Source organism: Ovis canadensis, chromosome 26 (assembly GCF_042477335.2).
Source record: "Ovis canadensis isolate MfBH-ARS-UI-01 breed Bighorn chromosome 26, ARS-UI_OviCan_v2, whole genome shotgun sequence".
Lineage (NCBI taxonomy): Eukaryota > Metazoa > Chordata > Mammalia > Artiodactyla > Bovidae > Ovis > Ovis canadensis.
The window spans coordinates 21,437,617-21,509,705 of NC_091270.1; the positions used below are offsets into that span (position 1 = coordinate 21,437,617).

Consider the following 72,089-nt stretch of genomic DNA (forward strand, 5'->3'; position numbering starts at 1 on the left):
AAGGAAAGTGATGTGGTGAATGCCAAAATTTTCTTCAACAGAATACATAAACAATAAACAAAGGTAGTAATTCACAATATCCATTTAAGAAAATCCCTCCTTCAAAAACACACTACTAAGTGAAAAAGCAAGCCTTAAACCTCCCTTTCCCTCATTTTGTGCAATAGCTGACAATGAAAGACCCCGTGCAATGAGGCAGCTTCCAGTGGTTTGTGTCATAACCAGTAATCCATCCACTGACCCTCCATTCACACACCCACCCATCTACTCATTGACCATCTGCACACCCATCTGTATCTACGTGTATATGTGCATTTCTGTGAGTATGTATTTGAAGTGTAAGTGATAGAGCCATTAAAGGCAAATGGATTTACATCACTTTGAATTTGTACATCAAATCTCTTGACTGATGTCCCTGGGTCACTAAGTGAATGACTTTCAAGTCTGCAGAAGTATGTATAATAATACCTCATCCCATAGCTGTGTGACTCAGTTGAAAGCACCATGAATCATATGAAGCATTATCTAGAGGGCAGCATATTTTGTCATATTTTTTTTAATACTGTAAGTTCTTTAGTTCTGTGACCAAATTCAGCTTACACTGTCCTGTTCTTATGCTTATCACCACATAAATTTTGACCTTGGATGAATGATGGGATTTTTCTCATATAAATGAATTCTCCAGAATCACAATCATCTTGTGATCTATCTTAAGGCTAAAAACTATCTGATGATGCTCTTAGCTACATAAGTATATGTTCCTCTGCCCTCAAGACACAAGGGGCCAACCACAGGCCTGGTTCAGAGAATCAGGGTATGTACACACCCTAAGCAAAGACTGCCCTTCCTTTTCTTCCCTTATGATAGATTTAATATGTTACCTTACAGACACAGTTGCACAAAATTTGAAAACTGCTCTGGAGTCATCTTTCTCCCCTTCTACCGTGACCCAGACAATCACTTTATGGAGATTAATACGTGGTAGAATTCTAAGGAGTCAGTTTATGAGCATGTTTTCATGATGTCATTATAGTCTTCTCTTACGAGGTAGAAATTCAAATGTTTCTAAACTCCTGAAGCTATTATAAGTATTACCCTTAGAAGTTCTTAAAAAAAAAAAAAAGAATGTGTTACTTTTAAAAATTGATTAATGTTCACATAAGAATTTTGAGCACATTGTCTAAATAATAACTATTACTCATAATACACTGGCAAAAACAGTTATACACTGGATAGTAAATTTCACTTTACTGAAAACAGTTAGCTGGTGAGGTTGGACTTTTTTGACAATATGAAGTTATAAGAAACTTAGAAATACACTGCTTTTGAAGATGGATGATCATGCACCAGTCTACTGCAACATGTACCTGAAACATTTTGATATTTGATATAAAAAATAGGTTTCATATAGCACTGAGCTAAGAATGATTCCAAGATGGACTTTGAGTTTAGAGTCAAAGAGAGATTGACTCATGGAGTCCCCCACAGACACAGGCAGATGCCAAGGCTGCACAGACTTGTCATTCAGATATACAGACCATCATTCTGTATGTTTAGGCAGTTTTCACAATCTGCTTCTCCTGTTCAGACCCCTATAACCATCTGTGACCTGGGCAGTGCTATATAGCTCCACAAGGGAGACCCCAACTGAGGTTTCCAAGAGCATCAAATACAACAACGTACTGCAAAAACTGTATGTTGTTCATATGATTAACAGGCTTCCCTGGTAGCTAGCTGGTAAAAAATCCACCTGCAATGCAGGGGATCCCAGTTTGATTCCTGGATCAGGAAGACCCCCTGGAGAAGGAATGGGCTACCCACTCCAATATTCTTGGACTTTCCTGGTGGCTCAGACAGTAAAGAATCCACCTGCAATGCGGGTGACCTGGATTTGATCCCTGGATTGGGAAGATCCCCTGGAGGAGGGCATGGCAACCCATTCCAGTATTCTTGCCTGGGAAATCCCATGGACAGGAAAGCCTGGTGGGCTACAGTCCATGGGGTTGCAAAGGGTCGGACACGACTGAAAGACTAAGGACAGCATATGATTAACACATAGGCTATCAAGTCCAAAACCTGAATGTACTGCTGCTGCTGCTGCTGCTAAGTCGCTTCAGTCGTGTCCAACTCTGTGCGACCCCAAAGACGGCAGCCCACCAAGCTCCCCCGTCCCTGGGATGCTCCAGGCAAGAACACTGGAGTGGGTTGCCATTTCCTTCTCCAATGCATGAAAGTGAACAGTGAAAGCGAAGTCGCTCAGTTGTGCCTGACTCTTAACGACCCCCTGGACTGCACCTATTGCCAAATCTCTTTTACTGATGTTTTCCTTTTCTGAATTGTGTCCTTCAAATTCAGGGCCACCATGTACAGTTGTATAGGGCTCTTCTAACTCCCTGGTACCATTCACGTAACAGGCAGTATTAAATGGCCCCCTAGAGTGGTGCAGGGGCTTCCCAGGTGGGGCAGTGGTAAAGAATCCACCTGCCAATGCAAGAGACACAAGAGATGTGCGTTTGATCCCTGGATAGGGAAGATCCCCTGAGGGAGGAAACAGCAACCCACTCCAGTATTCTTGCCTGGAAAACTCCATGGACAGAGGATCCTGGCGGGCTTACAGTCTATGGGGTCACAAAGAATCAGACACAACTAAGTGACTGAACTCACACACACAGAGTTGTGTGGTACAGGCGACCTGTCACTCCCCCTAGAGTGACATCAAAAACCTAGACTCCACCATGTCCTTAAATCCAGTGGCCAACACATCCTTGCATCTCAACAGCCCCCAGCTCCAAGACTGTCTTATCTCCATCCCACGCCCACTGTTTCACGGAAGCTGTCTGCCTCTAGCGTGAGCCAGCCTGAAAACCTGCCTCCATTCGTGGTCCCTTCTAAGCGAGTAACCGCAACAGGCAGAGTCAAATGTTTAAAACACACACTTGTTGTGACAGTCCCTTATTTAAAACACTCCAGCGCCTTCCCCTCCATCTACAGCATAAAGTCCAAACTCCTCAGCTCGGCACTCCAGCTTCCAAGATCAGACCTGCGTCCCCCTCCACCCTCTCCTAAGAGCAGGCCCTCCTCTGCTGCAGCCCTGCCCCACACCCCTAGCTCCAGCCTCGGGGGAGAGCACAGGCTGCCTCACACACGCTGTGGTCTGTGTCCACGTCACGCCTTCACGTCTCTGCAGCCCCACCATCCACGAAATGCACGTTTTCAACTGTCCCCTCGTTGAAGCTCTCTACTCCTCCTCCCTCTGCCCCGTGTCACTGCCAGTTCACCTGATTAATGTCCACCCACACTGAAAGTAACTGTGGCCATGTCACTTTGCCTTACCAGACGGTTAGGTCCTTGAGAACACGTAAAAGGCATGGGCTACAGTTATATCCTAGGCAGCTACCACAGTGACTGGTACTCAGTGAGGCCCAATAAATGCTGTTGAATGCATTAGCAGAGGTTTTAAATATCACCAACTTCCTGCTTCTATTGTTCAAGTAAACTCATGAAATTGGTATTAAGAAAGAGGAGCTAGCCTATATACAGTAAAATCATACAGATACTGAATAGAAAAGATACAGAATACATAAGTACTTCAAAGAAAATGAAGGTAAGTTGCAGATGGAGATTAACCTCGGTTAATACAATTTTTATTTCATGAAAAGCATCTCATTGAGAATGCCATCATGGAAGATTATTGACCATTCATGGCATCTTGCTTTAATTCAAAGGTCAGTGGGTTTCTTCATTAGAAAACCTATTTTTGCATTTCAAAATGAGATTTGAAAAGAGTAAAATCTCATGGTTCTAATTCATAATAAAATATTTGAATAAGTTTCATAAGCTGCATTTTGAAAGGATGATTTTTTTTGCAGTGGATTCTTTTTTTTTTAATTGGAGGATAACTGTTCTACAAAGTTGTGTTGGTTCCTCTCATACAATAACATGAATCAGCCATAAGCATACACATCTGCCCTCCCTATTGCCTGCACTGCAGAAGACCCAGGTTCAATCCCTGGGTCAGGAAGATCCCCTGCAGAAGGGCATGGCAATGCACTCCAGTACCCTTGCCTGGAGAATCCCATGGACAGAGGAGCCTGGCGGGCTGCAGTCCATAGGGTCACACAAAGTCGGTCACAACTGAAGCTACTAAGCAGCAGCATCAGGATACCACAGGGAACAAACACTCCATATTGTGTAATTAAGGGGAGAGAATCTGAAGAAGAAAAATACATACACACACATATATATAACTGAAGTGCTATGCTGTACACCTGAAACTTACATATTGTAAATCAACTATACTTTAATAAAAAACAAATAAACATTCCCTTTTATAAACTTGACTACTTTGACTTTCTCTTTGAGCCTGTTACATCATCTGCCTTGGGCCCCCATATCATGAATTTTAAAAATCCCTTAACCCACACACACAATCACACATATACATACACAAATCAGAGTGTGAAATGCAGCCACGGCTTTGTTGCTGTTGTTCAGTTGCCAACTTGTATCTGCCTCTTTGCGACCCCATGGACTGCAGCATGCCAGGCCTCTGTCTCTCACCATCTCCTGGAGTTTGCCCAAGTTCATGTCCATTAAATCGGTGATGCTATCCACCATATTCATCCTCTGTCACCCTCTTCTCCTCCTGCCTTCAATCTTTCCCAGCATCAGGGTCTTTTCCAGTGAGTCAGCTCTTGGAATCAGGTGGCCAAAATATTGGAGCTCCAGTTTCAGCATCAGTCCTTCTAATGAATATTCAGGGTTGACTTCCTTTAGGATGGATTGGTTGGATCTCCTTGCAGTCCAAGGGACTCTCAAGAGTCTTCTCCAATCCACAGTTCAAAGGCATTGGTGCTCTGCCTTCTTTATGGTCCAACTCTCAGCCACAGCTATATATCCACAAACAACCATCTACTGACACGGAAATCATGACTGGATATGCAATCATCATCTTGCAAAACTCCAGGCTACTGCAGCTAGATGTTCGGTCAGGTTACAGTGGACATATGGTGGAGCCCATTATTCTGCCAACTCCTGCTTTAATTCAGTCTAAAAGTATCCTCCAACTCAAAGCTGCAGCACTTTAAATTGTTTCAATGTTTTTAAAGGTAGACATCCAAGGACACAGAGACCTCTGATCAGACATACCAACTCACAGCCAAGCTGAAGCACCAGGCACCTAGAGGAGAAGCTCTTTCCAACAGAATAATTGTGAGAAAAGCCACAGTACTTGTTAATGAAAAGCACCTCCTTTAATAAGTGCTGATAAAGATTATAATTAAAATTTAGCCTTTGAACACAAAGACTGAGAAATCTTTGGAAGAAGTCTTGAAAAATCCTTATAAAAAGCCAAAACCTTTCCAAAACAGACGGGCACAAGGCAAAAAAGAGTAGCAAATTAGCCAAAAACATGGGTTTAAAACAACATATAGAAGAAGATTTCCATTAGCACAGTGGAAGGCTTTCACAATGCTTTAATAAGGCTGTAATAGAAGTTACATGCAAAGCACATGCATGAATACATATGCACACACACCTCACAAGGTGACTGTATTCCACATGGCATGAGGGTTTCATCCCCTTGGTGGAGCTTCAGTTATTCACAAAGTTTCCTTTCCACGTGTGTCACACCTGGAGTCCATTTTGACTAGTAGCCGCACTGTGCTGTGCTTAGTTGCTCAGTCATGCCTGACTCTTTGCCACCCCAAAGACTGGAGCCCACCAGGTTCCTCTGTCTATGGAATTCTCCAGGCAAGAACACATAGTGCTTAAGACCATGTATATTTGCAGTTTCGGCAGCTAGAAAATATTTGCAAAGTGCCATTTTAACACTGGATATCTAAACGATGAATATTGTACTATCTGAAATTACTCTATGGATATAAAGCTGCAGATTGTCTTGAAAATGCTTTGGTACAGGCAGGGGAAAGTATGTGCCTTTGTTTTCCTCTATAAATTCATCATCTAGTATGGGACAGACAAAGAAAGCTGAAATCAATAATATTAGGGACAGCCAAGAGACCTATTCTGAAACTTAATAGCATGTAAATTTGTTTCTTACAAGATAAAGAATCCCTACCTTGTTTCACATCATCTCCATCAATCTGAAAAGAAATTAAATTTAGACTGTAGTCAATCAAGATCAAACCCTGGGCACTGTAGTCCAGTTTTTTAAAAAACAGAACTAGAAAAACACAAAATGACAAACTAGGAACAAAAGTATACCATTGAAGAGGTGTTGTGTTCAGTTGCCCAATCGTGTCTGACTCTGAGACCCCATGGACTACAGCATACCAGGCCTGCCTGTCCCTGACCATCTCCTGGAGCTTGCCCAAGTGCATCACCACTGCAATGAACAGGAATACATGAAGAGGTAGTAGGACAGTAATACTGGCATCAAAAATCTGCCAATTAGAACTTACAGATATTTTTCCAAAGATGACCTACAAATGGCCAACAACACTATTAGAGAAATACAACTAATTATTAGAAAAATGCAAATCAAAATTACAATGACGTATCACCTCACACCCGTCAGAATAGCCATCACCAAAAGTCTACAAATAACAAATGGTGGAGAGGGTGTGGAGAAAAGGGAACTCTTCTACACTGTTGGTGGAAATGTAATTAGTGCAGCAACTATGGAAAATAGTGTGGTTTTATTTAAAGCTAAACATGGAGTTACAATACCATCCTGCAAGCCCACTCTTAGGCATATATCTGGAAAAGATGAAAACTCTTGATTTGAAAAGATGTATGCACGACAACGGTCAAAGCAGCATGGTTTACAACCTTCAAGACATAGATGCAACCACTGATGGATGACTGGATAAAGATGGGTGTGTGTACACACACACATACAATGGAATGCTACTCAGCATAAAAAAGAATGTAATAACGCCATTTGCAGCAACATGTTTGGACCTAGAGATTATCATATTGAGCAAAGTCAGTCAGACAAAGAAAGATAAATATCATATGCTATCACTTATATGCAGAATCTAAAAAAATGATACATATGATCTTATTTCAAAACAGAAATAGACCCACAGACATAGAAAATAAAACTTATGGTTCCCAAAGGGGGAAAATGAGAGGAGGGGAAAAAAACAGCAGTTTGGGATTAACAAACACACATTTATTTCTATAAAACAGATAAACAATAAGGATCTACTGTATAACACAGGGATCTATAGTCACTCCTGTAACAGTCTATAATAGAGGGAGGGGAGAGGGGGATTCAGGATGGGGAACACATGTACACTCATGGTGGATTCAAGTCAATGTATGGCAAAACCAATACAATATTGTAAAGTAAATTAATTCAAAAAAATAAATGTTAGCAACTAAAATAACTTATAATGGAAAATGATTTGAAAAGGAACACATATATGTATATATAACTGAATCATTTTGCTGTATACGTGAAACATTTTAAGTCAACTATACTTCAATAAAAAATTTTTTTAATATTATGTTTAAGGAATTGAAATGGCTGGAAGTCCAAGTGGGCTAAGAATGCCTCAAGTAAAAATTAATAAATATAAACCAATGACAAGACAAATATTGATAAAATTTTCCAATTCTTTATTCTAAAATTTAAGAATTCTCTGCTTTTTGAAACAGAGAGAGAGAGATTGATTGAGAGAGATGCAGGTGACAGGGAGACAGAATGAAGGTGGAGAGGGGAAAAGTGAGATTCTCTTCATAGCAGGGGCTGCTCTGGGTGATTTTATGACAAAATGTTAATGTGAGAATGGAAGAGTATGATTGTCTAAGGATCCTTTAAAAACTGTGATGCAAGAAAGCCAGGAAATGAAAGAAGCCAAGCCGTCACTTCTTGTGAAGGCAAAATGACACGTGCTGAGACCCACAAGCTTGAGGACTGAGGTGCTTCTCAATCCACAGATGGTGGGTGGGCTGAGAGAGGGAACAGGAATAACCTTGCGTGAAGAGATCACTGCAGAACCTTACTGACAGGATGAAGACCAATTAAGCAATTTGAAGAAAGGAAAATATCACGCATGTGGGTGGTCTATTCCTGACACAAACCAAGAATAAATAAAACTAAGCATAAAGAATGTTGCTAATTAGTATAATTAACTATAGCAACTAATGAAACAAACACAGGATTTTTTTTAAGGATGCAGAAAGTTTCCTTTCCAGTCTGCAAATGAAACTGATCACAAATACAAAGACAGGCAATAGGATAGCTGAAAGGCTAAAAATTCTTCGTATTTACACAAAGAAATGCAAGACAAGGTGTACGAATGGAGAAAAGTTAGACAACCACAGAGATGCAGCCATAGACACATCTTCCTTTTGAAAAGGAGAAGGACCCCATGGGGCTCTCTGAGGGCAAGGTGGCGGGCGGAGACAGGATTTCCCCCACCTCTGCTGTTTTAGCTCCTCTCTGGAGTACCAAGATAACAGTATTCGAGGCACATTTCCTGAGTCATTTCGCAGATGTGAAAAACCCTCCACCAAATGGAAGATTTAACCACTGATGGCCATGAGCACTCAGCCCCAGGCCTCCTGGAGCCTGAGGCTGATAAAGATACCCCCTGTGACACCACCCGATTCCCTTACCTCAGAGAACTGTGCACAAGCTGATTATACTCCCTGCAACTCCCCCCAGCTCCACCGCCATCACCTGGCTTTTAAAAGTACGTGGGGGTGGGGGGTAGCTCGGGGTTTTGGGGGCATGAGCCACCTGTCTCCTTGCATGGCCCTGCACACAAACCTTTCTCTGCTCTGAACGCTGACATTTCTGTTTGTTTGACTTCACTGTGCATCAGGCAGGAACCTGGGCTAACGCTTCCAATAAATAGCAGGAAGGATCTTGATATTCAACGATGTCTCACTAAACTGAACATTTTTGCATTCATCCCACTTCAAGGTGAAATTGCCTGGACCACCTGCAAGGACTTTGGGGCCCCTGAAGCCTCTTACCAAGGTGCCCAGATTTGAGGGTTCAAAGACTACATGCAACAAGTTGGGGTGTAACCAATAGGACCTGAAATAGATTTGAGCAAAAAGCTATACTTGTGGAGGTGCGAGACAGGTGCCTGATGGACCACAGACTGTACAAGGGTTTTCACTTGTACCAACAACCCCATGAGATAATTATTACCCACTACAGGAATCAAGAGAAGTAAGATTAAGCAAATTGGCAAAAATGCTGGCCTCAGTTGCTGGCTTCTAGCATCCAATCCCTGGTACTTGCCAGTAATCCTGTTTTTCTTTTCCTGGAAAATGGGGTATTTATTCTGCCCATTCTGTAAGCCTGAGGAAAGATATTCTAGACTTTCCACTAGTCTGGAATAAATGCCACCGACCACCATTTACCAAGTGCCAGGTGTGACTTTGGCTCCCCCACCAAAAGGGGCACATCTCAGTCTGTTCGAGCCGCTATAACAAAATACAATAGACCCAGCAGTCTGCGAACAGAAGAAATGTATTTCCCACAGCTCTGGAGTGTGCGAAGTCCAATCATGGTACCGCCAGATTGTGTGTCTGGAGAGGGCCCACCTCCTGGACCTAGACTGTGTCTTCTCAATGGGTCCTCAGTGGAGGAAGGGGTGAAGGGGCTCTCTGGGGTCTCCTTTGTAAGGGCACTAATCGTATTCATGATGGCTCCATCCTCATGAACTAATCACCTAGTCCCCCAACCAAAACCATCACAGGGGGTTAAGATTCAACCTATGTATTTTGCTTGGGGCAGGGGACACACAGATATTCAGTCTCAGCAGGGCACATATGGGGACTGGTCAGCAAAGATACTTTGCTATGATACTTTGATTCTCCTATGCTATGATACTCTGAGGCTCTAGCTGCTGCCCGTTGGAGCAGATGGCTGAGAGAAGAGATGTCTGGGGACCTGGGATTCCATTTAAGAAATAATTCTTCTCTCAACCCAATACTGCTGGTTCACAATAAAGTATGTAATTGATGCCTAGATTCCCCTCAGACAAGGGCTGTAACTGCCACTGCACTTTAATCAGTGTTCCCACGTGGCAGCCATCAGCCATGTCTGGCTGTTGAGCACTTAAACTGCAGGTGGACTGAACTAAGCTGCAAATGCAAAATGCACTGGATTCCCGAGATGCAGTACCAAGAAAATGTACAACACCCAGTGCAAATAGGTTTATACTGGTTACGTGCTAAAATGGTATTTTGAGTATATCCAGTTAAGATGTTACTAAAATTAAATTCATCTGGTTTTCATGTTAATGTGAGTGCTGGAAAATTTGAAATTACATGTGGCTCATGTTATGTTTTAGCGCTGGTCTGAATAGCCCTTAATAGATTACAGATGAGAGCAGTCAATCTTTCAACATGCCCCATGGTCTAATATTCACAGCTATGATACTCACACTTGAACACATGCGAGAATTGCCAGGAGGGGCTGGTCAGGTGACAGACCACCACCTTCACCCCCTCTTTCCCACAAACTGTCTGAATTAGGGGCTCTGGAGTGAGCCCATGTAGTTGCATCTTTAACACAGATGCCAGGGATTAGTCTTTGAGAACCACTATTACCACATGTGGTCATATTTACTCCACCAGCTCTAGTGGCCTGAGAATAACTTGAGAAAAATGTTTTCGTTTAGGTTGTGTAGTACCTTCTAGTTAGACACCCTAACATTTATTTAAAAATCAAATAAAACCTTCCAGTAACAGACCATTCACCAATGTATTCTGGGATCGCACACCGAATAAGATTAAGGCCAATAAGACATTACCTAGTATTCTGAGGACTATTATTAGGTAACCTGCCTGAAATTATCATTGATATACAATAACACAGAAAATGCTTAGGGCAAAAGTGGCCAGATTAGTGCTCAGGTTGTAAGAGGTGATGTATGCAGATGCTGAAATATGAAGGTTAAAGGAGGTTAAACTTGAACCTCAAAATGTACACTGAATCTATTTATCGTCTCTTACACCAAGCAGTGTGCCATAGTGCTGAGCACAGGGGTTTGCTTTTTCAGCCTAACGTAGGTTAATCTTTCCCTCTCCTCTCTTCATGTTATATTCATGACCTGCAAAGTTATTGCAAAAAAGGGAGTTCCAGGCACCAACTCGTCCTTTCTCCTAATGGGAAATCAGGGTATCTGTGAGCAAGAGTTCAATATTGATTTATTTCCTCAGATTAGGAGCTACTGATTTCAAATGGTGATTGAAAGTCAACCAGCTTAGGTCAACCACTAAGAAAGTACTAGAAGCACAGGCCCATGGGGCTCTTACAGGAGACCACCTCCACCAATTATTTCACTGGACTTCAGAGTCTTTATTTTCTATCGTTTAAAGATTTTATATTTTAATGCCACTTTGTGACATTATAAAGCTAAGCTCTCCTATAGTCAGAGGACAACCACCTACATCTCCCACCAGGAAATGTGCGTTTTCACAGTTTAGTTTAGGTATGAACTTAATGATTTTAACTAATTTACCTTGTTAATTCTCAATGAACTTCTATTTCACAAAGTCCACGCTGAGCACCCCAGAATGCACACATTTAATCTTGCTGATTTACACACATATCATTGGTAGACTGCAATTAACACGAACTGTGCACCCACAAAGACATTATCACTCAGCAGAGGTTTCCAAGGTGCCTGTTCAAAACTCCTAATTCTACTGGCTGTATTAATTAACATATGGAATTTTAATTTTACTACTGCATAGAGGAATGTCATTCTTGAATTTAGAGAAACTATTATCTAAAGAACATACTAATACATTCCCAAGTAATTCACGCAGAAAAATACAAATGAAAAATAAAAATTTGCATTCATCACTCCTCACACCAATACCACTGCCCTCTCTAAAGGCAAATTCCATTACCATTTTGATGTAAATGTTTCCAGAACATCTGATAGGTGTTTAGATGTATATCTGCACATATGCAAATCTTTTGTTTTCACATAAATGCAAGTATACTAAACCCCTTTTTTGAAAAAAACTTACTTTGTTCCTTAAGAATATTTTAATATTTGGGATATTTTGTATCTTTCTGAAAATAGAATTATTACTTTATATACACTCGAACTGCATGGGGGTTGGGATGGGCTAAGATGCTGAAAATAGAATTATATGTTAGTGTGTTTACAAGCACTCAGGCATACATCAGTCTTTTTACTACTGGAAAGTATATCAGAGTATGGATATGCCTTTCTTTTCAGTTATTAATTGTTATTAATTATCTGCGTGTATGCATGCCCAGTCGCTCTAATTGTGTCCTACTCTTTGCAACCCCATGGACTGTATAGCCCACTAGGCTCCTCTGTCCATGGAATTCTCCAGGCAAGAATATTGGAGTGGGTTGCTGTGCACTCCTCCAGGGAATCTTTCCAACCCAGGGATCGATCCCATGTCTCCTGTGGCTGCTACGTTGCAGGTGGATTCTTTACCACTGAGTCACTGGGGAAACCCATTAATTATATAACCATTCCCTTATTTTAATTTTCTCTTCAATATTTCTTTATTGCCAATGATGCTATGATGAACACTGTGCTAATGAACAATGTATCAGGTGAACACTTTTCCAAAATAGAAAACCAGAAACAGAATTGCTTAGGTGTTTTTTTTTTGGATGTATACTGATATTGCCTACCTGCTTTTCAGAAAAATTGATCCATTTTATACACCTAGTATCAACTTTCTCATACCAGTGTTAGATGTTAATTTTACTGTTAAAATATGAGAATGCACACAAATTTAGAGTAAGTTTCATCAAATATTGTACATATCCCTGGAGAAGGCAATGACAACCCACTCCAGCACTCTTCCCTGGAAAATCCCATGGATGGAGGAGCCTAGTAGGCTGCAGTCCAAGGGGTCACTAAGAGTTGGACATGACTGAACGACTTCACTTTCACGCATTGGAGAAGGAAATGGCAACCCACTCCAGTGTTCTTGCCTGGAGAATCCCAGGGATGGGGGAGCCTGGTGGGCTGCAGTCTATGGGGTTGCACAGAGTTGGACACGACTGAAGTGACTTAGCAGCAGCAACAGCAGCTACATATCCCAGTCCATCTTTCAATGTATCTGACCCTGTACCTAGAGCAGATTTGTTTAAATACTATAGTTTTACTAAAACTGAAATTATTTATTAAAGCTGCTTCTGGTTGTCTCTTTGATCTCAAAAAGGCAATCCTCAGAGAAGCTGCTCCCAAGCCCAAACCCCAGCTCAGTCTCAGTCCCAATCCTCCTCAACGTGGACACAGTGCCTCTGAGGAAGACTACTGGCCTTCTGTCAACTACATTCTCATCTGTATGGGAATAACAGATGGGGATAACTATTTCTCCCTCAGAGTGACTTACAACTGCCTGGTATACAGCTGGTGCCTAATTAATATGGGCCCCCACACCTCACTTACTTCTGCTTCTCCAACATTCCCCCATTCTCATTAAACTCAGAGTGCCCTGACAGCGTTCCCTTCCTCATAACTCTATGCAATGCCTTAAAATTCAGCTGCTTTGTCTGGCACATGCTGGCTCCTCGAAGTAGACCGTCAGCGCCACCTCATTAGTAAAGAAACTAATCCAAAACTTGGCAAGCAGGAGGGCTCTGCTTCCTCCGTCCAAATGGACCCAAGATGGCAAGTCAGAGGCACAAAATGCCAAAGGCCTGATTGGTCCCTATGTAATCCCCCGCCAAGGTTCCACAATCCTCAGAGAGGGCACTGTGCTTGCTGATGACAGTGAAAAATTGTGTGAAAAGAAAATCAAAAGGAACTTAGTTCTGCCTAAGCACTTCAGCATGGGCTTGCTGCCGTCTTAGATAAGGAAATGTGCAGAGCCATGTGAAGCCTGCTGGCTGGAGACCAGGGGACATCACAGACCCTTGGAGAGGTGCCTGGGCCAGGGTCCAGAGCCAGCCTGGGCAAGGAGCAGCCTGGCAGCCATGGAAGGGCAGGCGCTATCACTGTGGGTGCAAGGGACCTTGAAGGTTCATGGTAAGGTTCCCAGATATGATCCCCTGAATTGCAGTCCAAAGTGTGCTCATATGTGTACATTTTCTCAGGGAGAATTCCATCTCTCTCTGCAGATTCTCCAAGTGGTACAGGACTCACAGCCAAGAAAGAAAAGAGGAAGTAGAAAAAACAGAATCCAACATCTTTGCAAAAGCAGATGAAACTGAAAGCCTGTTTTTGCCTGTCAGTCTTTTCTGTTTCATCATGTATTTTACACTAACTAGCCCTCTCTGGTTCGAAGCTATCAAGATACTTCACCCACTTTCACCAGCCTCTCTTAAAAGATATGTCCTAATTTTATTAGTTTCACAAACTACTACCTCAAAAAACATGAGAAAATAAGAGAATATAAGAGATCAATTTTATTCAGTTCAGTCGCTCAGTCATGTCTGACTCTTTGCGACCCCATGGACTGCAACACACCAGGCCTCCTTGTCTATCACCAACTCCCAGAGTTTACTCAAACTCACGTCCATTGAGTCAGTGATGCCATCCAACCATCTCATCCTCTGTCATCCCATTCTTCTCCCACCTTCAATCGTTCCCAGCATCAGGGTCTTTTCAAATGAGTTAGCTCTTCCCATCAGGTGGCCAAAGTATTGGGGTTTCATCTTCAGCATCAGTCTTTCCAATGAATATTAAGGACTGATTTCCTTTAGGATGGACTGGTTGGATCTCCTTGGAGTCCAAAGGACTCTCAGAGTCTTCTCCAACACCACAGTTCAAAAGTTCAATTGTATTAGTCTACAGTTTATCCTTCTGCCAAATTAAACTAAATATTTTTTCCTACTTTTCCTTTTAAAAGTTTCTGTATTTGTTGTCACTCACGAGACCTAACAGCGTAAGACCTTGAACCCTTGGTCCTCCAGTCACTTTTCCACCCTCCACTGAAGCCATTCTGGGTCAACCTCCATTGCTCCATAGCAAGGGGCCCAGAGTGAACCAGGGCCCAGAGCCCAAGAATGTCACCTGTATGCTCCATCTGAAGGTGTCCTACCCAGCATTTCAAAAGGAAGGCCATACTGCTCACAGCCAAACTCCTAATTATCAGAAACTGTATCTACCTTCTATTTTTCCTCATGGGATTCATTTCTTTAATGCAAATCACTAGTGGTCTTTCTTCTCACATAGCTAATCTTAATTCTCATCCTTGATTTCATACTGAACATCCACTAGTATTACACGCACCTATGGATTAACTTTGGAGAAGGAAGTGGCAACCCACTCCAGTGTTCTTGCCTGGAGAATCCCATGGACACAGGAGCCTGGCAGGTACAGTCCATGGGATAGCAAAGACTCAGACATGACTTAGCAAATGAACCACCACTATGGATTGACTTCTGTCTGCCAGATACAGTCTGCAACTGGGCATCATGTCATTCATACCTCGGAAGAACAAAATCCCTGACCATTAAGGCATTTTCATTTGGTAGACAGGATGGGAGTTTCAAAAACCACTACCTCAAAAAAAAAAAAAAAATGAGAATATAAGAGAAATACAAGGGAATGCCTTGAGGCTTCAAGCAGAGAGAACTAACACAGTTAACTGCAATCAGAAAGGCTTCCTGGCAGAGATGGTACCTCCCAGCCTTGGAAAAGGGCAGGAAACATGGATAGCACCAAGTAGTTATACTGGGCTGATGCTTGCGTTTTATTGTGAAAATGTTCAATGCAGATTGTTGCCATCTCATGAAGCTGCCGGCATGAAAGAGCCTAAGTAACTCACTAGACTTGTTAGATTGAGCCTCATTTTGCTCTATTAGTAATAAATATGGCCTTCATCATTTTCCCCGAATAATCGTTCATTAACACACGGCTAACTAAGCAACGCAGTCTTCCACAGGCAGGGTTTCCTCATATACCAAACGCTTGTTCCTTCAAGGGTCGATTCTTTTTTTTCATTCCTTTTAGGTTATAAATCTTTCTAAACTTTATAAAACACATCCCCGTATTATCAGTTTTCCCTCAACACATGAACCTTACTTCTCTGACATCCAAGACGAGCCTTCACGTGCGAATCCCGTGCATCCAGCACGGAACAGACGCCCGGCCGTCAGCGCATGCGTGGAGGAGAGGGCGAAGCCCGCCCACTACGGCCGCAGGAGAAAAGCCTGTGATCGCGGAGGCACTTCCGGTGACCTCAGAGACTGCGTCACGTGCACGCAGGCCGACCAAGACATTTTGTAATTACAAAATGGATGGAGGCGTGACACGTGAGTAACTGGAACGCTGTGGTAGATTCTTAAAGACTGTTCTCACAAAGTAGTGAATGAATTCACAGGCCTCACATTCCAGTTTAGTACCCACGGATTTGTTAATCTGGAAAATATTGAATATCCATTCCTGTCAAAACTCGGTAGTAGCCTGCTCATTGTTTTAATATACACCAAGTACCATTTTTAGTACTTTTTCTAAGAGTTTAATGTTCACAACAACGCCCCACCCTGAGAAAAGTACTATAACTAGACGCCCCATTTTAAAATGAGACCAGACCAGCAAGGCACAGAGAGGGCAAGTAAGTCCCTGCAGCTGCACAGCCGTTAGCGAGGAGGCTAGGAGTCTGTGAGCTTAGCCATCTCCCCTCTTGTTTTGCGTAGCTCAGGAGTTGCCATTTTTAGTTGCCAAGAATAATTTTTATCATTACTTTAATCCAGTATTTCAACAAACTTACCTTTCATGTGCTCAACCCTATCCAAAAGGTTTTAATTCACTTTCCAAATAAAGCAGAGTAAACAGTGTTAGTCCACTGGGCACTTAGATCTGTTAGCCATTTCCTAAGAGCCATGCAGTATCCTAAGGACATTTCCAGGAATCATCCAGGAAATTGATTCCTCATGACACACTCATGGGCTAGTCCACTTTTTCCTGCATTTCAAGAATCTTAGATCCTAGTCTCTAATTTATTCTCTGACATAAAATGACTGGCTCTTTGCAATTGATAAAATTTACCTAAAATACCCAAATCAGTCTGCATAATTTTAAATGGTAAACTCTGGTTTGTGATTAAATTATAGATTAAAGATATAGTTGCTTCCTTCACCAATGGAGAAAGACTCCCTTAAAATGTAACAGGGAAAACCCATTTCACAGAGAATAAGAAACGTAACTGCATTTTGATAAAAATAAACAACTACTAAGAAAAAGAAAGTAATCCAAACTTCCAGGACACATTCAGGCATTAGGATGCACTTGATTGACCTTTAAAGGAGTTCAGAGCAAAGAGGCCAATCTTTAAAAACAAAGTTCTTGACAGGCACTAATGGGAAGATTAAGGTTGCTGAAAACTGGTGTCAAGTCATGATCACCCCAACGAAGCAGAAATCTCAGGCGTGGGGTCCTCAGCTGTAAGCCCTGAGTGCGCCATTTTGCAGACAGACCGGTCAGCACAATTCTTACCTTTGAAGCCAGAAATGGAGACGCGGCGTAGCCCTCTCACTCGCTCTGAATTTTCATCTGCATGCAAATGTGTGCGGGGCACTGACTCTCCAAGTCTGTCCAGAAAAATTCCAAGAAGTCAAGGGAACTGAGCTGAGGGACCAGATGGACTTTTGAAAAAGTCTCCCCTGACATCATCAGATGAAAGGGAACTGGGCCCATTGGAGAAACAAGCTTCCCAAGTTCATGTAACGAGTACAGTAAGCATGATAAGTGAAGGGGCAGGTTCAGAACACAGATCTCGTCTCCTAACACAGGCTTCATGGGACCTCACAAAGGCAGAGCAGGAGGAGAGGTCAGCAAGCACACCAGAGCTGCACCCGGCCCAGTCCAGCTTCTCCCTCCTTGCTAAGCCAGTGAGGATTCCAGGCCTGAAGAGGCGCAATCACCGAGCATCGCCATCACCTGGTCTGTGTGGGCCTCACTGCCCAGGCAATTGCAGAGTGGCCTCACCTGATGCCACACGAGCCCCAGCTCTCCTAACACAGAGCCTGCGTGCTGACTCAGAATAATGAGCTCCTGTGAGGCCTATGTCCTATTTGGCAAGGTGTGCATGCGTGCTCATTCCTGTAGGATTCTTTGGAACCCCATGGACTGTAGCCCTCCCGGCTCCTCAGTCCATGGGTTTTCCCCAGCAAGAACAACTGGAGGGGGTTGCCATTTCCTTCTCCAGGGGATCTTCCTTCCCAGCCCAGGGATTGAACCCGCACCTCCTACATTGGCAGGCAGATTCTTTACCCCTGAGCCACCTGGGAAGCCCTCCTATTTGGCAACTGCCAGGCTTAAACAAACCTGTGGAGACCCTCCCAGGCTTCCACTGCAGCTTTCTCCAGTTTTTCTCAAAAGCCTTTCCCTTGGGCAGTTCATTTCCCCCTGGTCTCCTGAGGGGCTCCTGGAGGTAGGCTTCATCGGGAATGAACAATGCAGCCATCAACATCTCATGCCAACTACAAACCCAAAACACGTCTCATGTGCTGTGGACGTGAAGGTGGCCGAGAGGCCGGAGAAAGAGCAGAATTTCCAGCAGCTGCTACAGAAATAGCACAGCCAATTAAGATGCCAGCTGCACAGAGGCAGCAATACAATCTGGAGCATTAATAACTCTGGACTGTGCATTTTTAGGAAAACAGATTTGCCTTTTACCTGCAGGTTTGGTGATAAAGATTTAGAGCAGGGCCAGCCAACTGGCATCCCATTAAGTCCCGCCCCTCCCTATGTGTTGTAACCGGATCCTCCCCAACTACACTCGCTTGGCTCCAGCCTCCGAAGTACCTTTTGGTTCACCTGCTTGTACAGCTGGTCTTCTGGAGTTGAGGTCAAAGAGCTTGACCAAAATAGTTCTCAGAAGAAGAATAAGATTTAATAAGGAGAGAAAACTAAAGGAAAAATTGCCTCCATGGAAATAGCTACACGATGTGTGAATACAGACACTATTTTAGTGACTAGGAACAGAGTTCCATAAAGTGAACGTCGACATCTCACGTTTTGCATGGTTGTGACTGAATAGATTTCCAGGGCTCTGGCATCCTCTGGCAGGGGAGGAAAACCAACCGTATGTCCAGGACTGAACGTGAGCATGCTGAATGAAGCCCTGTTTCATATCAGAGCCCAAAAGCATTTCCAGTTCAATCCAAGCCTTCATTGGTGAGAGAGTAAACAAAACGTTTGCTTGTTCTCAAACTCCTGCCTGCCTGATTTTGTCCATCTCAGTCAATGGCATCAGCCACCTAAGTGGATTTAAATACAAACCTAGATTTTTCCCTTGATTCTTCCTTTTTTAAAGTCCTCAGTAAGACCTGGTCATGTTATTCCCAAGAAATGTTTTTAGTTGCCTTACTCTTTTTTTTATGTCCACTGGCTTCACTCTGGTCCAGACTGACATTATCTCTGCCTCTTCCCTGGACAATCACAGGGCTCCTGATACTTCTCAGCATCTTGTGTAGCACTGCCAGATACTGCCACCCTTGTGTGTGTGTGTGTGTGTGTGTGTGTGTGTGTGGACAATCACAGGGCTCCTGATACTTCTCAGCATCTTGTGTAGCACTGCCAGATACTGCCACCCGTGTGTGTGTGTGTGTGTGTGTGTGTGTGTGTGTGTGTGGACAATCACAGGGCTCCTGATACTTCTCAGCATCTTGAGTAGCTCTGCCAGATACTGCCACCCTTGTGTGTGTGTGTGTGTGTGTGTGTGTGTGTGTGTGGACAATCACAGGGCTCCTGATACTTCTCAGCATCTTGAGTAGCTCTGCCAGATACTGCCACCCTTGTGTGTGTGTGTGTGTGTGTGTGTGTGTGTGTGTGAGTCATTCAGTCGTATCCAACTCTTTGGAGTCCATGGACTCTAGCCGGCCAGGCTCCTTTGTCCGTGGATTTCTCCAGGCAAGAATCTTGGAGCAGGCAGCCATTACCTTCTCCAGAGGATCTTCCCCACACAGGGATCGAACCTGCATCTCCTGCATTGCAGGCAGATTCCTTACCATCTGAGCCACCAGGGAAGCCCAGTGCCGCCTTTGCCCATGCTATCGCCTCACTATCCATCTGCCACACATATCTCACATGTGAGTCAGTCATTCCCCATCATTCCCCATAATCTCCCAGGAGCTTCCCATTATCTTTAGAATAAAACCCAAATTTCCAAGCCTCTAAGCCCTCTGTGCCTGGCAGAGCAGAGCCCCTCAACTGGCCCACCAGGTACCCCCTTGCGGGTCCCCAGTGCTCCAAGCACCTCACTTCTTCCCATGACTGGCTCCCCAAACAAGCCCCCAGGGTCAGTGAGTGACAGACGTTGCATGTGTCTCTCCAGCATGTGCAGAAAGCTGGCACAACCCTGAGGTTCTGGGAGAAGGGGTGCAAACTTGGGCAGCATCCAGGGACTACCACAGGGCAAACACACTCTCAGCACCCAGCTGACTCTGTGGGATCTGGAGAAGGCATGCCCTCTCCAAACCCCCAGCCCAAGAAGGAACAAGAGGTGTGAAATAGGAATCCCCATAGACAAGGTCTGAGCAAGCATCAGAATTCCTAGCCAGGCTGACTGGTGAAGGTATTTCTCTCCTGAACCCAGTCAAAGAACAGGAGGGCAGAGTCCAGTAAGTGACAACTACTGTTCTCTTGTGTGAGCTAGTTTCAACATTAAAAAAGGCAGGAGGTAAGAGAAAAGAAAGATATTATTGGAAATAGTGGAGTAGTCAAAACCTCCAAAAAATTTATCGTTTCCTCCCTAAAGCAAACACTGGCCAAGTTGTCAATATCAACTCTACTAGAACTCTGGAAATCAACAAAATGCTTGAAAACAATGTATCATGTAAAGATATGTTCCACTTTATTAGTTTATGCAGAAAAGGTACTGTGAACCAAAATCCAGTAACAGGTTCAGTTCAGTCACTCAGTCGTGTCCGACTCTTTGTGACCCCATGAATCGCAGCACACCAGGCCTCCCTGTCCATCACCAACTCCCAGAGTTCACTCAGACTCACGTCCATCGAGTCAGTGATGCCATCCAGTAACAGGTTACTTCTTGGCAAAATGGTGCAGTCCATTTTGGGAAACAGTTTAGCATTTGCTCAATATTTACTTACAGAATTATCATATGATCTAGCAATTCTGCTCCAAGGTATAGAACCAAGAGAATTAAAAACACATCTCCCCCACAAACCTGTGCACAGATGTTCATAGGAGCATTATTCATAATAGTCCAAAAGTAGAAACAACCGAAAGGTCATGATAAACAGATAAGCCAAAAAAAGAAAAGCATATCCGTACAATGGAACAGCATTTGGCCATTAAAAAAAAAAAAAATGCTGCGACTTGCATAGGCCTTGAAAACATTAAGCTAAGTGAGGTAAGTCAGATAGGAAAGGCCGAATATTCCCCAGTTTCACTTTTAAATGTCTAGGATAGGCAAATCCATCAAAACAGGAAGTAGATAGGTAACTGTCAGGGTTGAGTAAGGAGACATAGGGCTGCTAATGAGGATGTTTCCTTTCACAGTGACGAAAATGTTCTGGAATCAGATAATGGTCATCATTGCAAAATACTGTGAATATACTAAAAACCATTATGTTACATACTTTAAGTGGTTGAATTTTATGGTATATGAATTATATCATAATTAAAATAAAAGCTTCAGCTAGTATTAATAAGTATGCTGGCTATTACTTTACACTTATTTTAAGAAATAAAAATTCACACCCACACTGAGTGGCGAGGATGGAAGATATGAAAGATCAAGACCAGTAAATTGTTCCAAGAAAGATAGAGACTTAAATGGGAAGATCAATAAACTTGTAAAACAATAACAGGGAACATTTTATGAAAAGGGAAATTTTCATTAAGTTTTTCTGGGATGATTGCATAAGTGTGGACATACATGTAAATATCATTAGCTATACCTCTAGTGTTTATGTGCTTTACTGTACATAAAAAATATTTCAATTAGAATAACAGAATACATTTTGCATTAAGATTTAGTACACATCCATGTACATACATTCATGTAGACTCATACACTTGAAAATTGCTTCAAGAAACAAGATTCCTTTGTCTTAGGATACATTCCAATCTATTCTAATCTTGTCTATTGACACAAAGCAAACAACAAGGTAACAGCATTAAACACTTGAATTCATCTGGAAAACATTACTTTAGAGTCACTCTCTTTTTCTAATGAATAGGAGTTTAAGCAAAAAAATTAATTTATATATTTATATACACATATATCATATCCCTATAGATTTTATCAAGTCACTCTCTCACCTGAACAAATTTTTCATTTCACTTTCAATTTATTGTCTTAGTATCCTTACTTTCCCATAACTCTTCATGAATCATTTTGATTAACAAAAGAAAGTCAAGAAAATTCTTCCACCAACAAATTTTCTGGCACTTTTTAAAAAATCCAGTTGTTACCTTTTGAAAATAACCACCACGATTTCCAAAAGTTTCTCTTTGGGGGTTATAACCATCAATCATTTTTATCACTAAAGGCAAACATGTTTTTAAGTGCACAAAGGAAGTCTTTATCATCAACAGTGTGGTTATAACTTAGGATTATAATGAAGATTCACTCAGCAGTGACTCACGGCTGACCCTGGCCCTATTTAGGGTAAAGTGCAGCAATGCAGTTTACCCAGTTCCTTGAACTGAGACAAACAGACACAGACCACCAGAGTGGGTACAGATACCTCTGTTACTGGCTGGGCTCCTGGGATGAACTGGCTTTCCTGGTTCTGACAGGAAATTGGCTTCCTTCCAATTTCTGACATAGTTTAGCCTTCCAGAATCCCCAGACAAAGACTCAGCTTGATATCCCGCTGTGGTCCTTTCCACATCTGAACAAACCTTCAGGCTCACTTAGGACTTCTCTGTACTTCTCCCCCAACTTTCATTCTGAATCTGCGTGTGGAACTCTTTTTAATGCCTGTAAAAAAAAAAAAAATCATCTTACTGAATTGGTTTCACTGTTCTTGCTTGTGTGTTTTTTATTTAGCATATATTTTACATATACATATATTGGGGATTCTAAGTCTTACAACATTTCTCCCTCGCAGTATCATATCTCCAAGTATAAGCATCTACTGAGCATATAAGTATAGCAGAGGGGTCCTTGAGAAGAAAAATGACGTTGCACCTGGTTCTGACCACCAGAGCCGAGATAGAAGATGTGGGCTTCACTCCCTCAGTCAGCTGTCACTGCAGTTCACCTTTATGAGCTGCAAGTTGTGCGTGTGACCTTTCCTCATCATTGTTCTTGTTCCGGGGACTGATGTCTATCTTTAGGGGGGACATGAGGCCACATCTACATTTTAAAATAATTTATAATTGTGAAATAGTTAAAATATAAAAAAAGTACATTCAATAATTGAATAAAAGTCACAGATATACTCATATACTTGTATTTAACAGAATGATGTCATATTTGCTTAGAACTTTTTAAAAGTACTAAAATACATTAGATGCTATGACTATCCCCTTTTTTGGATTTCCCTGAATACAATATAGCAATGAATATACATGAACAAGAGTTACATGTATAACAAAGGAGGACTGGCTAGGACAATGCAAAGTTATGTGAGAAATGTTAGCTACAAAAGGCTACATCTTGTAGGAACATATAGGATTCTGTATATTAGGGACACAGACATGTATGTCCATGCCACACACATAGACATGCTATAGAACCACAAGGAAGTTCATGCACATGGTAACTGCTAACTGCAGCATTCCCCCCTCTCCTCAATTCTGGGAAGTAAAGACAGAGAATGGGATTGGGGAAATCACACGTAAGGACACACAGTCAACCACATGTCCACCTACGACCCAGCAATTCTACTGCTAGGTATATAGCCTAGAAAAGAGTGTCTTTGAACATGAGCCAAAGATATTAACATGAAGTCAAAATACAGGTACTCAAGAGATACCTGGAGCAAAAGACAAGCTTGGACTTGGAGTACAGAATGAAGCAGGGCAAAGCCTAACAGAATTTTGCCAAGAGAATGAGCTGGTCATAGCAAACACCCTCTTCCAGCAACACAAAAGACGACTCTTTACATGGACATCACTAGATGGTCAATACCAAAATCAGACTGATTATATTCTTTGCAACAGAAGACATAAAAGGTCTATAGAGTCAGGAAAAACAAGACAGGGTGTTGACTGTGGCTCAGATCATGAAGGCCTTATTGCAAAATTCAGACTTAAATTGAAGAAAGTAGGGAAAACCACTAGACCATCCAGGTATGACCTAAATAAAATCCCTTATGATTATCTACAATGGAAGTAACAAATAGGTTCAAGGGATTAGATCTGATAGACAGAGTGCCTGAAGAACTATGGACAGAGATTTGTAACACTGTACAGGAGGTGGTGATCAAAACCATCCCCAAGTAATGCAAAAAGGCAAAATGGTTGTCTGAGGAGGCCTTATGAACAGCTGAGAAAAGAGAAGCAAAGGCAAAGGAGAAAAGTAAAGATATACACATCTAAAAGCAGAGTTCCAAAGAATAGCAAGGAGAGATAAGAAAGCCTTCCTCAGTGATCAATGCAAAGAAATAAGGAAAATAATAGAAAGGGGAAAGACTAGAGATCTCTTCAAGAAAATTAGAGATACTAAGGGAAAATTTCATGCAAACATGGGAATAATAAAGACAGAAGCGATATGGACCTAACAGAAGCAGAAGATATTAAGAACAGGTGGCAAGAATACACAGAAGAACTATATCAAAAAAAGATCTTAATGACCCAGATAATCACAATGGTGTGATCACTCACATAGAGACAGACATCCTGGAGTGAGAGGTCAAATGGGCCTTAGGAAGCATCACTGCAAATAAAGCGAGTGGAGGTGATGGGATTCCAGCTGAGTTATTTCATATCCTAAAGATGACACTGTTAAAAAGCTACACTCAATATTCCAGCAAATTTGGAAAATTCAGCAGTGGCCACAGGACTGGAAAATGTCAGTTTTCATTCTAATCCCAAAGAAACACAATGCCAAAGAATGCTCAAACTACCTCACAGTTGCACTCATCTCACACCCTAGTAAAGTGATGCTTAAAATTCTCCAAGATACGCTTCAACAGTACCAACAGTGAACCAAGAACTTTCAGATGTTCAAGGTATATTTAGAAAAGGCAGAGGAACCAGATATCAAATTCCCAATATCTTCTGGATCATCAAAAAAGCAAACATCTACTTCTGCTTCACTGATTATGCTAAAACATCTGCCTGAGTGGATCACAATAAACTGTGGAAAGTTCTTAAAGAGATGGGAATAGCAGACCACCTTACCTGCCTTCTGAAAAATCTGTATGCAAGTCAAGAAGCAACAGTTAGAACAAGACATGGAACACTGTTCTGGTTCCAAACTAGGAAAGGAGTACATCAAGGCTGTATATTGTCACCCTGATTAAATAACCTCTAGACAGAGTACATCATGCGAAATGCTGGGCTGGATGAAGCACAAGCAAAGATTGCCAGGAGAAATATCAATAACCTCAGATATAACGATGACACCACCCATATGGCAGAAGGTGAAGAGGAACTAAAGAGCCTCTTGATGAAAGTGAAAGAGAGAGTGAAAAAGTTGACTTGTAACTCAACTTTCAAAATACTAAGATTATGGCATCCAGTCCCATCACTTCATGGCAAATAGATGCGGAAACAATGGAAACAGTGACAGACTTTATTTTCTTGGGCTCCAAAATCACTGCAGATGGTGACTGCAACCATGAAATTAAAAGATGTTTGTTCCTTGGAAGAAAAGCTATGGCCAACCTAGACAGCATATTATAAAGCAGAGACATTACTTTGCTGACAAAAGTCCGTATAGTCAAAGGTGTGGTTTTTCCAGCAGTCACATATGGATGTGAGAGTTGAACTATAAAGAAAGGTGAGCACTGAAGAATCGATCCTTTTGAATAGTGGTGTTGGAGAAGACTTTTGAGAATCCCTTGGACTGCAAAGAGATTAAACCAGTCAATCGTAAAGGAAATCAGTCCTGAATATTCATTGGAAGGTGAATACTTCAGCCAATACTTCCCACCTGATGGGAAGAATTGACTCATTTGAAAACTGACCCTGATGCTGGGAAAGATTGAAGGCAGGAGGAGAAGGGGATGACAGAGAATGAAATGGTTGGATGGCATCACTGACTCAATTGACATGAGTTTGAGTAAGCTCTGGTAGTTGGTGATGGACAGGGAAGCCTGGTGTGCTGCAGTCCATGGGGTTGCAAAGAGTCAGGACATGACTGAGTAGGCTGAACTGAAGTGAACTTGAACATGAAAGATAGGTACGTGTCCAGCCACTGGACAAAGTCTATATAATCCCACCCGCATAAAGTTCAGAGTTGGCCAAACTATTTTCTAGTAAGAAATATAAGGAAAGAAATAAGAAAATTGATTAACAAGATAGCCCAACAGTGAATGGGAGGAGGCATCAGGAAAACTTCAGGTTGATGAAAATGATCCCTATCTTGGTCTGGGTATTGCTTAGGTGTATGTAAGTTCATAGAGTTATACCCTTAATATTTGTATGTATTTTGTATTTAAATTGCATCTCAATATTGGGGATTCCCAGCTGGCTCAGTGGTCAAGAATTTGCCTGCAATACAGGAGACCTGGATTCTATCCCTGGATTGGGAAGATCTCCTGGAGAAGGGAATGGCAACCCACCCCAGTGTTCTTGCCTGGAGAATTCCTTGGACAGAGGAGCCTGCTAGGATGTAGTCCATGGGGTCACAAAGTCAGACACGACTGAGCAACTGACCATGCGTGCATTCTAAAATAAGAAACAAAACACCTTCTTCATTATCATAATTCTGAGACTTTCCATTCTTTTTGCCTTTCCACACTCTGGACTCAGGTTTGAATACTTCTGAAGTCTCAATTAACAAACAATGCCTATCCTGGTGAACGGTTCCTGGGAATTTCTGGGGTCTTTCTTCTGTTGTTACCATTTCCTTTATTTCAGAGTTGTTTTTTTTCTTTCACCATCCTGCTCAATGTTTCCATAACATCTGATTTGCTGTGTGGGTCATATATTTTTACCCTCTAGTTTCAGTTTTAAGACCTTTAAGTCTTAGATATGCGTTTCTCCAAATAACCTGTTCTTTCCCATAATCCTAAACTTATACTTAGTGTTTCAAGATCCTGAACCCTGCATCAGAGAGTAAAATCTTAACTCCTCTCATTTCCCAGAATTTGGATGGGAAGGAGTTGGAAAAACTGCACTTTTAGACACCAGACATAGGTGTGCATTAGTGCATGCTCAGTCGCTAAATCATGTCCAACTCTCGCAACCCCATGGACTGTAGCCTGCCAGGCTCTTCTGTCATGGGATTCTCCAGGCAAGATTACTGGAGTGGGTTGCCATTGCCCTCTTCAGGGGATCTTCCCAACCCAGGGATTGAATCTGAGTCTCCTGCTTGGCAAGTGTATTCTTTACCACTGAACCACCTGGGAAGCCAAACCCCAAAGCATGAAAAACTGGAGGTGGTTACACAAACGATCCAGAATAAAATACCTTGGAATAAACACAAACTAACCTCTTCTATGCAAATATACTCTATCAGCTTGGAAAACAGGCACTTCTGTTGAACATGCACGGAATGTTTCATTAACATTTCTATCACCGGGATCCCGAGCACACCAGCATCAGTGGTCTAAAAAAAAAAAAAAAAAAAAAAATCTTACGAAGCTTATCTGAAATCCTCATCTTTCAAGATTTCATGTATATATGTAAAACAAAATAACTTACAGAGAGCTTTCTCCATCTGACTGAAAAATAAATAAAAAAGCATTATTTCCAAGTCCTTGGAAACTGGCTCAAGGCAGACACCTCTCGCTGTGCCTAATGTTATAAAAATCTATAAGCCATTAACTCTAGCAACATTAAATATATAAAAATCAATTCCAATGCCCTGTACTTCTTTCAAAGTCCCAATGTGCAATGGGAAATATATAAGAAAATACTACCTGCTCCCCGATATTCTTCTGGTATTTCTCTGATTTATCCTGGAAAGTCAGTCAGTTGCGCCCACCTGTACCAGGGACATTAGGAAGCAATCAGCTAGTCTTATGGTCTTTGGGAAGTTCACAGTCAGACTCTGTTCAGAGGCCAAGCCCAGCTCTCAGGTGGTCAAGCCAGGCCTCTGTGGTACTACAGCCACAGCTTCTGGGGAAATCACCTGTTACCATGGTCCGACACCAGGCCTTGACTCACTGTACAGGACTCACTTCCCACCTTCACTATGAAAATACAGGGAATTGTACTTTCTGGGAAAGCTCCAATTAACCCAATGATTACAGCTATATGGTTGACAGCAGCTTTATCCTCATTCTTTCAATATGCATGTGTTTATAGATAGCACATGCAGATGACCCCACCCTCATGGCAGAAAGTGAAGAAGAACTAAAGAGCCTCTTGATGAAAGTGAAAGAGGAGAGTGAAAGAGTTGGCTTAAAGCTCAACATTCAGAAAACGAAGATCATGGCATCCGGTCCCATCACTTCATGGGAAATAGATGGGGAAACAGTGGAAACAGTGTCAAACTTTATTTTTGGGGGGCTCCAAAATCACTGAAGATGGTGACTGCAGCCAGGAAATGAAAAGACGCTTACTCCTTGGAAGGAAAGTTATGACCAACCTAGACAGCATATTAAAAAGCAGAGATATTACTTTGCCAACAAAGGTCCATCTAGTCAAGGCTATGGTTTTTCCAGTAGTCATGCATGGATGTGAGAGTTGGACTGTGAAGAAAGCTGAGCACCAAAGAATTGATGCTTTTGAACTGTGGTGTTGGAGGAGACTCTTGAGAGTCCCTTGGACTGCAAGGAGATCCAACCAGTCCATCCTAAAGGAGATCAGTCCTGGGTGTTCATTGGAAGGACTGATGTTGAAGCTGAAACTCCAATACTTTGGCCACCTGATGCAAAGAGCTGACTCATTTGAAAAGACCCTGATGTTGGGAAAGATTGAGGGCAAAAGGAGAAGGGGACAACAGGGCATGAGATGGTTGGATGGCATCACCAACATAATGGACATGGGTTTGGATAGACTCCGGCAGTTGGTGATGAACAGAGAGGCCTGGCGTGCTGTAATTCATGGGGTCGCAAAGAGTTGGACATGACTGAGCAACTGAAGCGAACTGAACTGAACTAATAGCTAGCAGATTTTTTAAATGTAGTTGACTTACAATATTGTGTTAGTATCAGGTGCACAGCAAAATGGCTCAGTTATCTGTTTTAAATTGTATTCCATTATAGGCTATTCTAAGATATTGAGTATAATTCCCAGTGCTAAACAGTAAATCCTGGTTGCTTATCTATTTTCTGTATAGTAGTTTATATCTGTTAATCCCAATTCCTAATTTGTCCCTCTCTCCCTCTCTCCTGTTTGGTAACTGTAAGGAGGGCACAGCAACCCACTCCAGCATTCTTGCCTGGGAAATCCCATGGACAGAGGAGCCTTGAGGGCTACAGTCCATAGGATCACAAAGAGTCAGACATGACTGACGCAATTGTTTTCTATGTCTGTGAGTCTGTTTCTATTTTATATATAGATTCATTTGTGCCATTTTTAGATTTCACATATAAGTAATATGATATATTTGTCTTTGTCTGACTCACTTCACTAAGGATAATATTCTCTAGATCCATCCATGTTGCTGCAAATGGCAATACTTCCTTCTTTTTATGGCTGAATAGTATTCCACTGTGCATGTATGTGTATGCATATATACACACATACATACTCACAAGGCCCCTTCTTTATCCATTCATTTGTCGATGGACATTTAGGTTGTTTCTGTCTCATGGCTATTATAAATAGTGTTGCAGTGAACACTGAGATGCATGTATCTTTTCAAATTATAGTTTTCAAAGTTTCCAGATATATACTCAGGAGTGGGATCACTGGATCTTATGGTAGCTCTATTTTTAGTTTTTCAAATACCTCCATGTTGCTTTCCACAGAGGCCGCACCAATTTACATCTCCGCCAATAATGTATGAGGGTTTCCTCTGTCTCCACACCATCTCTAGCTTTAACTATTTTCAGACATTTTGTTAGGCTTCCCTGATGGCTCAGATAGTAATGTGGGAGAGGGAGACCCAGGTTCAATCTCTGGATCAGGAAGATCTCCTGGAGAAGGGAATGGTAACCCACTATAGTATTCTTGCCTGGAGAATCCCATGGACAGAGGAACCAGGTGGGCTACAGTCCATGGGGTAGCAAATGTAGTGTTTTTTAATTTAATTGATTTTTTTAAATTGGAGGTTAATTACTTTACAATATTGTAGTGCTTTTTGCCATACACTGACATGAATCAGCCATGGGTGTATGTGTTTTCCATTCTCTAATAATTAACAATGGGCTTCCCCTGTGGCTCAGTGTCAGAGAACTGCCTGCAATACAGGAGATGCAAGAGATGTGGGTTCAGTCCCTAGGTCTGGAAGATCCCCTGGAGGAGGGCACGGCAACCCACTCCAGTATTCTTGCCTGGGAAATCCCATGGACAGAGGAGCTTTGAGGGCTACAGTCCATAGGATCACAAAGAGTCAGACATGACTGAAGCAACCGAGCACAAGCACAAATAATTTGCAACTGAGCATTTTTTCATCTGCTTATTGGCCACCTGTATGTCTTCTTTGGAGAAATGTCTGTTTAGGTCTTCTGTATTGTTCTAATAAAGGTGCACAGAAAGGTTAACAAAAAATTATAAATGAACTTTAAAATTTTCAGCCTAAATCACAGATAAAGAAGGGCAGTTTATTATGTCTAGTACCATCAACCAAAAAAGGATTTTCTATATATAGTATTTGCTATATATATATATATATATATATATATATATAGTATTTAGAGGAGTACTAAGAAATCAGAGAATAAGCAGTTATAAAAATACATTAAAGCCAAAATCTATTCAACAGCTCACCTTGCAGGCAAACTCATAGGATCAAATCAAAGCCAGACATATGAGCATCTGGGTCAGGTTCAGCATCCTAGTCGAGGATCCTAAGCCCCATGCAGTTCAAGTGTATATGAAGTAAAAATGCTTGAGGTGCTAGGTGTTGTCAAGATTCATATTGTTTGAAGTGTAAATAGTCCTTAAAGATTTACTGAGCAAGGCCTTGCCCACCAGAACAAGACCAGTCCTTCCCATCAGGAAGCTTCCATAAGCCCTTTACCCTCATCCATCAGAGGACAGAGTGACTGAAAACCACAATCATAGAAAACTAACCAAACTGATCACATGGATTACAGGCTTGTCTGACCCAATGAAACCATGAGCCAAGCTGTGTAGGGCCACCCAACATGGAGGGTCATGGTGGAGAGTTCTGACAAAACACGATCCACTGGAGAAGGGAATGGTGAACCGCTTCAGCATTCTTGCCTTGAGAACCCCATGAACAGTACAAAAAGGCAAAAGTATATGACACTGAAAGATGAACTCCCCAGGTTGGTAGTGCCCAATATGCTATTAGAGAAGAATAGAGAAATAGTTCCAGAAGGAATGAAGAGGTTGAGCCAAAGCAAAAACAATGCCCAGTTGTGAATGTGTCTGGTGATGGAAGTAAAGTCCGATGCTGTACAGAAAAATATTGCACAGGAACCTGGAATGTTAGGTGCAAGAATCAAGGTAAATTGGAAGTGGTCAAACAGGAAATGGCAAGACTGTACATCAACATTTTAGGAATCAGTGAACTAAAATTTACTGGAATGGGTGAATTTAATTCAGATGACTATTATATCTACTACTGTGGGGAGGAAATGCAGTAGCCATCATAGTCAGGGAAAGATCTGAAATGCAGTACTTGGGTGCAATCTCAAAAATGACAGGATGATCTCTGTTCATTTCCAAGGCAAACCATTCAATATCACAATAATCCAAGTCTATGTGCCAACCACTAATGCCAAAGAAGCTGAACAGTTCTATGAAGACCTAAACAAGGCCCTAGAACTAACATCCAAAAAGATGTCCTTTTGATCATAGAGGACTGGAATGCAAAAGTAGGAAGTCAAGAGATACCTGAGTAACAGTCAAGTATGGCTTTGGAGTACAGAATGAAGTGGAGAAAAGGCTAACAGAGTTTTGCCAAGAGAACACACTGGTCATAGCAAACACGCTCTTTCAATAACAGAAGAGACGATTCTATGCATGGACATCTCCAGATGGCCAATACCAAAATCAGATTGATTATACTCTTTGCAGCCGAAGATGGAGAAGCTCTATACAGTCAGCAAACAAGACCTGGATCTGACTGTGGCTCAGATCATGAAATCTTTATTGTAAAATTCAGACACAAACTGAAGAACGTAGGGAAAACCACTAGGCCATTTGGGTATGACCTAAACCAAATCCCTTATGATTATACAATGGAAGTGACAAACAGATTCAAGGGATTCGATCTGATAGACAGAGTGCCTGAAGAACTATGGACAGAGGTTCGTGACAATGTACAGGAGGCTGTGATCAAAAACATCCCTAAGGGGGAGAAAAATGCAAAGAGGCAAAACAGTTGTCTGACAAGGCCTTACAAATAGCTGAGAAAAGAAGAAAAGCAAAAGGCAAAGGAGAAGGGAAAGATATACCCACGTGAATGCATAGTTTCAAAGAACAGCAAAAAGAGATAAGAAAGCCTTCTGATGTGAACAATTTAAAGAAATAAGAAAAACAATAGAAAAGGGAAAGACTAGGGATCTCTTCAAGAAAATTAGAGATATCAGGGGAAAATTTCATGGAAAAAAAAAAAGAGAAAAATAAAGGACAGAAATGGTATGGACCTAACAGAAGCAGAAGATATTCAGAAGAGGGTGCAAGAATACACAGATCTTAATGACCCAGATAACCATGATGGTGTGAACACTCACCTAGAGTCAGACATCCTGGAGTGCGCAGTCAAGTGGGCCTTAGGAAGAGTAACTATGAACAAAGCTAGTGGAGGTGATGAATTCCACTGAGCTATTTCAAATCCTAAGAGATGATGCTACACTCAATATGCCAGCAAATTTGGAAAACTCAGCAGTGGCCACAGGACTGGAAAAGCTCCTTTTCATTTCAACCCCAAAGAAGGGCAATGCCAAAGAATGCTCAAACTACTGCACAATTGCACTCATTTCACATGCTAGCAAAGTAATGCTCAAAATCCATCAAGCTAGGTTTCAACAGTATGTGAACAAAGAACTTCCAGATACACAAGCTGGATTTAGAAAAGGCAGAGGAACCAGAGATCACAATGCCAACATCCATTGCATCATAAAAAAAAAGCAAGAGAATTCCATAAAAACTTCTGCTTTGTTGACTATGCTAAAGCCTTTGACTGTGTGGATCACAGCAAACTGTAGAAAATTCTTAGAGAGATGGGAGTACCAGACCATTGTACCTGCCTCTTGAGAAATCTGTATGCCAGTCAAGGAGCAACAGTTAGAACCAGACATGAAACAACAGACTGGTTCAAAATTGGGAAAGGAGTATGTCAAGGCTGGATACTGTCAGTTCTGTTCACTTAACTTATATGCCAGTTCAGTTCAGTTCAGTCACTCAGCCGTGTCTGACTCTTTGCGATCCCATGGACTGCAGTACGCCAGGCCTCCCTGTCCATTACCAACTCCCAGAGATTACTCAAAATCATGTACATTGAGTCAGTGATGCCATCCAACCATCTCATCCTGTCATCCCCTTCTCTTCCCACCTTCAATCTTTCCCAGAATCAGGGTCTTTTCAAATGAGTCAGCTCTTCACATCAGGTGGCCAAAATGGGAGTTTCAGCTTCAGCATCAGTCCTTCCAATGAACATTCAGGACTAATTACCTTTAAGATGGACTGGTTGGATCTCCTTGCACTCCAAGGGACTCTCAAGAGTCTCCTCCAACACCACAGTTCAAAGCATCAATTCTTCAGCTCTCAGCTTTCTTTATAGTCCAACTCTCACATCCATACATGACCACTGGAAAAACCATAGCCTTGACTAGATGGACCTTTGTTAGCAAAGTAATGTCTCTGCTTTTTAATATGCTGTCTAGGTTGGTCATAATTTTTCTTCCAACAAGCAAGTGTCTTTTAATTTCATGGCCACAGTCACCACCTGCAGTGATTTTGGAGCCCCCCAAAATAGTCTGTCACTATTTCTATTGTTTCCCCATCTATTTGCCATGAAGTGATGGGACTGGACACCATAATCTTAGTTTTCTGAATGTTGAGTTTTAAACCAACTTTTTCACTCTCCTCTTTCACTTTCACCAAGAGGCTCTTTAGTTCTTCTTCACTTTCTGCCATAAGGGTGGTATCATCATTATATCTGAGGTTATTGATATGTCTCCTGACAATCTCCATTCCAGCTTGTGCTTCTTCCAGCCCAGCATATCTCATCATGTACTCTGCATATAAGTTAAATAGGCAGGGTGATAATATACAGCCTTGATGTACTCCTTTCCATACTCCTTCCTGATTTGGAACCAGTCTGTTGTTCCATACCCAGTTCTAACTGTTGCTTCCTGACTTGTATACAGATTTCTCAGGAGGCAGGTCAGGTGGTCTGGTATTCCTATCTCTTTAAGATTTATCCAGAGTACATCATTGAACGGCTGGGCTGAATGAAGCACAAGCTGGAATCAAGTTTGCTAGGAGAAATATCAATAACCTCAGAGATGCAGATAATACCACCCTTATGGCAGAAAATGAGAGGAACTAAAGAAACTCTTGATGAAGGTAAAAGGTGAGAGTGAAAAAGCTGACTTAAAACTCAACATTCAGAAAACTAAGATTTGGGCATTCAGTCCCATTACTTCATGTCAAATAGATGGGGAAACAATGAAAACAATGACAGACTTTATTTTCTCCAAAATCACTGCAAAATGGTAACTGTAGCCGTGAAATTAAAAGACACTTGCTTCTTAGAAGGAAAGCTACAACAAACGTAGACAGCATATTAAAAAGTAGAGACATTACTTAGCCAACAAAGGTACATAGAATCAAACCTGTGGTTTTTCCAGTAGTCATGTATGGATGTGAGAGTTGAACCATAAAGAAGGCTGAGTGCCAAAGAATTGATGTTTTTGAGCTGTGGTTTTGGAGAAGACTCTTGAGAGTCCCTTGGGCTGCAAGGAGATCAAACCAGTTAGTCTTAAAGGAAATCAATCCTGAATATTAATTTGAAGGACTGATGCTGAAGCTGAAACTCCAATTTTTTGGCCACCTCAATGCAAAGAACCAACTAATTGGAAAAGACCCTGATAGTAGGAAAGATTAAAGGAGGAGGAAGAGAAGGGGGTGATAGAGGATGAGATGGTTGGATGGCATCACCAACTCAATGGACATGAGTTTCAGCAAGCTCCAGGAGATGGTGAAGGACAGGGAAGCCTGGCATGCTGCAGTCCATGGGTTGCAAAGAGTCAGACACAACTGAACTACTGAACAATAGTCCATGTTGACATTGAAGAATCAGCACTCAGGTACTTATCTGGAAAGGTACCACCCACTCATTCTCACTAACCATAAATTTTCTCTTGCTTCCTCATGTTGACATCAGTTTCAGTTTTGTGAATCACACCTCCAGTCTTGCTGCCTCAGAGGTGGAATATAGCTCTCCAGCTTTTGGCATGCAATTTGTTAAAGGAAAATGTTTTCTTCCTGCTAGAAGCTAAGTTACTCATTGAGGGATCTCCATCTCAATAGCACTGTGATTTAACCAACTGGGCTGACTGCCTTGAACTTATATACCTAGACTGCATACAAAAAGGAAAGAAATTGCTGGAATTCTTTTGCTGTCCTAAATTGCTTTCAGTCTGGATTTACTTAAACCACTCAAAAGTCTGGTTTCATCCAATATTTAAACCACTCAGAAAAGAGACAATCAGATGTTAAAGGTGTCAGAGAGCTTCCAAATACACAGGACCAAAGGGACCCAAAGTCCAGGGAAGGAAGAAATATTAGAAAGTCAGGCGAACACCTGCAGATGCCTTTCCCTGGGGGCATTTGCCAAGCCACTGAGAAATAAGGTTTGGTTTAAGCAGAAGCCACAGCTGGGGGCAGAAAAAATGGTAGAGAGTTTGGTGTCCATAAGGAGCTGGAATATAAAAACTGGAGGCTTGTGTGTATCAATACAGCTAGTCTCAAGATGTTTGCCAGTTTCTGAAGCAATGCAAAGCAGGAGGCTAAGGAATTAGCTTTAAAAAAAAAAATCTGTGAAGTAGTAGAAGAAAAGTATCCAAAGTCTCTGCCTTAAGGAGACAAAGACCCACCAGGTTCTCAATAAAGATGTCGTCAAATGAGGTTATGAGCCAAGAAAAAGGATTCAGGAAACGAGAGCAAGAATACACCCTACAGGGAGAGAAGTGATGGGAAGCTTGAGCCTAGGGTGAGGGTGGTGTGGTGTGCTAGAGGGTACCTGGCCCAGGAGAAACAGGAAATCTCTAGAAAGAGGTTTCCTGGAGGAAAATGGTCAAACATTTGGTACACTGGAGTAGTTGGAAAATATCTGGACAGACATTTGGCAGATATGTTGAACCATTCCAAGATATGTGTGTGTGTTTGTGTGTGTATATAATTGATGGGAACATAAAAATCCTGTCCAAAAATTGAGGCAAATATTTCCTTGAGGAAAAATTAATAGTGAGCATGAGCTCACTACTTCATTTGACCAGGAACATTAATAAAAGTCTGTCTATTGCTTCCAAAAATGCAATGCAGGCATTAAAAGCATGTAAAGAGAAAAACTGTGATGGAGGGGGCTGTGTAAATGAGCTAAATCTTCACCCGTCAGAAAATGAAACCAATAAATAATATCTAAAATGGAAATCTGTGAAAGCAATAAAGCACAGTACTTAGCGATAAAGACCTAACAAACACAACAACAAAAATAATTGAAATATATTGTCTAGTTGGGGCTGAGGGAAGAAAAGTGAATGACTGCTGGTTTTACTATAAGGCTTTTAACATTCTTGACTTTTAAACTAAATGTACAAGCTAAACTTTAAAAATAAGAATTATCATAGTTTATATGTCATGAAATAATTGTATAAATATTTCCATTGAAAATTAACAAAATAAATTTTCATTCCCAAGAAGTCAACTTTTTTTATGTAAAACTTTGAGCTGCATAGAAGAGCTAAAAGGGATTTTTAATATATGTTGTACAGAATATGTGCATTAATACAGCATCTGAGAATTGAGAAAGTTCTACCTCTTGGCTCTCAGTTGTAACAATTGTACACCTTGGGATTTCTGGCAAATAATTGCTTGCAAAACCAATAAACCACCCAAGACACAAATTATGCTTAACAAAGCTCAGCTTTCTAAATTGCACCATATAATCATCACGTTTGAAGTTTTCAATGTAATGATACAATTATCTTTCTGTGAATTTTTCCTACAAATATATATTGACACTCCTCTAATTGCCATGCACTCGCTAACTAGAGTACAAAGATAAAGCTGAAAAATAAGCCTGCTGTCAGAAAGTCCATAGGAACTCACATGATCTCTCATCATTGCCATTGTATCAAAGAACAAAGATTCTAATCTCCATTTCCTGGATTATCTCACAATTTAACCCCGAACCAAGTCAATATTGAGATAGATGTTCTTAACAGAAAACCTCTTCAGGGATTTTTGTGTGGTGGTTCTAATAGTGTCAATCTAATTCCCAAATAATTCTAACCGCCATTTAGAAATCCAAAAGAGACTAGCGAATTCACCTGCCAGTGCAGGAGACTCGGGTTCACTCCCTGGGTCAGGAAGATCCCCTGAAGGAGGAAACAGCAACCCACTCCTGTATTCTTGCCTGAGAAATCGTGTGGACAGGGGCGCCTGGCACACTACAGTCGATGGAGTCATGAAGAGTTGGACACAAGTGAGCTTCGAGCACAGGGAGCCTAGGACTTTAGGATCAGGGAGTAAATACCCACTTCAGTAATTTCTTGCTTATTGTATTTACCACAACAATTCATGTACATGCAATGATGAAGAAATAAGTATTTTCTTTATGCCACATGTGAAAGTCAGTGGAATATCTCATAGTTACGCATGTATTTAAGATCGTGTCTTATTTTAATGGGCTTCCCTGGTGGCTCAGATGGTAAAGAATCCACCTGCAATGCAGGAGATGTAGGTTTGATCCCTGGGTCAGGAAGATCCCCTGGAGAAGCTAATGCCTACCCACTCCAATATTCTTGCCTGGGAAATGCCCTTTTTTTCATTTTGACACAGGAAGAAAAAACTGTAAACTCATTTCATCTAATTTAATATAGTTCTGACTTTCTATGCTTTTCTGTATAAAGATGAAACACTAGTCACCATTCACTTCGATACTTGGATTACTAAGGAAAGGAAAAAAAAGGGTCAATAATATTTCATTTGAGGCAATCTCTCTCTCTTTCTCCTTTGGGAAAACAAACCTCAATCTCATATTCAATATTACCTTGCACTTTTAACTTAGAGAAACAACCAATTAAATCTTCCCTTAATACTAACAAGAGTTTATAGAAACAACACAGAGTGATGCCCCCAAGGAAATCTGTAATGAACACAAATCAATCTGTATCAGGACCTATTGACTTGGTTTTCAGGCACTTAGGATCACAGAATGGTGAATCTCTTCAGTAAAAGGAGTCAGTTTGACCAGAAAAAGCGCCATTTTTTCCTTATCAGTTAACCATTTATTTCTTTTAAAAGACACTATTGCAAAGTGGTACTGGAATTTGACAGCCTGAGTTTGATTCGTGATTTTGCTATATTGTCAATGAAAGTAGGTCACTTAACCTCTCTAAGACTTAATTTTAAAGGGATAATAATAACCAGTCTTAGATCTATGCTGATAATCATATGTAATATATATATAGCAAATAATTGTAAATGACCAGTAATTATGTAATTAGCATAATTATAATATGAAAGAATACAATATATTGTCATAAAATGTTCCTATAACATTTTAAATCCCCAAATCTGCAGTTACATTTTCTTTACATTTGTAACATTGTGTTTTCTCTTTTTGGAACAGACTTGGAAAAACGATATTTATTTTGTTGTTCTTTTCCAGATAATAAATAAAAATCATAAAAATAAAAGTAAGCATACAGAGATAAATATCAATTAATGTCTAATATATTCTTCTTGAACCCTAATGAATTACTTTGAGCATTCCCTCTTTAGTAATTATTAGATGAATAGATAAAGTTGTAATATTTCTCTGGGTTCTTCATTTAAACCAAAAGAGCCCAAAAGGCTGAAAATATTTACAATGATTTGTATTGTAAGTTATTGTAAACATTTACAACTGCACCTCAAAAAAAAAAAACCAGCTTGCCAGTCTTTGTTATGTCTTAATAATAGCAGTTCACAACTTCAAAATATATGGATGATTCCGCTAATAAACTGATGAGCAAAAACATCAGGCACACACTGAGCTGTCGGTTTATGTAAGTTCTAATATCTACAAAGCTCATCTACGTTGTTGGAATTTGGGGTGAAAATCACCTGAGTGGCCGGGCAGTGACCAGAAGGTGGGGTCAGATAGTGCACTGGCGATCTTCCAATTCTTGATCTGAACTCTGGTCAAATGACATATTTATTACTTGTTCACTTACATGTCTACATTTTTGTCAATAAAAAGTATTTATTTTATATATTAAAATAATTATAATAATTCATTTATATATTTTAAAAATTTACGAAGTATGGTCATGTGGTACAGTATTGTTACCATGAGATAAAGTGGTATCATCATAAGCAAAATAGGAACATAACCCTGGGACATAAAAGCTGGACTGTAACAAAGCATCAGACAAGTCGGACATGACTTAGCGATTGAATAAGGTCAACAACATAAACACATTGATTTCCAATCTTTTTTTCCTTAAGCTAAAGAAAATAAAGCCAACAGAAGGCATTCGATTTGGTCAAATTAATACACTTTGTCGTTGTGTTGCAGTCCCTCAGTCATGCCCCGCCCTCTGTGACCCCAGGGACTGCAGCCCACCCGGCTACTCTGTCCATGAGATTTTCTAGGCAAGAATCCCGCAGTAGGTTGCCATTTCCTCTTCCAGGGGATCTTCTCAACCCAGGAATCAAACCCACATTTCCTTCATTGGCAGGAGGATTTTTTTCACCTCTGAACCACCTGGAAAGCCCTACTTACTTTGTATAAGAGGACAAACAAGATCCAGTTTTCTGGCTTAAAAATCCAGTACTTTTCTGACCACACAACATGCTTTAATACTCTTCTCCTCAACAAAACAAAAGAAAGTAAAATAGCCAAAAAATGTAAGTCTTATAACTTAATACCAGTGATCATCTTCATGAAATTACTCTATCATAATTTACTATTTAAAGTAGCAAATATTTCAATCATTTGTATAGTTTAATATATCTTTTCAAAGAGAAGAAAGAAACAAATATAAAAATGTGATGATTAAAAAGTTTGTCCACAAGAAGTTTGAAAACAGAATTTATGGCCTCTCCAAGCCCTGTGATCATTCCTCTCACCACACTATGATAAACACAAAAATTCTTTTTTTTAATTTTTAAACATTTAATAAGATATATCAACCGTCCAGAAAACATGCAAAATAATGGACACCATCTTAGAGTCTTAGAATCTTAGATCTAGTTATTAACATTTTGATCTATATGATTGATATCTTTATTAGGTTTTAACTTAAAGTGTAGCTAGAGCCAGTCACTGCCATATACCTAGCTCCCTGCATTTTCTCACTCCCAAGAAGCAACCCCTAACCTCAATTTGGTATTTTTGCATGCTTTCAAGTATTATTTTACTTAAAGATACAAACTCTTTATGTACTTATATTACTATAAAATACTGTTTTGTATATTTTAAATTATGTAAATAAATGTTCTGAATATATCCTTATTTTAGATGGAAAGTTCTTAAGGGTTTGCTCCCAAATAATTTTTCAAACCCTCCTAGGACAGAAATCACTTGACTTTCATCCTCAAAGTGCTTTGAAAGGTAGATTATAATTGCAGTGTCCTATTCTGCCTGTCATATTTTATTTCTTAAGCTGCCTACATGTGAGTTCAATCTGGTATCTATGTTTATAATTAATTAGATCCCAAAATAGAAATGGCAGCAGAGAATAGAATTTTGTTGTTGAAAGTATCAGAATTGACTGCAGTGTCTTGATATTTCCTTATAGTCTGTGCAACCTTTTTCCACTTACATGAAATCTCAATAAGAAAAAGAATTGCTTTCTATTTCCCAACTTCAACAAGAAGGTCATTACTCTTTTATTGGGCAACTTTGCAGTAAATAGCATTCATTCGTAAAGCTTTGATTTCTAGCTTCATTTTAACTCTGCTTCACTGTCAAGCATTTCTTCTCTGAGTCACCCTCTCCCACCTCCCCTCCCAGATCTGTCCATTAATACCTGTCTATCTTCTCTATGGTCATTGCCACCTTCTGGAGTCATGTCACATCCAACCCCTTCATGCGACTTCAGTTTAACCAAACCTGCCACTGTGTCCCCTAATCTGATCTCATTACAGCTGCTCTAAAGGAGAAACAGGAATCTCAGGTTTCTAACATTCTCTAAATCTCTGCATCTTAAAATTCTTATTACATCTCTTACCTCACTGGGCACCAGTTCCCACGCAGTCTCTACCCTAAAACTATGGTGGGCTCTCTCAGTTTCTAGAATGTTCCATGCTCCTCATCCCTCCTGACAGCCCTGGTGGAACCCACACCCTTTGCTCAGGGCTCTGTCCTCCACTCCAGACACAGTCGTTTTCCTAAGAAGGTCACCTCTGCCCCCACCGCTTCATCTACTGTACCTTGCTGTTTTCCTTCACAACCTTATCAGTGTATCTGTGTGTGTGTGACTGGTTCCCTCCCTCATTAAACTTTAAGCTCCATCAGAGCAGAGACCATATCTACACTGCTTAACATTCAACACTGAATCCCAGCACTTTGCATAACTTGGCTTATAGTAGGTACTTCCTGAATAGTTGTTCAATTATTTTAAAATGTACATTTGTATCAACTAATGAATATGTAAGCAAGTGGAGGGTGGCGTACCCAGTATCCAGCAGTGTTTGCTTACAGAAAGTGAGGTGAGATATATCAAAGCAGCACAACCTTACCAACTAGAGAATCAGCTGCAGCCTCCACCACTCACAAAAACTGCCCTGTAGGCTCGCCTGTGTGTGGAACCTCCCTCACGTTCGGTGGTCAATCTGCCCGCCTGTCTTCATGGCTTCAATTGCCAGCGAGCTAAACAAAGTTCTAAAGGCAGGACCCTTTGGGAGGTGACGGAGCACGTGGATTGCAACCAGGCAGGAAAGCGCAACCTGCGGAAGCTTAAGGAAGTGAGAAGCTTAGGATGCAGTCAAAGGGAGAGTTAAAAACATACGTGTGGTGTGGAAACTCAGTCCTTATTCTTCACTTTAGCTCCTGACACTTCTGGTGGGAATGCAAGGAGAGAGAACACCAGACAGGGAAAGATGTGGGCAGCGCAGGACATTCAGCCCTCTGTAGCCGCCTACCAGTCACCTTCCTTCTTTTCCACGCCCATGAGCCATTATCCCATCAAAAGAGAAAGTCTCAAGACTTCCCTGATGGTCCAGTGGTTAAGACTTTGCCTTCCAGTGCTGGGGTTATGGGTTTGATCCCCGGTGGGCGAACTAAGATCTCACATGCCATGGGGTATGGCCAGAAAGTGGGGAGAAAAAAACAAACAGTAAAACAAAAGTTTGGAAACACCATCCCATCTTCTCCTGATGCTGAGAACATCTGCTCTTTTCCACATTCAGTGTATCTTAAACCACTTGTAAACAAAAAACTCTTCTTTAGGAGAGTGTTTTCCTTATCTATTCTCACATGCAAAGGAAATAAATTAGGAAAGATTAAGATTTTTGTATTTAAATGCCTTACTGCAAATCCCTGTGAATGTATCTGTAATCATGTCTATTTCAAGACATGGCATAATCTTTGTTTTGCCCTTGCTGTTAATCTACTTATTATTAAGGAGTCTAAGAAGCCGGGGCCTCTGAACTGTCTAAAAGTGATGCCTTCCTAGGGTTTTAAGATGTTCCATTTACTTTTAAAGATAATAACAAAGCGTTACTAGAGGTGACTTTGACACCTTTTGAAACTGAACAAATAGTGGTCTAGTTGTTGGCTATCAGATTCAGAGGAAATTCATCCTATAGGTGAAACACTTCCAGCCTGGGGGAGACTCTGAAACAACTGTCAAAGATGTGTGAAACAGATGGTGCAAAAAAAAAAAAAAATGTACACATATCATGCAAAGACTCAAAAAAAAACAACCCACAAAGACAAGTATATTATTACCACTTTGGAATTCACATTTTTGTAATTCTCTAGGTATGCAACACATGCACTCTGAATAAAAGTAAACTGAGAGTTATTCTTTTAGCTGTCAAAACTAATCATAAACTTTTATTAATAAAAACAGACTTCCCCGGTGGCTCAGACGGTAAAGCGTCTGTCTACAATGCGGGAGACCAGGGTTCGAACCCTGGGTTGGGAAGATCCCCTGGAGAAGGAAAATGGCAATCCACTCCAGGACTATTGCCTGGAAAATCCCATGGACAGAGGAGCCTGGTAGGCTACAGCCCATTGGGTAGCAAAGTGTCGGACATGACTAAGTGACTTCACTTCAAATTTTAAGAACAGGCAAACAGATAAATGAACCAAAAGTCAAAAAGTAACCCCACATACAGATAGGAATGTCATATATAATAGAGGTGCTATTATAATTAAGTGAGGTTATTTTAAAAAGTGGTGGAACACGTGCCTATCATTGCAGGGGGGAGGGATTTCTCTTCTTCATGGGCACATGGCCATGACCTTGTACCTGAGCTCTGGCTGATGGAAGGTGGACAGGATCAACACACCCCGAGGCCTGATCCACAGAAGATTTCTGGGCTATCACTGTGGCTTCCCCACTCCTCTGGCAGCCTTGAAGCCCACTGTCAAATAGCAGAGCCACTGTATTCTTGCCTGGAGAATTCCATGGACAGAGGAGCCTGGCAGGCTACAGTTTTCATGGGGTCTCAAAGAGCTGGACACAAATGAGTGACTTTCACTCACTTCACAGTGTGGAAGAAGCCCAGGTTTCTGAGGCAAGTCTTAGAGGAGGGACTCCTGACAATCAGAAACACCCGTTTTGGACTCAGCTGAAAGAGAGTTAGTCGCACAATCATGTCTGGCTCTTTGTGACCCCATGGATTGTAGCCCTCCAGGCTCTATGGAATTTTCAAGGCAAGAATACTTGAGTGAGTAGCCATTCCCTCCTCCATATCTTCCCAACCCAGGGATTGAACCCAGGCCTCCAATATTGCACATGGATTCTTTACCACTGAGCCACCAGCAAAGCCCTAGCTGAAAGAAGTAAACTTTTATTGGGTTAGACCACTGAGATTTGGGAGTTTATTTGTTAAAGTAGCTACCACTGTATTTTCTAATACAGATTTTCTTTTATACCATACACATGACACCTATATTATTAAGACCTAAATATCTATGACACCCTCCAAAACAGAATATAAGAAAATATATATTTATGACATTTAGGTAGAACTGGAACACTTAAACAAGACACAAATGCAAAACAGCAAATCATAAAGGAAGAATCTACCTACATTAAAAGGAAAAAGGAATCTGTTATAAAATATATGTAAACATATCAATGTCATAATCAAAACAATGTAAAGCAGAGAGAAGATATTTATAATGCACATGACTGACAAAAAAGATTAGTATGGAGAACATTAAAATTCCTATAAGTATTTTTAAATAAAGAACACAATTTAAAAAATGAACAAAGGATGAAATCTAAATAGCCAATAGAAACATGGTCAAATTACTATCAAATTATGAGTAACTAAGGAAACGCACAGTAAACCACAGTGAAAAGTTTGACACACATTTCAAAACTGAGTAAATTTAAGGGAGTGTAAACACACGGCCTGCCCGCAGGGCTGGGAGTTGCTGCAGGCATTTTAACGCAGAGGTGGAAATAGCTAGTTCGTGTGCACATGTAATCCCACTACAGCCCAGCTAATTCCACTGCAAGGCACATAATCCAAAGAAGCTAGCTCACATACATACATACAAGAGAAATTCCTATAGATACATTAAGAGTTACAGAAACTTACAAAGAAACCTTACAAAGTCCATCAATTACTAATAGATAAATTCTGGAATGTTCATAATATTAAATGATATGTGATAGTAAATACTAACAAACTAGATGCAAATGTTTTAACAAGTCCAACATTGGTAAAGAAAAAGCAAATTGGAGAATGGTAAACACAGCATGAGGACTTCCCAGATGGAGCTAGTGGTAAAGAACCCACCTGCCAATGCAGGACATGAGAGATGCAGGGTCGATCCCTGTGTTGGGAAGATCCCCTGGAGAAGGGCACGGCAACCCACTCCAATATCTTTTTTTTAGGTAATGTATTTATTTCAATTGGAGGCTAATTACTTTACAGTATTGTGGTGGTTTTTGCAATACATAGACATGAATCAGCCAGCAGTGCACATGTGTCCCTCCCATCCTGAACACCCCTTCCCACCCCATCCCTCTGGGTTGTCCCAGAGCACCAGCTTTGAGTGTCCTGCTTCATGAGTTGAACTTGTACCGGTCATCTATTTTACATCTGGTAATATACAGGTTTCAATGCTATTCTCCCAAATCATCCTACCCTCACCTTCTCCTATATAGTCCAAAAGTCTGCTCTTTATATCTGTGTCTCTTTTGCTCTCTTGCATATAGCATCATTATTACTTTCTTTCTAAATTCTATATATATGTATTAATATACTGTATTGGTGTTTCTCTTTCTGACTTACTTCACTCTGTATCATAGGCTCCAGTTTCATCCACCTCATTAGAACTGACTCAAATGTGTTATTTTTTATTGCTGAGTAATACTCTATTGTTTAGAAGGAAAGTTATGACCAACCTAGATAGCATATTCAAAAGCAGAGACATTACTTTGCCAACAAAGGTCCATCTAGTCAAAGCTATGGTTTTTCCAGTGGTCATGTATGGATGTGAGAATTGGACTGTGAAGAAAGCTGAGCACCGAAGAATTGATGCTTTTGAACTGTGGTGTTGGAGAAGACTCTTGAGAGTCCCTTGGATTGCAAGGAGATCCAACCAGTCCATTCTAAAGGAGATCAGTCCTGGGTGTTCTTTGGAAGGAATGATGCTAAAGCTGAAACTCCAGTACTTTGGCCACCTCATGCGAAGAGTTGACTCATTGGAAAAGACTCTGATGCTGGGAGGGATTGGGGGCAGGAGGAGAAGGGGACGACAGAGGATGAGATGGCTGGATGGCATCACTGACTCGATGTACGTGAGTTTGAGTGAACTCCGGGAGATGGTGATGGACAGGGAGGCCTGGCGTGCTGTGATTCATGGGGTTGCACTGAACTGAATACTCCATTGTGTATATGTACCCCAGCTTTCTTATCCATTCATCTGCCGATGGACATCTAGGTTGCTTCCATGATCTGGCTATTGTAAACAGTGCTGAGATGAACATTGGGGTACACGTGTCTCTTTAAATTCTGGTTTCCTCCATGTGTATGCCCAGAAGTGGATTTTCTGGGTCCTATGGCAGTTCTATTTCCAGTTTTTTAAGGAATCTCCACACTGTTCTCCATAGTGGCTGTACTAGTTTGCATTCCCACCAACAGCGTAAGAGGGTTTCCTTTTCTCCACACCCTCTCCAGCATTCACTGTTTGCACACTTTTTGATAGCAGCCCTGGGTCAGAAAAATCCCCTGGAGAAGGAAATGGCAACCCACTCCAGTATTCTTGCCTGGAGAACCCCATGGACAGAGGAGCCTGGCAGGCTACAGTCTATGGGGTCACAAAGAGTCGGAGCAACTGAGCAAATTCACTTTCACTTTCATTCTGATTGGTATGAGATGGTACCTCACTGTGGTTTTGATTTGCATTTCTCTGATAATGAGTGATGTTGAGCATCTTTCCATGTGTTTATTAGCCATCTGTATGTCTTCTTAGGAGAAATGTCTGTTTAATTCTTTGGCCCACTTTTTGATTGGGTCATTTATTTTTCTGGTATTGAACTGCATGAACTGCTTGTATATTCTGGAGATTAATTATTTGTCAGTTGTTTCATTTGCTATTATTTTCTTCCATTCTGAAGGTTGCCTTTTCACCTTGCTTATAGTTTTCTTCATTGTGCAAAGCTTTTAAGTTTAATTAGGTCTCATTTGTGTATTTTTGTTTTCATTCCTATTACTCTGGGAGGTGGATCATAGAGGATCTTGCTGTGATTCATATCACAGCGTGTTCTGCCTATGCTTTCCTCTAAGAGGTCTATAGTTTCTGGTCTTATATTTAGATCTTTAATCGATTTTGAGTTTATTTTTGTGTATGGTGTTAGAAAGTGTTCCCCACTTGTTAAAGAGCTTGTCTTTCTTCCATTGTATATTTTTGCCTCCTTTGTCAAAGACAAGGTGTCCATAGCTATATGGATTTATCTCTGTGCTTTCTATTTTCTTCCATTAATCTACATTTCTGTCTTTGAGCCAGTACCACACTGTCTTGATGACTGTAGCTTTGTAGTATAGTCTGAAGTCAGGAAGGTTGATTCCTTCAGTTCCATTCTTTTTTCTCAAGAGTGCTTTGGCTATTCAAGGATTTTTTGTTTTTCCAAACAAATTGTGAAACTATTTATTCTAGTTCTGTGAAAAATACTGTTGGTAGCTTGATAGTGATTGTGTTGAATCCATAGATTGCTTTGGGTAGTATCAGTGAATATAGTAAAGTTGCAGGATATAAAATTAATACACAGAAATCCCTTGCATTCCTATACACTAACATGAAAAAGAGAAAGAGATATTTGGGAAACAATCCCATTCATAACTGCATCGAAAAGAATAAAATACTTAGGAATAAATTTACCTAAAGAAACAAAAGATCTATATATAGAAAACTATAAAACACTGTTGAAAGAAATCAAAGATGACACAAATAGATAGAGAAATATACCATGTTCGTGGATTGGAAGAATCAATATAGTGAAAATGAGTATATTCCAGTATTCTTGCCTGGAGAATTCTACTGATAGAGGAGCCTGGCAGGCTACAGTCCATTGTGTCAAGAGTTGGACATGACTGAAGCGACTTAGCACACAAACACAGAATGAATGAATGTGTATGCTGCTGCTGCTGCTGCTGCTGAGTCGCTTCAGTCGTGTCCGACTTTGTGTGACCCCATAGATGGCAGCCCACCAGGCTCCCTGAGATTCTCCAGGCAAGAACACTATTTCAAAATAGAGAAAAATAGTTTCTTTTGGATACAGAGACATTCCTTTGTTACTAAAGTCCAGAACCTTGCATAGAAAGAATGCAGAATCCCTTTAACAGAGAAGGTCCACAGGAAAAACAGGAAGAGATGTGGGTCTGTGATGTCGACTATCTCTCGAATATTTTACATCTTTCAATAAAGGCAGCTAAAGCAAACATACTCCAAAAAGTATAAAAATATAGATCAATTTTTTAAGGAATCTCCACACTGTTCTCCATAGTGGCTGTACTAGTTTGCATTCCCACCAACAGTGTAGGAGGGTTCCCTTTTCTCCACACCCTCTCCAGCAATTATTGCTTGCAGATTTTTGGATCGCAGCCATTCTGACTGGTGTGAAGTGGTACCTCATTGTGGTTTTGATTTGCATTTCTCTAATAATGAGTGAAGTTGAGCATCTTTTCATGTGTTTGTTAGCCATCTGTATGTCTTCTTTATGACCCAGCAATCCCACTGCTGGGCATACACACCGAGGAAACCAGAATTGAAAGAGACACATGTACCCCAATGTTCATCGCAGCACTGTTTATAATAGCCAGGACATGGAAACAACCTAGATGTCCATCAGCAGATGAATGGATAAGAAAGCTGTGGCACATATACACAATGGAGTATTACTCAGCCGTTAAAAAGAATTCATTTGAATCAGTTCTGATGAGATGGATGAAACTGGAGCCGATTATACAGAGTGAAGTAAGCCAGAAAAAAAAACACCAATACAGTATACTAACACATATATATGGAATTTAGGAAGATGGCAATGACGACCCTGTATGCAAGACAGGGAAAGAGACACAGATGTGTATAACGGACTTTTGGACTCAGAGGGAGAGGGAGAGGGTGGGATGATTTGGGAGAATGACATTCTAACATGTATACTATCATGTGAATTGAATCGCCAGTCTATGTCTGACGCAGGATGCAGCATGCTTGGGGCTGGTGCATGGGGATGACCCAGAAAGATGTTATGGGGAGGGAGGTGGGAGGGGGGTTCATGTTTGGGAACGCATGTAAGAATTAAAGATTTTAAAATTTAAAAAATAAAAAACTAAAAAAAAAATATATAGATCAGACATTTGTTGTATTATTGTCCATATAATTTAAAATATGTTAATATTAAAAATTAAGTGAAATGAAATGAAGTCATAAATAAGATAATCAAAATGTAAGAATAATTTATCCCATATCCTTTAGAATTAATGTCTTCTTATGAGGACAGAAATGCTTTCACATACACTGCTCACCAAAAAAAAAAAAAAAATTAAAAAGAGAAAGAAGGAAGGAGCATTAAAAGAAAGAGGAGAAAGGAAGACAATATTTAGTTTTACAAGATGTACTTTTTAATCCAAATGAAAAGATGACAATCTACCAAGTAGGAAAGGAAAATTTTCATACATTAATACGTTAAGAAACTAGAACTTTGCTGTAAATGTTCTTGCCTTTGGCTTTCTCAGCTCTTGATGCCTTGAACATTTAAGACACCCCAATCTTCTTAATCATCTAATTTAATCTTTGCAACAAGCCTATGGGTAGTAAAAATGATCCAAAGGACTAAGTTGCTCCTAGTTAAACAGCTGAACACAAAAGCCCAGGTCTTCTGACTCCTGACACACCTCCTGTGCCCTTAGATTACCGGTGCATAGAAAACAGTCAAGCTCCAGGAACTCAAAGCCACCAACTCCATCCGATAAGTGGAGGTCTGTCGTTTTGTGACCCAACGACTCATTTTTAAAATGATAATTCCAAATAGAACACACATCAATCTCATTTGTTATTCTGAGCAGTTCAGGAACCCATACCCATTTTCTCCACACGGCCGCACTAAACGTTGAGAAGGTAGCTCTCACAAACCCCTGCAACCTGTTCTTTGATTCATCTGAAAGAAAAAAAAAAATCTACACTTGAGAAGCTTTCAAGTATTCCCACAGAACCCACAGTGATCCTTGACCAGCACCCTGCCAACACCCCCACCACATGCATAAGAAATCGCCTTTCCGAGTAGGACCTGTCAGCTTCTGCATTCCACTTCTGTGTTGATCCATATACGATGCTTCTGACACTGGCTGGGATCCAGGCCTGGAGAACCACCTGGCGAGAAGAGCTCCTGAGCAGGCACACGGCTATATACAGCGCATCTGTCACGCCAATGGATGCAAAATGAATTGCTGATGAGGACCATTTCTTCAATCAAAAAAAAAAAGTAAAAGCCTATTTTTAAGGTACAAGGAAGAAAACTGTAAACTCAAAGAAGAGACTGGTGGGAAGGAGTCATGTGTGGGATCATCAGTTCAAACTGTGAGAAGAGACTTCTCCTTTTCTGCACATCAAACCTCAAAAGGAGGACAAGTCAGAGTCAGTGACCTGAGTCCCCATAAAGTGAATCAGCAGCTCTATAATTCTCGTTAATCCAGTAGTCTCCCACTGGAAATGGAAGGTGACTTCATTGCCTTAAAACTTAAAACTTAAGAAGCCTTAGCTTCTGTTTCTGTTCATGTCAGGGGAAGGAAATTTTAGGAAAAGCTGAAGACAGTATCATCAGGAACTGAAATATGATTTGCTAAAAAGGCAGCCTGATATTGCCTTTCAGTTTTGTGACCCACAGAAAGAAAACTCTACCTCTAACTCTTTCCTTTTATATAAAAACTGTTCTTTACTGTGTCTCACAGGAGAACCCAATTATCCCTAATTTCTGGCCACTTAAAACTGTTCAGGAGAAACACATGTTATTTCTAAAATAACATACAAATATATAGGACACAAGGAAAAGAAGCTGATTCATTTAAAAAATATATATTAGGAGTTGACAAATTTTCAGTTTTCATTTTTCCTTTGAATAATTATAACTCATAGTTATTTGTTTTGCAGAAATCATTAATCCCACGATCAACTTTAGGCCAAGCCCCCAAAATAACATTGATATTCTCAAGAATATAAATTCCTCTAAAAAATACAACAGTGAATGTAATAAAAAAGCTGCAGACTCACAGACATAGAGAACAAACCAGGGGTTTCCAGTGGGAAGAGGGAAGGAGGGGTGATGGGGAAGATGAAGTAGGGGAGTTAGAGGTACAAATGATTAGGCATAAAATAAGCTACAAGGATATATTTACAACACAGGAAATACAGCCAATACTTTATAATAACTATAAATGGAGTACACCTTTAAAAATTGTGAATCACTATATTGAATATCTGTTGCATATATATTATAGAGCAACTATACTTCAATAAAAATAAAAATTTTAAAAATTATAAAGAACATAAATTTCCTCTTTGATTATTATTTCTCTATATGTATATATTGTTGCTGTTGTTAATCACTAAGCCATGTCTGACTCTTTCATAAGCCCTATGGACTGTAGCCCTCCAGGCTCCTCTGTCCATGGGATTTCCCAGGCAAGAATACTGGAGTGAGTTGCCATTTCCTTCTCCAGAGGAATCTTCCTGACCCACGGATCAAACCTGCGTCTCCTGCATTGGCAGTCGTGGGTTCACCGAGGAAACCCTATATGTATATATTACCAAAGATTTATTTGATATTCAGCAAAATGCAATACTTTTCATTTAAAAATTATAATATTTCCAAGCCTAAGGCTCACTGCATTTTTAAAATTTATATCTCACGTAAAGCTCATTCACTGCATCTTCACCAAATGAAAAAGTGAAGCCGTGTCTGGAAATTCTGCAAGTATTGCAATCGCCATGAATCTCAGAACTCAGCTATCACTCCTAGATAGTTCATCACTCGAAGCTGTGAGGCTCTCTTGCAGATAAGATAATAGGCAGTTCATCCTGATGTCCTAAAAGTCCTGCGGTGGGCAAGAAAACTGAACTTCAGCTGTGACCCTTCAATCCTTAAAGGTCACCAGGAGTTTGGAGTCTGTACTTGCTGTGTGACAGGGTCCTTGGCATCAGTACCGTAGCAAGAGAGAACTGCAGAGAGCAGATTGTGTTTTGTGGATCAGGACCAATCTTGCAACAAGATGGCTTTGAAGGACAGAACAGTTCTAGACAGGTGGGCGTATCCAGAGGACAAAGGGAATGCAGCCAACAGCATGATTTGCACAGGAAAGAGAGCTCAGACCCAGCACAGAGAGGGGCGGACATGGGGGCACAACATTTGCAACAAGGGTTGCCATGGTGAATGAGAATAAATCTGAGGAATGCTAAGGATTACATTAGATGGATGGGGTGGAACTGGATTGTGGAGCATAAAAATGTGTTGCTGTTGTTGCTTAGTTGCTCAGTCGTATCTGACTCTTCTGCGACCCCATGGATTATAGCCCCCAGTCTCCTCTGTCCATGGGATTTCCCAGGCAAGAATACTGGAATAGGTTGCTATTTCCTACTCCAGGGGATCTTCCCAACCCAGGGATCAAACCCTTGTCTCCTGAGTTGGCAAGTGGGTTCTTCACGCTGAGCCACCAGGGAAGCCCATAAAAACGTGGAGAAACAATTAATTACTGGATGAGACAGAACCAAAAATGGGGAGCAATAGAAGATTCCAGAGGAGGAATGTGACATAAGCAATGCTGGAAAACAGTAGCCCAGCAAAACTGGTATAAGAGTAAATGTTTTATGTTCTCCCCAAATTTGCATGTCAAACCTAATCCCCTATGTGATGGTACTGGGGAGGCCATGGTGGGAAGATGATTAGGTCATAAGAATGGAGCTCTCCTCCTTCAGCTCCCTTCTGTTCTGTGAGAAAACACTGTCTGTGAAGCTGGTGGGGGGTGGGGGGGTGGGGGAGCGGGCGCTTGCTAGACACCACATACACCTGCACCTTGACCTTGGACTTTCAGCCTCCAGAAAAGGGGAAAATGAACATTTATTGATTATAAGACAGCAGTCTATAGTATTTTTGTTACAGAAGTTTGAACTAGGTCAAGAATTTCCTAGAACACACTGGAAATGGAAGAACTTGGAGGAGGCTACTAAAACCAAGCTTTTAAAGAAATGGTGAAACTTTCACCATTGCAGCACAGCTTGAATAGTGAAAATAAGTATGGAGAGAAAAGGATACATTCAAGAGAAATTTTGAAAGAACATTTCCAACTAATATCTTAATGAAATAAATATGAGATAGAAAATACTATCAACCATTTAAATTTGGGGGAAATTGCAAAGAACAGTTTTGAGTTCATACTACCATTAATAGGAGAAAGTACTATATTTTTTTCTGTCACGTTTTTACAGTAAAATTTTCTTTTACTGGCCAGATGTGAGAACAAGACAGTTCTTACAATTCTTAATATGTCCACCATTTTAACATTCTGGGCATTATAATATTGCATCAGAAATTTCCCAAGTTACATGTTACCTAGAAAAACAAGCTTATTTTTCTTTAATTTATCCACCGACAATGAGACTATTATGTTTCGATCTTCACTTCTGCTTCATTTTCAAGAGGTTGCACCTGAACATTCAGGACTATTCAATCAACAAAGGCTGTTGGGTGGGAAAGTTAATGTCATCTCATGACACATTCGAGAATTGTACTTTCTCCCTTAAAATATGAGTAAACAGCCTACAAGGACATCTAGCACTGATTTTACATTCAAATTATAAACCTGCTATAATGTGGATATTATAAAATAATGCATCCTACTCTTCAACTAATTCTTTTTCTTCTTTTCACACCATTCTTCCAACTCACATAGCGACAATAACCTTCGTATGACAACTTAGTACAGAATCTTCAATTCCAAGGTCAATGAAAATGATTGAATAAAATATCTCTGGCTGTAAAACTGCTCTAAAATAATCTTACATTTACACTTGTCCATACACTCACTTGAGGATTGGAATATCAGGGTATTCCGCTACTAAAACACTTAATATCTGATCTAGCTCTCCATGGTTGATTATTAAGAACCATTTATTTTGTAATTCTGAGGTTCAAACCATGTGGTAACAAATGGATTTGATTCCATCCTTGATCTTGTCATGGAACACAGAGGTGATATAAAAATAATGGAAGAATTATGGATTTATCTTCCAGTTTTCTTGAGATATAATCGACATATAACACATGTGCATTTAAGAGATACAAAGTGATGAATTGATACATGTCTATATTTTGAAGTGATTATCACATCAGTGTGAGTCAGCACCTCCATCTCCTCACATAATTACCATTTCTTTTTTGTGGTGGGAACACTTAAGATCTACCCTCTTAGCAACTTTCAAGTGTATAATACAGTGCTGTTAACTGTAGTCACCATGCTGCCCGTTAGATCTCCAAAACTTATGCATCTCATACCTGGAAGCTTATACTCTTGGACCAAGCATCTCTCCATGGCCCCTGCTCAGCCCATGGCAGCCACTATTCTGCTCCCTGTTTCTATCACTTTGACTCTTCAGCGTCTGTGTGTAAGTGATGCCACGTGGTATTTGCCTTTCTCTGTCTGAACCACTTCAGTGAGCATAACGCCCTCAAGGTCTATACGTACAGGGACAAACGGCAGGATGTCCTTCTTTCTCGTGATTGCACAGTATGCCGCTGTGTGTGTAGACCACATGTTCCTCATCTGTCCATCCACAGTCAGGCTCTCAGGTGGTCAGATGCTGCTGCTGATGTGAATTCGCTTCCGTCGTGTCTGACTCTGTGTGACCCCATAGACGGCAGCCCACCAGGCTCCTCCACCCATGGGATTCACCAGGCAAGAACACCAGAGGGGTTGCCATTTCCTTCTCCAATGCATGAACGTGAAAAGTGAAAGTGAAGTTGCTCAGTCATGTCCGACTTAGCGACCCCGTGGACTGCAGCCTACCAGGCTCTTCCGTCCATGGGATTTTCCAGGCAAGAGTGCTGGAGTGGGGTGCCATTGCCTTCAGCAGTCTTCACTATTGAGAATAATGCTGCTGTGAACATCGGAGTGTAGATGACAGTGACTCCATTTCCTTTGAATGCATACCTAGAAGTGGAATTGGATCATATGATAGTTCTATTTTTAGCTTCTGGAGCGCTCTCCGTACTCTTTTTCCATGGCAGCTGCATCAATTTACATTCCCACCAACAGTGCACAACAGTTTTCCTTTTCTCTGTTTCCTTGCCAACACTTGTGATTTGTGGTCTTTTTGATGACAGCCATTCCGACAGGTGTGAGGCCATGTCTCACGGTTTTGACTTGCATTTCCCTAATGCTGAGTGACACTGAGCATCTTACCATGTACCTGAAGGCCATCTGTGTGTCTTAGAACAACTGAGGCTATTTCTGCCCCACGCAGTTTGCGCTCTCTTTCGGCAGAATTCTGTGCTCTCCCAGGATTCTGCCATTTGTTCCCTCAAGGGTGGAGGTGAAGCTGAAGTCTGTGGCCTTTCCCTGGCCTGCTGGCTTTCTGCACATACTCAGCAGTCACCTGTCAGAGCTCATGGTTTCTGTCACCATCAAGAGCACACACAGAGAGCTGGCCACAGGATCAGGAGTGGGCCAGGTCCATGTAGTGTTGGGGGTGTACATGGACCAGTTGGGGAAAATCCATGAGCAAGGCATCCCAGAGGCATCTCAGGGCTTCCTGTTGGAGTTTGAAACAGAATAACAGCATCCAAGTCCCTTTAACATCCTCTGAGAGTCCCATCTGCTGCTCTCTCAGACTCTTCCCTCCCACCCCTGAGTCAGGGCTCTGCATGGGGTGAGAGAGACACGGGCATCTCAATCAGCACCCCGCCCACCTGCGCAAGCTGGCCATCCACTCCCATGCTCTCCCTTTCCCTTGAGGGAGAAACCACAGGTGAGAAGCTACGACTCTCTGAGCGGTGATGCTGGGGTTAGAAGTGATGTGGGTAAAGTCAAACTGTCCCTCTGACTGTCTTCATATGTCCAAACTCAGATATTTGGGTTTTAGTGGAGTGGTGGAGCCTCTGCATCAGAAACCTGGACTTTCACAAAGGTTTGTGCAATCTAGGTACCTGTTTGAACATGCCCAATGTTCCTGCCTCCATCATTCAACCCAGCTCCTTTCTCCCAGAATGTCATCAGGAGGTTTGCCTGCATAAACCCACCATTGCTCAAAGCCCTGTGCAGATTCGTCCTCCTCTATAAACTCTGCTCTGAAGATAATCCCTTTTCCAAAGGGATTTTTGTCCTTGTCTTCATGATGAACCTTGCATTTTGAGTTGCACTCCTGGTGGTACAAGTGGTAAAGAACTTGCCTGCCAATGCAGGAGACATAAGAGATGCATGTTCCAGCTCTGGGTTGGGAAGATCCCCTGGAGGAAGGCATGGCAACCCATTTCAGTATTCTTTCCTGGAGAGCCCCATCGACAGAGGAGCCTGGTGGTCTACAGCCCATGGGGTCACAAAGAGTCACATGTGACTGAAGCAGTTTAGCACACACACATGCATAGTTACTTGCACATATGTCTGTAAAACATAAAGAGCTTGAAAACATACCACACACCATGCCTAACCCTCAGCATGCACTCAGGTAACATTTGTAGAATTTAATTTTTTTAATTTTTTCCAGTGGTTGAACTTCAAACTTTTATTTTGGATAGCCTCGGGCATTTGTTGACCAACTGCGCTTCTCTAGTAAATGAAGAAGGCAATGGCAACCCACTCCAGTACTCTTGCCTGGAAAATCCCATGGACGGAGGAGCCTGGTGGGCTGCAGTCCATGGGGTTGCTAGGAGTCGGAGACGACTGAGTGACTTCACTTTCACTTTTCACTTTCACGCATTGGAGAAGGAAATGGCAACCCACTCCAGTGTTCTTGCCTGGAGAATCCCAGGGACGGGGGAGCCTGGTGGGCTGCCGTCTCTGGGGTCGCACAGAGTCGGACACGACTGAAGCGACTTACAGCAACAGCAGCAGTAAATGAAAATAGAGCCATGGGGGCAGAGCGCATCTACAGCCGCCCTCTGTATCCACAAGGTCTGCATCTATGGATTCAGCCAATCAGGGATTGAAGATACTCCAAAACAAAAAAAAATGCTAGAAATTTCCAAAAAGCAAAACTTGAATTTGATGTGCACCAGCAATTATTTATGTAGCATTTACAACCATCTGCATAGAATTTACATTGCATTAGATATTGTAAGTAATCTAGAGATGATTTAAAGTCTACTGGAGGATGTGAATAGGTTACATGCAAACACTGCATACACCACTGTATATAAGGGACTTGAGCTTTCAGGGATTTTGGTATTCACGGGGGTCCTGGAACCAATCCCCTGTGGATACCAAGACCAACTGCGTTGTCTTGTTGGCAGGCTACATATCCAGCCCATCTGTGCCCAATGCCATGGGCAGCTTGAGGAACATCTGTTAGCCACATACATTAATGAGACTCTATACTCATCTATCCATCAAATCAGCAAGGCAATGAAACTAATTTACACTACATTCTCTGTCCAAATGCCCACTCACATGAAACCCAAAGATATATTATGCCCTCAGTTAATTCCTTTCAGTTATTTTGAAACTTTCAAGCAACCCACTCAAATTGTCTCATAAAACTAAGCAATCCAAGCTTCATCTGGAGAACACTCATTCAATCTTATCAGTGAACAGTCTTCCAAATCTAAATACTTTGACTGTCATCTGTTCCTCCTCTTCTAGGAACCTGTCATCTCTGCCTCTGGGAAGAGTAATTTAGTCCGAGAATCTGAGATTATTTTACCCTACAGTTCTCAGGAGGAGGATTTCATCTCAATTATACTTCAGAAGACTTTAATTTTTTATTTTCATCTATATTTTGAACTACCACTTAGGTCATCTTCATTGATATGTTTACTTGGTTTTTTTTTTAGTACCACTCTCAAGAGAAGAATGCTGCTGGAGAAAACAATTTTATAATATAGTTTGATTAACTAACAAATAATTTCTCACCACTAGCAGTATTCTCATTATAGATGGAATAATACCGCAGCAAGCGGCATAGTGCATCTATCAATATATGAAATGGACATCTAAACACTGGTCTGTTATCTGAGACTGGAGATCATTCGATGAGTTCATACATATATGTATCACTTCAGAATGAGGAATTAGTAGGTAGATTCTTCTTGTATTAAATAATCTTCATAAAGCAACTCAAGCAGAAATATGAGCAGTGATTTCATGAACTTTAATCAGTTTTTAACGTCATTCATTGTTATATAACTGTTCTGCTGTCTATTTTGCAGATATATGTAATTTGATGAAGATATAGTATAGTAAGCAAAATTTAGCTGGAGTGTAATAGAGTATAAAATAACCCAAATTCAGGATAGAAGTTTAGCTTCAGTTTAATGAACGAACCATGTATAAAGGCCATCCAAAGTCATTTAATATTTAAGCATCAATTAATTGAATGACTGGAAATTATAAATATTTAGAAAGGTCTAGAGGTTGATTCATGCTGAAGAATTAGAAAGTCGAGACTAATATATGCTAGTTTATTAAGCTCTGAGAAATTGACCATTTCCACAAATTCAAAACAAATTCACTGAGATAGTATCAAAGTCAAAACTAAATATGATAGTCTACCAAAAGTGAAATTTAAATAATTTTTAATACAACTACATTCAGTTATTCCATTGGGATATGATGGTAGGATATAATTTTTCCCCACGTGGTCAGTGATGAGTCACTTATAAGAAAGAAATGTGAACTGCAGGTATGGCTACCGATGTACATTTTTCCAATGTGGCTTCACTTTGTTCGCTTGTTAATAAAAGCATTATGTTATCATCCGTGAACACTCATCATCCCAAATGTTCTCAATGGGGCCTTTAAAATCTTCTAGGAGCAAATATGAAATCATTATTAAAAGGCAATATCATACTTATTTTTGTAAGACCTAAAAATACATCCCCAATAAAACAGCAATCAGGCTGGGTACACTGAAACTATGTAATACGTATACAACTCAATCCACAAGTCAAGAATACTTGTAAGAAACTGACACTTAGCCAACTTTAAATTGTATCTTGTGTAACATACAAGTTCCATAAGGACTATTTCCATATTGTTTATTGCTAATATATATGTTCTGTACCTGTCCACCTAGAGATCTCCAAGTGGCTCCTGGGGGCCCCTTCTACCCCCATCAGCATTAATAAAACCCCTCAAAAAAATCTACCTACATTTTTGAAAATTGTTATCACTTCTTTTATTGTCAACCATAGAGTTATAAAAATATAATGATTCTGTCTTATTGGAATAGAAGTTGATTTTATAGCCTTTCTAGAAGTTTTATGTCAGACAGTAGTGGGGAATCATGGTAGAATTTAAAGTTCTAAAAGATTTGCTATGACAATCCAGCTCTTTCATTGTGTACTATACTTCATCTTAAGTAAGAAACACAAGTTCCTTGAGGGTATTTATTCCTGTATGTCCTACTTCTTTTTTTTTCAGTTTTTAGCATTTTCCATATTTTTCTTTCCTACCTTTGCAAGAAATCAAAATTGCTTTTGGACACTAAAACTCATATTGCAATTTTAGGCTATGAGAAAGGTGGGCGTCATCATGCATGTAGAGGGTACATCTCTAAAATGAGTGTCGACAAAACCCCAAAAGCATATTTGTCCTATGCCTTCGTAAGAATCATCAGAGCAATCCCCTGGAGTAATTTAATTCTAATGGTCATACTTCCAGCTTCCTGTGGATTGTACAGTCTTTCACAGAGCTAAAATACTGTGTACAGGAATATGGAACCAGCAAGTGAGCATGATGTCAGAAAAATAATATAACATTTTTAAAGCTGAAATGTACTCAGGGGAACATTTAGTAATAGAACAAATGCCCTCTTTTGCCCAGAAAAAAAAAAAATCTGACTATAACAAAGGTAAGGAAATTTCTTTAGCTTTTCTGAATCTGAACTTTCTCACCTGAAAAATAGATTAGAGATAGAAAATGAGCTCGGCATTAATAGCAGAGCTGAAAATGAAGCCCAAATTCTATCATATGAACTTGCAACAGTTTCAAGATTTCAGATACTAAACCGGTTGCATAGGATCCTAGCTGTGAGCCTTTCCTGTAGCAGCTGTCACAAGCTCCCACAAATGAAGTGACACAGAACAACAGAAATGTATTCTCTCAGAGTTCTGGAGGTCAGAAGTCCTAAATCAGGGCCACTGAGCCACAGGCAAGGTGTCAGAAGAGCTGAACTCTGCAGGGGCTCGAGGGCAGAATTCATCTCTTGCTCTGCAGCCGCCTGCCCTGCCCCAGTTTCCCCTGCTGCCTAGTGCAGCCACACCCTTCCAGGGCCCAGGGTCATGGTGCCTTATTCTCTCTTCCACCCTCGCATCACCTTCCCCTCTGTACCTTTAAATCTCTGCTTCTCTCTTATGGGATCTCGTAATTGCATTCAGGGACCATCTGGTTAATCTCCAGACCAGATCTGGTTAATCTCTCTGGTTAATCAAGGACCATCTAGCCTAGTCTCATCTCAAAGTTACTAATTTAATCACACCTGAAGAAATGCTTTTTCCAAATAATATAATACTTACAGCTTGAAGGAATTAGGATTTGATATCTTTTTTTTTTTTTTTTTTTTTTTGCAAGGGGTAGGGGGGTGGGTTGCTGGACGGGGCATTATTCTGCTGCCATGCTAATTAAGTAAATCAGATATTTAGCCATCTGTCAAAACAGTCAGTTCAGTTCAGTCACTCAGTTGTATTGACTCTTTACGACCCCATCAACCTCAGCACGCCAGTCTTCCTGTCCATCACCAAATCCCATAGTTTACCCAAATGCTTGTCCATCAAGTCGGTGACGCTATCCAACCATCTCATCCTCCTGCCTTCACTCTTTCCCAGCACCAGGGTCTTTTCAAATGAGTCAGCTCTTCGCATCAGTCCTTCCAGTGAACACCCAGGACTGATCTCCTTTAGAATGGACTGGTTGGATCTCCTTGCAGTAAAACAAGTCAAAACGAGTCAACTGGATATTGACTTGTCAACTTTTTACCCTGGCATCATAGAACAAGTCTAAAATAACACAAAATGTATGAGACAAACATAGCAAATAGCTTTGTCTTTGCCTGCCTGACATCTACTCACCTTTTATTGTGTGATGCCAAAAGGTAGTTACCCGAAAGCAGAGTCTCAGCCTGACTTGTCCTACACAGCAAAACTGATATAGTCTCCACAGCCTTCATGGGGCTGCTATCCTAGCAGTGAGGGACTCTGCATCTATCGAAGAGCCTTCTCAAGGCATATAAATAACATAATATAGTCCCAGTCCTCTGCTTTGAAGGTTGTGCTCTTGTGCTATAAGTAAGTTTAAAAAGTAAAAGCAAATCCACACTTGTTGATTTCTCCTATAATTGCACTTTCCAAAAGTCTAAATATGTGTGATACCCCCACTCTCATCAGCATGGTGAACTTGGCAGTGTATTTTTGTCTAAATATCTCAGACAGAAAATCAATAAGGTTGCTTTAAGGGTTATCAATTTTATGATGCTTCCCAATCCTGGAAAAAAAAAAAAAGTATTCCAAAGTGCTTTTACATGAGATTAAAAGATGAAGGAATATTCTTTTATCAGTAGCTACATGAAATATTGAAGGTTATTACTCTATCAGTTCTAAAAGAACATAGGTTTGATTCCTTGGACATTTATTCCATCTGTGTCTCTTCTACTTTAAGAAGTTATTTGTTTGCAAATGGTTTGATACCTGCTAGAAAATTTATATCCAATGAACTTCAGCCCAAATTAAATAATATCAGAGCCTCTATTTCTCCATCACCATTTGCCAAGTAAAGTTGTAAATAGCAAGTCATAAAAACACAGTGTCTTTCCAACAGCATGTATTCAACCAACAATTGTTAGTAATTGTTAATAAGTTACTTAAAATACAGATAAAAATCAGAAGCACAAGGTAAGTTCAGCCTCCTAAAGCTGGTGGAAATCACCTCACATCAGACTAGACCAGGTATCTTCAGAAATCACAGAAGGCGCTGTGACTCCAAGGTCAAAAGCAGAAAGGACGGTCTCGCTCGCACGCTCGGTGTTGAACATGAATGCTTAGTACCTGTTGAATCACAGTGTCCTTTTAAGGTTTTTTTAATTTTTTTGAGGAAACACAACACTCATTATTAGGCCATAGTTAACATGGAGTCTAGAAAAAGAATCAACCATGAGAAGAATAACTCCTCAGTTTGTTTCCCACCCTGTTAAAGGGAAGAGGGACCCACTGATCTGTCTAATTACCGTGAACCCTGCAGCTCCAGTGGCCACAGTGGGCCCTTCCTGGAGACACATACTCTAAACTGTGCAGTCCTGTTTTCTGGTACTTTCTCAAGATCCATGCGGGGTCCTAGTGTTCCTCTATGCTGACTGATGCCTAACAAGGACATGCATTGAGTGGGCTGACCTATGCCTTCTGACAACCTGGCAGTTGTCTTATTATCAATTTCAAGGTCAACATTCTGGGTCTCCCCTATGAAGCTGGGTGAGTCCATAAATCACCAAAGGCTGACAGACAAACTCCTCAGGCTCAGGGACCTACAACACTGAGAATCAGACCTTAGGGTACGATGACCCCCACAATGCCCCACCATCTGTGTGTGATTCCACCAGCTCAGCTGGTCCCCAGGTCTCTGTTCCTGTCTAGATATTGATGCTCCCATTCATTCATTCACTCAAGAGTGTGTATTGTACCTACTGTGTGCCAGGCGCTGAGGTGGAAGTTACAGGAACTAAAGTGATTCAAGTAATCCCTGCCCTCCTGGAGCTTACGGTCTAGTGAGGAAAGCAACCCTTTCAAAAGCATATTAACTTTATTTATAAGTGCTTCAGGGTTAAAGAGTAGGGTTCTCACCATCTCTAGACCTGCAGAGCCATAAAACTGTCACCTGAGGAAGTTACCTGGAAGCTGAAACCTAGAAGATGTACAAGAATTAGCCAGGAATGTAAGTACAGGCATTTACCAGGTGGAGGAAAGAATGTAAACACACACTCCGCTGTGCAAAAAAAAAAAAAAAAAAAAAACCAACAGTGGCTCTTAGGGAGAAAAAGTAAATCTAAAACTTAGCAAAAGACAAGAATGATCATCCTGAGTAAGCCAGAAAGTGAAAGTGAAAGTGAAGTCGCTCAGTCGTGTCCGACTCTTTGCGACCCTGTGGACTATAGCCTACCAGGCTCCTCTGTCCATGGGATTCTCCAGGCAATAGTACTGGAGTAGATTGCCATTCCCTTCTCCAGGGGATCTTCCCAACCCAGGGATTGAACCCGGGTCTCCTGCATTGTAGACAGATGCTTTACTGTCTGAGCCACCAGGGAAGTCCAGAGATGTAGGTATAGACCAGCTAAGAGGTCACATTAAGAGTTCTCTCCTCCCATTCAGAAGGCTGTCTTTTCACCTTACTTATAGTTTCCTTTGTTGTGCAGAAGCTTTGAATTTTAATTAGATCCCATTTGGTTTTTTTTTTGCTTTTATTTCCAGTATTCTGGGAGGTGGATCATAGAGGATCCTGCTGTGATTTATGTCAGAGAGTGTTTTGCCTACGTTCTCTTCAAGGAGTTTTATAGTTTCTGGTCTTACATTTAGATCTTTAATCCATTTTGAGTTTATTTTTGTGTGTGGTGTTAGAAAGTGATCTAGTTTCATTCTTTTACAAGTGGTTGACCAGTTTTCCCAGCACCACTTGTTAAAGAGATTGTCTTTACTCCATTGTATATTCTTGCCTCCTTTGTCGAAGATAAGGTGTCCATAGGTGTGTGGATTTATCTCTGGGCTTTCTATTTTGTTCCATTGATCTATGTGTCTGTCTTTGTGCCAGTGCCATACTGTCTTAATGACTGTGGCTTTGTAGTAGAGCCTGAAGTCAGGCAAGTTGATTCCTCCAGTTTCATTCTTCTTTCTCAAGATTGCTTTGGCTATTCGAGGTTTTTTGTATTTCCATACAAATCTTGAAATTATTTGTTCTAGTTCTGTGAAAAATACCGCTGGTAGCTTGATAGGGATTGCATTGAATCTGTAGATTGCTTTGGGTAGTATACTCATTTTCACTATATTGATTCTTCCAATCCATGAAAATGTAATCAGTTCTAATGAGATGGATGAAACTCGAGCCGATTATACAGAGTGAAGTAAGCCAGAAAGAAAAACACCAATACAGTATACTGACACATATATACAGAATTTAGAAAGATGGTAATGATGACCCTGTATGCGAGACAGCAAAAGAGACACAGATGTATAGAACGGACTTCTGGACTCTGAGGGAGAGGGAGAGGGTGGGATGATTTGGGAGAATAGCATGGAAACATGTATACTATCATGTAAGAAATGAAGTACCAGTCTATGTTCGATACAAGATACAGGATGCTGGGGCTGGTGCATGGGGATGATCCAGAGAAATGATATGGGGTGGGAAATGAGGAGGGGGATTCAGGATTGGGAGCTTGTATACACCCGTGGTGGATTCATGTCAATGTATGGCAAAACAAATACAGTATTGTAAAGTAAAATAAAGTAAAAATTTTAAAAAAAAAGAGTTCTCTCCTGCATTCTAGATTTAATGATACACTTTGAGGGGATTTAATCCTTGTTGGTTATGTCAAGACAGGCTTCCCAGGTGGCTCAGTGGGTAAAGAATTTGCCTGTGACACAGGAGACATGGGTTTGATTCTTGGGTCAGGAAGATCCCCTGGAGAAGAAAATGGCAACTCTCTGCAGTATTCTTGCCTGGAGAATCCCATGGACAGAGGAGCCTCGAGGGCTAGTCCACAGGGTGGCAAAGAGACAGACACAAGTGAAGCAACTAAGCACACATGCACAAGTCATGTCAAGACAGCATTTGATGGGATCTGCCATCACCAAATCCTCACCCGTCCACCTGCCCTGGCACCCTATTCCTACCAGATAAACAAAAACATGGATGAAAAAAGGCAACCTTCCTCTCTTGCCCTCAACAAGCAGAAGGGTTCACCACAGCAACACAGGGGGCTGAGTTGTATTTACTGAACAGAATGTAAGGTTTTAACCTGAATTAGGGAGTGGGAGAATTGGCCACCTGTCTCCAAACTGACCACAGACCTCACCACTCCGTACTGCCTTGTGCATCACTGACCACGGCCTCTTACTTTACCCACCTGGCCGCTGCAGCATTTTGCGTTGACAACCCATCCTCAAGTTACTAGGCTGTATGGAGCATTAGTCTAAACTCACTGGCAGGAACCAGTTCGACAGGTTTAAGAAGAGGTCATGATTACCTTCCTTAGTTCTGAGAATCCTCAAGGATGATGAAACGTGATGAAAACGTTTGAGCCTCTCCCCCAGAAAGCTGTGTGCATGTACACATACAGACACATGAATTTATGTCCTGCAATTTCAGACGAGCACACAAGCCTCTAAACACTGTTTAAAAGACCCAGCCAGGAAATTCCAGGGACCTCCCTGGTGACCTGGTGGCTAAGGCTCTGCACTCCCAACGCAAGGGGGACTGGGTTCAATCTCTGATCAGGGAACCAGATGCCACATGACATAACTAAAGATCCCAAGAGCCACAACTCAGACCCAGCACAGCGAAACGAATTAATAAGTATTTTAAAAACAGAAACTCCAGAAATTGCAAGTGAAGCTAGCTGCAGATGGAGGAAGAAGAAAGGAATCAGGATTTCCCCTGGGAAGAGAGGAGGGTGGGAAGTTGTGGCCGTGATGGATACCAGTGCCCTCCCTCAAGGCCACTCCTCCTTTTACACGTGGCCTGATGGTTCCCAGAAGCCATTCTGAAAACTCTGTTAAGAAAAGAGAATAGTTATGCAATTTGTATCCATCCTCATAGAAAGGCTATGTATCCTGGGTAAGAAAGAAAGGCTTATCCCTCAGGAAAGGCTGTGTATGCTGGATATATTTACATGGCTCTGCAGTCTCAGACGATCAGAGTTTATAAGCTACTGATGATGATGGAAAGGTTTCCAGATGGAAGAAAAAAGCAGCAGCAAATCTGAGAATAAGAATATTGCTCTCTTTTGCACACTGGCTTCTGTCCACTTTCGGCCATGCTGCCGTGATTGAGGGTTTGACCTTCTCAAGATAAGTACATTTATTTCTTTCCCTACTCCTTCTCACCATCTCCAACCTTTGTTTCTTTCAGAAACAAAATGTAAAGAATGTTTTCAGTTTATCAACAGATTGGGCAAATGAATTTGTAGCTGTCCTATTACTGCCAAAATACTGATGAAAATCAAGTGTTAGCTACTCTCAACAGGGCAGAAATGTAAGTAAGAGGATTCTCTCCTGAAAACCACCCTTCTGAAATTTCCAACACAATTTGGGCCAAAGTTTAAAGAAAATATGTGTGCACGAATGCATGCTCACTCAGTCGCTTCAGTCGTGTCCAACTCTTTGGGACCTTATGGACTGTAGCACGCCAGGGCTCCTCTGTCCATGGGATTCTCCAAGCAAGAATACTGGAGTGGGTTGCCATTCCCTTCTCCAAAGGATCTTCCCAACCCAGGGATCGAACCCACGTCTCCTGCAATGCAGGCAGATTCTTTACCCACTGAGCCACATGGGAAGCCCAAAGAAGGAAGTATGTGTAATTCTATCTAAATCACAAAATTCATCCCAAGTAAAAAGGTCACTCATCTTAGAACATTGAAAGTCACACACATACAACACACACACACACACAAGTACTTAAATTAGACAGCTAAGCACACATGACTGACTCCGCACTAAGTTATCTGGAACTTTAAATACCTTTACTTCATGATCACATTTTAGCTCATACCTGCTGACAGTGGATGAAACACTGAGCAAACCCAGCTCTACAGGACACAGCCATCGCCTAAAGGGCTTCCAGCAAGTGAAGGAGACAGGCAAAGAAGCTAAACCCAAAGTCCACCAAGGGAGCGTTCCTTACATTTCTTGTCCGTCATTACAGGGATTTTTCTGCGGGCAGGAGAAAATTGAAACGGACCATCTGTCACTGGAGACTTCACTAAAGAAACACACTTTCAGCAAAATGGTAAGTTTTCAGAAATTATTTTGAAGCAGCTTGGCACTACGCGTTGGAACCAGAAGCATCTTAGAGAGCAAACTTTGGAGCGAAGGGCAGAAAGAGGATGTCAGCAGAGATGCAGCCCAGGAAAGACGGATGGGCTGCCTCCAAGATACAGAACTTAAGGGAAAATTAATAAGGAAAGTTGGAGGAGCCAGGAAAGTTATGTTAAAAGCAGCACTTCCAGGTGAAATAATTAGGAAGGAAGGGGAGATGTATCAGTGATCAAGAACATTAGGCTGCAAAGGAAATGGAGAAGAGAGTTCCTTGAGTGAGAGTTCATTTAATGAGGTGCTGGAGGACTGATATTTATCTAGGATTCTCAGGCTCTTGGTCTCCCAAGACAAAATGATTTAGGAATTATTCATATGTTTTGCTAAATCCTGTTGCATAAGACTTAGACAACATTCCCCCAACCTTTTTAAGGAAATGGCTGTGGATATTGAAAGAAGTGATCAATTCAGCAGAATGTGGCAAACCTAGGTGGCTCAGATGGTAAAGAACCCGCCTGCAATGCAGGAGACCTGGGTCTGATCTCTGGGTCGGAAAGATTCCCTGGTGAAGGGAATGGCAACAGACTCAAGTATTCTTGCTGAAGAATCCCATGGACTTAGAAGGCTGGCGGGAAACGGTCCCTGCGGTCCCAAAGGTCCCAGTCTTTGGGTCGGACAAGGCTGAGCAACTCACACTTTCACACTTAGGAGCAAGCTCAAGCCTTTCTGTAGAGATTTGGAAGATGTCAGACAGTGTATTACCATGCTCCAGCCAGTTTCAGGAGATGCGGAGTAAGACAGAAGCTTTAAGGAGAACATAGGATGTTCACAGTCACGCATCAGACCCTTATCTTGACGAATAAATTTTCCATTACAGACAATGACTGAGAAAGCCCCGTCACGTGAATGCGCTTGGGTGACATGGGCAGAAAAGACCTGTCCCTGTGAAGTCACTCGTCTGCTGCAGGAAACCCTACCTGTCCCTCACTCACCTGTGCCCAGCGGTACAGTCACAGACACTGGGGACAGGACCTGGGGAGGGAGAGTGACGCGGCCGCTCACACCGTCCCCTGGAGCAGCCCTGCTGGAAATCCCCCGACCCCTGTTCCTGCTCTCCCTTCCCACGTCGGGTCCACAGAGCCCTGCTTGTCCACAGCCTCCCGGATCCAGCCAGACAGGACCACTAGGCGCTGCCCACTGAGGGGCTTCCTGCCCCCGTAGAATTCTGTGACCGTGATGTTCAAAGATGTCTTCCCTCCTACTTGTTCTCGTGAATACTTTTTCTGTTCATAAAATACTAACAAAATCGTGTGTTGGAAAGTAACCATGGTCATGTACAGCCCCTGTACTTTGAATGACCAAATGCTCATAGGTCACCAAGCCAGCCGTGGGTGGGTCAGAATCCAGTACATCATCTGTCTTCTCTCAAAGCACCCAGGATGGCATGGAAACCAGCCTGAGTGTCTAGGTAACAAAAAAGTGGACTCAGACCAATGGCAGAAGGAAACGCATCATTTATATGTTATACATATCCTCATCAGTATCCATCCATCCACCCATCTACTTTATCTATCTACCTATTACAGCCCTTTTAAATCAATTACACACAAGAAGATAACTTGAAACCTCTAGAACACTTTTCTTTACTCCCCATGTTCAGAAAAACGGTTGAAACAACTCAGTTTCAAAGAGTGGAGAGACTTCTTTCCCAAGGTTAAAAGAGAAAGTGAAAATAAAATGATAAAGTTTTGCCACTTAAACATGCTCTAAAGGTCAGTCGTATATTTTCAAATACCACCAGAAAATTTAGCATGAAGCTTTAAATTACCACTAAGCTACAGCAGAGGATTACATTCCTGAGGCTGGATGGGGCAGCGCATAACCCAAAATAGCAGTGCAACCTTTCTGTGTTTTGTTTCATGTGGACTTTTGCTCAAACCTTCTTCTTCCTTCATGGAGTGGGATCTCAGCTCTCCAAAGAGTTGCCAGTGTTATTTTCAAACATTCATAGTAAATAAGAACACACTCAACAGAAGAGTTCTTCACTCTACTTTAGGTAAGTTATAAAAATAAAATAAAGAAGTATTTTCTTAGGAAGTTTGCTGAGAAGTTTCATCATGCTCCTTTAATTTCTAATGGTAGTGTTTTAATAACCTTTTAAAGTCAAATGCATTATAAATTTCAGCATCTTCATCTGCCCCCCAGGTCTTCCCTCACAATTAATACTTTGAAGCCAAAGAAAAGTATCCTCCATGAAAACCACATTTTCTGCTTTGAAAGAGCCAACAGCACAGGTGTGTGAGGACTTAAGATCTCCAGTTGGGAAAACGTGTTTCTGTGTCTTATCAGAGCCTGAAAGGGGTTCAGAAAAAAAAAAATGATCCTGGGGGGAGAGAAATTAACCACACGAGCCCTCTGACTAGGTGCCTCTGCCGGCTTTGGTGGTCAAGCCTTGACCAGGCAGCAGCTCGGCAGGGAACAGATGGCAAGTTCCAGATTTTGTAAAGTGAGGAAGTCGGTGCCAAGACTGTTTGTGGGGTGGGGCAGCAGGCAGGGTGCTCCTCCCCATCCCTGAGTGCGAGGGAAGCAGAAAGGGAGAGACCAGGACATAGGGGACAACCCGGAGGGGACGGGGCAGGACATGCCAGTCCATAAAGCTATCCAGGGAGGCAGCTTGGGGTACCAGGGGGAGAAGCACCTAACCTCAGTTTTCTAGTTCCCTCCATATTAGTCCCCTACTGCTGTTGTGGGCTTCCCTGCCCTGGTGCTTAGACAGCAAAGAATCCGCCTGCAATGCAGGAAGCCTGGATTCGATCCCTGGGTTGGGAAGATCCCCTGGAGGAGGGCATGGCACCCCACTCCAGTATTCTTGCCTGCTACATCCCCACGGACAGAGGAGCCTGGGAGGCTACAGTCTATGGGGTCACAAAGAGTCAGACACGACTGAGTGACTAAGCGCACAGCACAGCCCTGCTGCTGTAACAAATTACAAAAGCAAAGCAAAAGCTTAGTAGCTTCAAACAACACAAACTTACTTGTTTAAAGTTCTGAATGTAAGAAGTTCACCCCGAGTCCCACGGGGCTACAATCAAAGCGTCAGGAGGACTGGACTGGCCCTGCCGCATACCCTGGGGAAGCTGCTTCTAGCTCCCACAGCTCCTGGAGGGGCCCTGTCTTGCCTGACTCGAGGCCACGCCCTCCAACCTGCTTCACCAGCGGGGCAGGTGAGATCACCTCCTCCAGCCGTGATCATCCGCCCTCTCTCCTATAGGACCCATGTGACTGCGCTGGACACACCTGGATAACCCATCCTGAAATCCTTCGCTCGATCTTTACAGGGTCCCTACTGCCATATACAGGGAGGTGCGTGAGGGTCCCAGGATTAGGATGTGGTCACCGTGGACACCTCGCCCCCTCCCCACCCTTCTCTGATCTCTCACCAGCGCTCCCATCATCTGCACCCAACTGAGGCCAGAGGAAGCTCCTGATGCGGCCTGTGGGGTTCGGCAGCCCAGGGCATGGACCAGGGTGGAGAGGTAACAGTAGAGGACGCTACAGCTTCAATAAGAGAGATGTATTTTCTGAAGAGTCCTGGAAGTCCAGGATTACAGTGTCCCCAAGGCTGGTGTCTGGTGAAGCCGCCTCCCTGGTCTGAGATGTGCCGCCATGTGGCCTCTCGTCTGCATGAGAAGGTGGAGAGGGGGGCTTGGTGTCGCTCCCTATTTTTATAAAGACAGCAGGCCTACGAGATCAGGGCCTCACCCTTATGACTTCAATGACCTCAGGAACCTCTTCGAAGGCCTCACTTCCATATACTACCACACTGGGGTTAGGTCTTTAATATATGAATTTGTGGGGGTGGGGGAAAAATTCACCCCATAACAAATGGGAACAGTACTTTTGTGAGCACACAGAATTTGAAATTGTATGTGTTGGGACCATTTCATCCAAAAGTATGATTGTGTGCATGCTAAGTAGCTTCAGTTCTGTCTGACTCTGCAACTCTATGGTCTGTAGCCTGCCAGGCTCCTCTGTCCATGGGATTTCCCAGGCAAGAATACTGGAGTAGGCTGCTGTTTCCTCCTCCAGGGGATCTTTACAACCCAGGGAACAAACCCATGTCTCCTGCATTGGCAGGTGGGTTCTTTACCACTTGTACCACCTGGGAAGCCCCAAAGTGTGATTTCATATATACAATTGACAAAGAGAGCACCAGAGAATTAAAAAATACTCACTCATGATTATCTGAAAATTGGACTTGCACACACGAATGATCCATGTGCCCTATTTGCTCCCGGTGGATTAGATGCTGTGAATTTTTCTGAAGGGTGGCATAAAGCCATCAAAGCCCTCCCATCAATCTCAAAGAAACTCTCTGATAAACCAGTGAATCTTTTTTCCAGGAAGATGCATAAAATAATGCCCTCCCTTCAACATTCGTTTTCCATCTGAAAAAAAAAAAAAAGAAAAAAGAGAGACCAAAGTCTAAATACACTCACAGGATTAAAAAGACACAATCCAGTGGCAGAGGAAGCCAGCTAGGACTCTAGTCCTGTTTACTGAGCACCTGCTATATCCTAGGCCCTGAGATCAGGGCTGTACAGTCCAGTCCACACACCTGTGGATTTCACGTTCTGGTGAGAAAACGCGATCGACAAGTAAGCAGTGTCGCTGCAGACTCTGAAGGGAACGCACTCTATGATGGGAACGCCCTGTATGAGGAGACTGGGCAGTCTCCAGAAGCGGCTGGTCAGTGATGGCCCTGCTGACCCTTGGAGCAAGAACCAAAGGTGAAAAAGAGCTGGTCCTGCCAGAAGTGAGGAAGGAAAGCCCAAACATTCAGGTGAGAGCAGAACCTGGGTGTCCAAAAAGGACACCTCGGAGGCTCCAGGCCAACCCAGGAGGAGCTTTTCTT

At 41.5% G+C, this 72,089-nt stretch overlaps 1 long non-coding RNA gene across 2 annotated transcripts; it reads right to left on the reverse strand.

The window, feature by feature from the left end:
- Positions 1-20,717: 20,717 nt before the first annotated feature.
- Positions 20,718-41,720, reverse strand: LOC138430977 (uncharacterized). 2 transcript variants are annotated; one of them, XR_011253475.1, is made up of 3 exons: positions 41,504-41,720; positions 27,463-27,579; positions 20,718-22,836 (listed from the first exon to the last, which is right to left on the reverse strand). It is a non-coding gene; the product is annotated as an uncharacterized lncRNA (long non-coding RNA). The 2 variants fall into 2 exon arrangements; XR_011253476.1 differs by lacking the exon at positions 41,504-41,720 and adding an exon at positions 41,303-41,400.
- Between the last annotated feature and the right edge of the window lie 30,369 nt (positions 41,721-72,089).